This window comes from Acomys russatus, unplaced genomic scaffold (genome assembly GCF_903995435.1).
Source record: "Acomys russatus unplaced genomic scaffold, mAcoRus1.1, whole genome shotgun sequence".
Classification (NCBI taxonomy): domain Eukaryota; kingdom Metazoa; phylum Chordata; class Mammalia; order Rodentia; family Muridae; genus Acomys; species Acomys russatus.
Genome location: NW_026131852.1, coordinates 258,281 through 330,369, shown reverse-complemented (window position 1 = coordinate 330,369; position 72,089 = coordinate 258,281). Strand labels below are relative to the sequence as shown.

The 72,089-nt window shown below is 39.8% G+C and overlaps 2 pseudogenes and 5 gene segments (V, D, J or C); 1 reads left to right on the top strand and 6 right to left on the bottom strand.

The window, feature by feature from the left end:
• LOC127186588 (Ig heavy chain V region 1-72-like) overlaps positions 1-4,400 on the bottom strand; it is a 12,660-nt gene extending 8,260 nt beyond the window's left edge. Inside the window, 2 exon segments of the V gene segment in view lie at positions 3,842-4,266; positions 4,349-4,400. Of these exon segments, the coding sequence occupies positions 3,842-4,266; positions 4,349-4,394 (471 nt within the window).
• Positions 4,401-28,380: 23,980 nt separating this feature from the next.
• LOC127186564 (immunoglobulin heavy variable 3-72-like) lies at positions 28,381-28,925 on the bottom strand. The segment is given in 2 exon segments: positions 28,381-28,715; positions 28,816-28,925. Coding segments are annotated over 2 exon segments (441 nt in total).
• Positions 28,926-42,752: 13,827 nt separating this feature from the next.
• LOC127186587 (immunoglobulin heavy variable 3-72-like) lies at positions 42,753-43,372 on the bottom strand. The segment is given in 2 exon segments: positions 42,753-43,195; positions 43,300-43,372. Coding segments are annotated over 2 exon segments (489 nt in total).
• A 3,766-nt stretch (positions 43,373-47,138) lies between these two features.
• Positions 47,139-47,733, bottom strand: LOC127186586 (Ig heavy chain V region PJ14-like). The segment is given in 2 exon segments: positions 47,139-47,542; positions 47,626-47,733. Coding segments are annotated over 2 exon segments (450 nt in total).
• Positions 47,734-49,527: 1,794 nt separating this feature from the next.
• Positions 49,528-52,192, top strand: LOC127186585 (myb-binding protein 1A-like; annotated as a pseudogene).
• A 1,289-nt stretch (positions 52,193-53,481) lies between these two features.
• Positions 53,482-53,956, bottom strand: LOC127186584 (Ig heavy chain V region PJ14-like). The segment is given in 2 exon segments: positions 53,482-53,801; positions 53,885-53,956. Coding segments are annotated over 2 exon segments (366 nt in total).
• Positions 53,957-59,976: 6,020 nt separating this feature from the next.
• On the bottom strand, positions 59,977-71,553 carry LOC127186583 (immunoglobulin alpha-2 heavy chain-like; annotated as a pseudogene).
• Positions 71,554-72,089: the final 536 nt, after the last annotated feature.

The window sequence follows — 72,089 nt, the reverse complement described above, 5'->3', positions numbered from 1 at the left end:
GTTAATTTTTCTCTTTGCTGATATTATTTGGGCTAAAGTTTTAGTTTATATTAGATCCTAGCTACAAATATTGATCAAATATATAGTGAAAAAAGATTTTCTCCTGTTTTATAGTAAGCATTAAAAGTACTCAATACTTAATTAAAAGTATTCAAATGAAGCCAAATTAATTATAACCTGAGATTTAATCTGGACCCAGGGAAAGTGAATAATATCTAGAAAATGAATGACAGGAAATGGTGGCAATGTGTATAAAGAGGACCCTTTATTCATTGTTGTTGGGAGGGTAAATAGTGTAAGTACTATGGAAATTAGTATGATGACTTCCAAAAGAACTAAATTTAAAATGTAAAATTTATTAATTACTCAAAATAGTTATGGAAATATGTCTGCCTTCATGTTCTTGAACTAACGAAAGAATAATAGGAATGTAGTAAATATGCACACCACAATTACACTTGCCAGTAGAGAAAAATAAAAACAATTGTTTTAAAAATATTTTTTTGGATTATTTATTCACTTTACATCCAGATCATATACATCTCCCTCCTCTCCTTCGAGTCTCAACCTCCCTCCTTCTTCCCCCTTTTTCTCTCCCTCAAAAAAGGGGAAACCCCACTAGCATATCAGCCCCATTAGGACGGAACATGCCCTCTTCCCTCATGGTCCGGAGAGGCAGCCATACCAGAGGGAATTGATAGAAATGCAGAAAATAGAATGCATGTCAGAGGAACTTCCCTTCCCCACTAGGAGACCCATATGAAGACCAAGTTGCCTAGGTCCATTCTATGTATATTACTTCATTGGCACTTCATACTTCACAAGGCCCTCTTAGCCCTGGTGAGTTGGCTATGTTGGTCTTGTTATGGATCTCCTTTAACTTCTAGGTCCTTTTATCCTCACCACACTTTTCCATAAGACTTCCTAATCTTTGCTTAATGTTTGACTGTGAGTCTCAGCATCATATTTGAACAGCTCCTGGGTGGAGCCTCTCAGAGGATAGCTATGCTTGGCTTCTGTGTGCAAGCCTAGCATCATTATTAGTGCAAGGGGTTGGGTGTCTTCTCCGTGGTGGGTCTCAGCTTGGGCCAGGCATATGTATGACATTCCCTCTATTTTTGCTTTATCTTTATTCATGCACAACTTGTAGGCAAGGTAAAGACAGAGTTGAAGCTTTTGTGGGTGGGTTGGTGTTCCCTTCCCTTTACTAGGAGTTGTGTCTAGTTAGAGGATGTCCTTTTCAGCCTCCATGACCCTTGCTACTAGGAGCCTCCCCTAGAGCCCCTCCCATATCCTCCTAGAAGCCTACACTCCCTTAGATCTCCAGTTTGTCACAGAGATGCCCTACCCATGGTTCTCTTCCCTCTGAAGCCAATCTGTAGTCCTGCCCCAGTAGTTTTGTGTAGAGTAACCCATGGTTAGAAAGACATATTCTCACTGATATCATGACCTTGGTTTCAAATGTTTTTAATTCCTTAGTTTTAAATTAGTGTGATCATATATACTTGGGCATTAAAAAATTACTCAATACAGGTATGCCCATCATAGGTTTTGTTAAACAATGTTTTGGAAAATTTCAATATATATATATTTATATGTATATAAATGATACATACTCACATTCTCCTTCAACCTTCTCCAACCACTTCCCAGAACCACCCCTATTTATCTCTCCCAAGTTCATATTTCTCTTATTTCACTTAAATAATAACCCAGCATGAATTAGTTCTACAGAGATGCTCATGTGTGCAGATCCATACTTTGGGACATAGACAACCTATAAGATTACATACCTACGAAAATAGCTTTTTTATGTACACATGTATTTATACCTTTATTTAAAGGTATAAAATAAGATTTCATAGGAGAATTATGGGGAACCCTTCCAACAACCTGGCTTTGATTTTCTTTTTTCTTTCTTCTTTTTACATGAATAAAATTGGCTATGAAATGAGGTTTTGTTTGCTCAATTCATAGTATAGTTTATTCACATTACTCCAGCAACAGTTATCAGTCTCTGAGATTTAAAAGTTATTCACATAGAATGTATTGCCACAGTTTGTACTTTGTTTAAATATTGATTTATCTGTGTATTTGCATGTATGACTGTATGACAGTACAGGACATCAGATAAAAATATAGATGGTTGTGAGCCACCATGTGGTCACTGTGAATTGAACTCAGGACCTATACATGAGAAACCAGTGTTATTAACCACTTAGCCATCTCTCCAGCCCTCAAGTTTGTCCTTTTTGGCTTGTTAAAAAGTAATCATTCCACAGGCAGTATTCACTTGTAAGAACTGGTCAAGTATGGCATACTTTGGGAGCATTATCACTCAGCATCACTTTACATCATTATGAAGTTGAGAGGCTTCGGGGGCTGCAGAAATCCAGCAGTTAGTGATCAGTGTACCTGTTTAATATGATGAAATCACATGTATACAGGTATAAAATGAAAAAGATGTAGTAAAAGTGGTTAAGGAGAAACTAACCACAGTGTTGAAGAAGGAATGTATAAAGAAAATGATAATTTATCAAAATACTGCTCGGTGACCTTGATGTGAAGAAAATGCTATGCTGTGAGTAGATTGCATGGACCTGGGTAAGTTACACTAAGTGAGATAATCAAGGTACCTGAAGACAAATGCTAGGTGACTTAAGTTCCATGGAGCATCAGGAAGAGGAAATCCTGGAATGAAGAGTGTTTTTCTGACTGCTCGACGCTATAATGGGTAGAGGGGGTGATAATGGGAAAGCACTAGTCTCCATTTTCAGTACATAGTATATACTTGGGATCTACAATTCAAAATTGTTTAGTCAAAATATATTAAGTATTTGAACCAGAAAAATTATATGTAGCATGTTAATTGTCTGGTTTTCTGTTTCTCTGTTGCATTCATGAATTAAACAGAAAGTGATTACTTATTGATATACAAAATTGGTATTTGAAATTTTATGTCATTTAAAAAACAAAACTAAACACTGGTTATACTATAGAAACACGTTGTCAATGTTACCTGAATCAGCATCACCATAGTGCCAGTTGTCCTTTAGGAAAGGTGCCCCTATAAGATTGAAATGACAGACACAGGGATACTCAGAATGACTATTTCTATTTTTTTTAATTTTTTATTAATTTATTCTTGTTACATCTCAATGGTTATCCCATCCCTTGTATCCTCCCATTCTTCCCTCCCTCCCATTTCCCCTTATTCCCCTCCCCTATGCCTGTTCCTGTGGGGCATTTCCTCCCTCTGTATATGCTCATAGGGTATCAAGTCTCTTCTTGATAACCTGCTATCCTTCCTTTGAGTGCCACCAGGTCTCTCCCTCCAGGGGACATGGTCAAATATGAGGCACCAGAGTTCGTGTGAAAGTCATACTGCACTCTCCACTCAACTGTGGAGAATGTTCTGTCCATTGTCTAGATCTGGGTAGGGGTTTAAAGTTTACCACCTGTATTGTTCTTGGTTGGTGCCTTAGTTTGAGTGGGACCCCTGGGCCTAAATCTGCCTATCATAATGTTCTACTTGTAGGTTTCTAGGACACTCTGGATCCTTCTGCTTTGCTATTCTCCCATGCTTTTCTCATCTAGAGTCCCAATAAGATGTCCTCCCCTCTGTCCCAGTTTCCTGGTAAGTGAAGGCTTTCATGGGACATGCCCCTTGGGCTAGTATGCAGATATGAGTGAGTATATACCATTTGAATCTTTCTGCTTCTGGGTTAACACACTCATTATGATCATTTTTATCTCAATCCATTTATCCACAAATTTCGGGAATTCCTTGTTTTTAATAGCTGAGTCTGGAACATATTGGCACAGGAGACAACTTCCTGACCAGAATGACTATTTCTAAATAAACATTAAGCTTAATGGTCTCTGTCTTATCAGTCCCTGGGCAGCTTCCTGATCCTCCAGGGTTTCTGACACACTCAGGATGTGGTTGCAACACTGTGTCTCTCACACAGTAATAGACTGCAGAGTCCTCAGATGTCAGGCTGCTGAGCTGAATGTAGGCTTTGCTGAAGGATTTGTCTGCAGTCAGTGTGGCTTTATCCTGGAACTTCTCATTGTAGCGAGTAGTGCCATATTCAGGATCAATATATCCAACCCACTCCAGGCCCTGTGCAGGGCTCTGTTTCACCCAGTATATAACGTAGCTGGTGAAGGTGTAGCCAGAAGCCTTGCAGGACAACTTCACTGAGGCTCCAGGTCTCTTCACCTCAGCCCCAGACTGCTGCAGCTGGACCTGGGAGTGGACAACTGTGGAGTGAAAGGCAGAGGAGATGTCATTGTCACCTGAGTGTAAGACCCCTCCTCAAGTCTGGCACTTGGGAGTCTTTACCTGTAGCTGCTGCCACCAGGAAGAGAATGATCCAGCTCCATACCATAGTTAGGTCCTGTGTACTGAGCTACTGACTAGAGGACAATGATCATATGTTGTTGTGGGGTGTGCACATCCCTGTCTTTATCACCACAGACTCACATGATTTTCATATTCATGAGCATGGTACTTCCTATATAAGGACATCCCACAGCTGAAGAGGTAGGAGGTAGAGGACACCTGGGTCACACAGCAGGAAGCTGAGTTCCAAATCCTGATCCCATCAGGGAATAACCATCCCTGAGACCTGTGTAGATCTTGTGAATATGACATTCAGGCCTAATCTCTCCATTTAAAATAGAATCCTATTCTGAGACATCTACTGTTCTTCGTGACAAAATAATTAGTGGTGGTTGTGATGAGGATAATTGTAACAAGAAATTTCAAAACTCCTAAGTTATGAAAATTGGTAATCTTTCATATACACAAATTAATACTTGCTTTGCTATCAGGTTGCACACTAAAATTTTACACAAATGACCAAGAATGAATATGCCTCAAAAATATGTGCAATGAAATGGTTATTTATACAGAACTATCTACAAGCACGAAAATGTAACAAACTACATATCTATCAACAAATGATTATGAAAAACATGGTATACTTACAACATAGCAGAATTTTTCACCTTTAAAGAAAACTCATAGCATTACTAGGAAAATGGATGTAATTGGTGCTATGTACATTAAATAAATAAAGATCTTTTTAAACACACAAGTTGTTTTAATCTGTAATTTATAGTTTTTAGATATTGTATAGTAAGAAACAGTAAGTACACTTAAGTAATGAAATTAAAATGAAACGCTCTACTCCAAAATTGTCCAAATGGGAATGCTATGGACAAGAAAATGATATATAGATGTTATGGGGGAAATATGCACAGTTTACAACATACTTTTATAAAAATGCAAATATTTGTAAAATGGTTAGTCTTAAATTTAAATATTATTTTTGTATTTTCCTTGCAATTTTCACTCATGACTGCAATTTCTCCCTCCAAAATTTCTGATCTGTTCTTCTTTAATTGCTATTATGTCAAGATGATTATATGCATGCACACACATCTATTCATATTGCATATATTTCTCCTTAGTCTTTTTAGTGTTGTGTATGCATGATTATAGGGATAAGTACCTCAGTTGATATTTGGAAATATTTATAAGATAACTATGATTATAAGCCTGCATACAAATATATAGGTAACCCAACTCAGTCACAAGAAAAGGAAAGCAAGCACGTAGACCAGCAGATAGACATGCTTATGTATGTTCAAAGATTTTTTAAAATTACAGGTTGCGATTTTTCCTGGAATGTAAATTAAACACACAGAAGAATGTGTATTATGAATCTCAGAATATCTTGTGCAAAGCAGAAGATGACAAAGGTTGATGACGATGCACATATAAGGACTATTTGTCGGTTGAATGCAAATAAGAACGGTCACATTGGTGTGCACACTTAACAAACAGCAATAAGCATCACCATAACTTCTCACAATCAACTAAGGAACTAAAATGTAACTCTGTGACATGTATTAATGAGATGTTATTATAATTGGATGCAAATATTGCTGGAATACTCAAGAGAGTTGAGATAAGTAATGTATGCCATTATGAACTTGGGAGGTGTTTGTGAACTGTGGGAATCCAGGGGTTAGTGAATGGTGTAACTTTTGAATACAACAAAACCACATGTATACATGTATAAAATTATCAAGTATTTAATACAAATAGTTTTTAAACACAGTTGAAGAAGGAATGGATAAAGAAAATGATCATTCATCAAAATACTGTTTTGTGGCCTTGAAATGTCTTGAGTGAAATTGGATAGACCTGGGTAGGCTACACTGAGACAGTCGAGGTACATGAAGACCAATGCTGCATGACCTGAGCCCCAGGAGCATGAGACGGAAGAAATGCTGGACTAGGGAGTTCTGTTCTGACTGCCAGAGGCTGTGGTAGGAAGAGAAAGTGACATTGGAAAAGCACTCATCTCTATTTACAGTACAGAGTATACAGTTGGGTTCTACATCTCAAAAGTTTTCAATCAGTATATATATTAAATATCTGAATCACTCAAAAATGAGATGTCTATAACAGTCAGCCTCTTAATTGCCTGGGCTTTTCTTTCTATATATTATTCAAAGATTAAACACATGCTAATAAGTTATTGACATACAAATATGTTTCTGCTAATTTATGATGTTTGACAGCAAATAGTATTATATAAATAAATTGTGGATGTCTACTGTGTCTTCTCATTTTTATTTCATAATAATATCTGAATTCATTGTATTGGTGTCCTGCATACACGGGCATGCCCTCTTCTTATTTTTTAATTCAATTTAATTTAATTTTTTCCTTTTCCCTCAACTTTTCCCAGATAGTTACCACCTCCTTAAATACCTACTTTCATATTTCCTCTCACTTAGAAAGAAAATAAAGAAACAGAAACAAGACAAATAAAAAGTCCCATGAAGTACATGTTTTATTGTCAAACTATACTGATCATGGGGCCTTTGCTGAAGTGAAGTTGATATATCCAGTGTCACTCAATGTAGAAAACTGGCTTTCTCTAAGCAGCTATCAAGCATGAATGGCTTCATTGCTCTGACTGTTCACTTGTGCCACTTCCCTTTCTTCATGCTTGAATTTTGTCTGGCTTTATCTTCTATAGATATTGTTCATGAAATCAGTGTCTGAGTGCATAAGTAAATCTGATATGTTATGTTTGGAAAACACTGTACCTTGATTTTATCCACAACCTGTGGTTCTTACAATCATTCTACAGACTCTTCTGTGCTGATTCCTGAGCACTGAACACAGGGGTGTGACACAAACATCCGATTTAGGAATGGACATGACAAAGACTCTCACTCTCTGATGATTATCCATTTGAAGGTTTCATTAAGCTAGTGAAGATACTGAGGCATAACATTTTTGGGGGAGGGGTGGATGGCTAACCTGTACTGACAAGGTCATATCCTCCCCTGTTCCTGTGATATGACCTCATCATTAGACAGCACCTTCCAACTTCCATAAGGAGATTCTTGTTGACCTTTCTTTTAGTGCACACTCAGGAACATTACAACTAATACAAAACTAATTTTTATGACCAGACCTTGGTCCTCCAAACATTCTTGGGGCTCAGCTTAATTTCCTGATGTCCATGAAAAGACCTGACACCTTTTTCCAACCTCCAAGTTGCTTGTACATTACTCAGGGAGAATCCTGCAGTCCCTTCAGGGCTTTGGGCTGTGGGAGTTTGAACTAGAATGTCTCTTCATTGGCTCATATCTATGAATACTTGGTTCTCAGATGGAGAAGCTGTTTGGGAAGAATTATGAGGTGTGGGTTTGTTTGAGAAGGTGTGTCTATGTGGGAAGGTTTGGGGTTCTCATCATGCAATTTTCAGTGTGCTTCTACTTTCTGCTCATTAATCAAGCTGTGAATTTCCAGATATTACCCCAGTGACCATGCCTTTGGTTTGCTATCTTGGACTCTAACACTCAGAAACCACTACCCCAATTAAATGCTTTCTTTATGAGTTGTCTTGAATGTACTCTTTTATCACAGCGGTAGAAAAGTTGTTAAGGCATTGATTCTGTGGCTGCTGAACAAATAGGCTGACTGTGTCTTTGTTAAGGTCACACTCAATAGATCAAATATTATCCATGATAGATTTAGGTAAAACTGAAAACTTTTTGTTAGAGATTTTCTAGGTGAGTAGACCTCACTTCTCATGAAGTTTAGCATGTTCTCAGATGCACATGATCAATCCCTTCCTGGTGGGGCAATTCCATCTTCAGGTCCTGTAGAAGATAGTAAGACATGCTTGGAATGTCTGTATCCCCACAGACAGAGACTTTACTGAAATTTATAAAAATTCTCCTGGTAAACAGATATTAATGTATTGGAGGGAAAAAATGAATTAGCCAAAAGAAGAGAGCATCAGATCCTAAGCTGATGTGCACAGTCCTCAGGGAGAGTAGAGGAAGTTTGAGTTTGGATGGTTGATGGTCCTGCAATCTGGGCCTCACCTTCTTGTCAATTTTCTCTCTACTATAAGTGTTACTCTAATCAAGAACGTCACCAAGGCTCTGCCTAGGACGTGAGAAAACAGAAATTGGCAACTCCATGAATTTCCTCATGTAATTTTAGTGATGAAAACCAAGACCTTTATAATCTCATAGTTGTCATTTTGAATTTTTTTCTTGTTAGACTCTGCCTCTTGTTAAATAACAGCAGAAACATGTGAAATGTTTTGAGACTGTCAATTCCCCAAAAACAAACATTTAGAGACATTTTCTGGGAAACTAAGATGAAAGCCAGCCTTGAGATCTGAAAAGAATGCTCATTTATGTGTTTATAATTCCAGGGTGACCTGTGCTCTGTGTGTTGTGCTTCCCGTGGTGGTCCTGAGGGGACTCAGTGATTTTTATGGGTTTACACTGTCAGTGTGTGTCTAGCACAGAAATAAGTGGTTGTGCTCTCAAACCTCACTTTTCTCATTTGCAGGTACAGAGTGTACAGAATGCTGTTGGCATTGTCTTGGAGATGGTAAATCGCTCCTTCAGGGGCATTGCATAGTTTCCTAGCCATGACCTGATGCCCTGAAGGAGCTATTGGCTAAGCAAAGGCTGAACTCCCTGGGAATTGTCCATCTCTTTAGAAGCCTGGGATTAGATTTACATTCTGGTTGAGCAAAATGAAACAATAGAAGTGAATGAGGGCCATATAGAGTGAGAACGTGAATTATGTAAAATATAGTGGGTTCAGATATGAGCACAAGTCTTACAATCCTTAGAAAAGAGAAAATATTTGAAGCCTGTGAGGGTTAACACATCATATACACTGTACATTACTCTCCTTTATTACCCCCAAATCCTAAACAGTGTCCATGGATCAATTCCATTCTGGAAAAAGTGCATTTCTATATATTAAGACAGTCTCCTGGCTTCATGTCAGAAACTTCTGTGTTGACAATATTTTGGGATTCATCAGTTTTGCTAATTCATACTTATCTTTAGTTTCACTCTTTCTCCCATAAACCACACATGGAATTTGTTTTTCGTTAATTAATTAATTCACTTTACAGCCTGACCACAACCCATTCCCCTCTCTCCTCTCATTCTCACTCCCATTACCTAAATAATGATTAGCATGGCTCAGCCCAAACACACAAGTACATCCGAAGAGTGTTCTGTTTTCTGTAAATAAATCCCTGTGGTGTGGTTCAGGTCTGGCACACACCTTTAATGCAAAAGCTAGATGAAGACAATTCTAGGTCACGAAGTGAAACAAGAAAACAGGTGAGAGGGATTAAGCAGTAAGCAGGGACATTTAGAAGGGTATTTAAGACAGCATGGAGAAAAAGGAGGAGGAGTGGGAGAAGGGGAAGGAGGAGGAGGAGGAGAATATTTTGGCTTTTAGCTTTTTTCTCCTAGGATGTGAATTGAGTAGAAAGATTTTATCATTCTGGCACATTGGTTGAGTACGGAGACCAGCTGGGTGCGTTCTCTGCTTCTCTGAGCTAGTAGGTTTTCACAATATCTGGCTTCCAATTCTTTATTGTTAAAATAAAATGATTTGGAGTTTCATTTTTTAAAAATAAGAATATTTTTCAAATGTTGTAACATCTTGCCCTTTGTCTTCATTATGAGTTCCTGTGCATTTGTTGGTGTGCACACAAATTAAGATGGATGGGAAGAAGAGAAGAGGGTGACAGGGCAACCAGAGCAGTTGCTACAAATAGTTATGAGTTGACATTCCAGGGTACTGGAATCAAACTCAAGTCCTCTTCAAAAGCAGAAAGTGCTCTTCACAATTGAGCAATGTCTTCATTCTCAGAAACCTCTGAGACATACAGAATAATGTATTTCCAGATGTTTTTATTATTTCAAAGGTACACTTACAATGAGGCAGATTAACTCTTGGCAACACACAGCCTACCTCACAGAAGATAATGAGCATCAAAGAACCTCCTTATGGAGATGGCTTAAAATGTGGCAAACAAACTACTGGGGAAAAGGTCCTCATTTCTGACACAGACAGAATTCTGCCTAAAAGTGGGCAAGCTTGGATGCAGGCAGAATCAAAGGCCAAACTTTTCCAAGACACGGTAAGCAAGTCCTTAATAGTTCTTGCCTCACAAATATGTTTCTCAGATATATTGGGCAAGAAGGATAAATAAGATGATCCATCATTACACAGAATTTAGGGTGGCTGCTCAGAGAGCAAACCATCTCTGTCATCTTATTTGAGATGCTTCTAACTTGCACTTGCCTTATACTCAAGTAATTAATATTATTATTTCTCAACTTTCTTAGGGTGCTGAAGACCAGATAGTTTCGTTTTACATTTAAGCTTAGTTGTTTAGGGTTTAAGATTTTCTAGGTCTAGATAAATGTTTTATAGTTGATAATGATGAGATATGATAGATATTGATTTATATTCAGAATTTTAGACTACCGAAGATAGGAAAGATTTTTCTTCATGGCTGCCAAACACAAATTGCCAAAACACCATGAATTCAGCACACACTCACACACACACGCATGCGCGCACACACACACACACACACATACACACCTTTATTGTTTCATGATGCTTCTTTCTCTATGTATTTTATTTTATATGTGTGTAGTATTATGAATGTGTATATATAATATGTAATAAAAATTTTGAAAATTAAAAATAGACAATTACACCAGAAATTTTTTGATAATTCCACATAAAAATTAATGCCTTCTGAATATAATTTGGTAATGTAAATAAAAAATATTCTCTAAATTGTCAATGTGTTAATTCTATGTTTCAAAGTTTAAAAGCTAAGAGTAATCAGGGAATTAAAGTGTCTTTTAACAATGTGTATTTTCCCAGATACCTTATTACAGAGTAAACATTCCATTCCACTGTGGTCCAACAGGAAGCAAAGCAAGGAGCCCTTGGTGTATAGCTGCAGAAGTATGTCGTAGGTGGTTATAATGTTGGATGAATCTCATTTTCTGCCATCTTCATAGATGCAGGAGTAAATGAACAATTATTAACTTGGTATTTGATTCATTCTCATTTTTATTATTCTAATCAGTGCTGAGCTGCCAATCATGGGTGTGTCCCATCGTTATTAAGTGTGAATATTCCCTCTTCATTTACACATTGAGGAAGCACACTCACATCCCCTAAGTATATACATTAAAATATACTTACATCACTTTTTGTCCAACATACCACATGCCTCTGTCATCAATTGCTTTAAAACTATTGTGCTCCTCCAAGTCAATGGTGACTATTTTATATACGTAAACATACAACTTATTGAGTCGAGTCTTATATGTGTACAACACATTCAGTGTTTTATTTTAGTGATTTTAGGTTGACCACTTGGTACTGGTATATGAAAATAGTTATAGCATAAATATAGTTAGGAGTCTAATATATTGGTAATACAATTCAGTCAGAAAAATTCAAATAAATAGTTAAACATATTAGATAGACATTCTAAAAACAATATTTACATATGTTCAGGGATGGAAGGATGGTTCACTGGTTAACAGCATTACCTGCTCTTCTGGATATTCTGAGTTCAGTTCCCAGCATTTATATGGTATCTCATATCCATCTATAATGAGATCTGGTTCTCTGTTCTGGTTTTAATACATAAATAAAAATCTTTTTAAAAAGCTGGATGTGGTGGTGCACGCCTTTAATCCCAGCATTCCTGAGACAGAGGCAGACAGATATTTGTGAGTTTGAGGCCAGCGTGCTCTACAAAAGGACTTCTAGGATAGCCAGGGCTATTACATGCAGAAAACTTATCTCGAGAAAGAACATCAAAAATATTTTCATACACTCAAAAATACAAAGAAAAATTCAAATTTTGGATCATCATTGAATGGCAAATTAAATACAGAAGGAAATGCCCATAACACATCTTAGGATAATGTGTCAGAAACAGAGATGGAAAGAGCTCATGGTAATGTACAGAGTAGGACACTTTGCTGGTTTGAGTGTAGATAAGAATGATTAAACTGGTGTGTTCTCTTCAACAAACAAAATACAGTATTACCATAACTTCCCAAATCACCAGTGGGCTACACATAAGAAATAAGACCTTAAGTATATGAGATGCCAACACCATCAAGTTCAACAATTACAGGATTATTCACAGGAGCCAGGATAAAATACACCCCAATTTATGAAAGAAGGAGAGATTTCTGGAGTGTGATACTCTAGGAGTTGGCCTGAGAAGTGGATTATGAACATGATTTAAAAACATGATATACATTTATAAAATGATCAAAATTCAATCAAATTAAAAAGGAAAATTAATCACAATATTTATGGCAGAATTAATAGACTAAAATGAGATTTTATCAAAATACTACTTTATCTTCTCATGATTTACTTGAATAGGATACATGGAATATTACTGAATTGATCATGTTGATGTCTTGAGCACATGATTTTGTAGTTTAAATAGTAATGGATTCATGTATTTGAATGCTCAGCCATAGAGAATGGCAGTGTTAGGAGGTTTCACCTTGTTGGAGGAAGTGTGTCACCATGTAAGCCAGCTTTGAGGTCATATGTGCTCAAGCTACATCCTATGTGTCACACAGTCTCCTTCTGCTGCCCATGGATGAAGATGTATATGGCAAAAAAGGATCCAAGATGGCGGAGAGCAGTGTGGACCAGGTTGGAGGCTCCAGTGAACAATTCAGGGAATTGCACAGATTTCTGAGCCAGGAACACCGGGGTTCCCACACTGTGGCAGTGGGAGTGCTCCACGGTTTGGAGGGACAAGCGTGCGGAGGACCTGCGTGCCCTTGTGCACGGGAGGAGCATGGATTTTTTTGGATCGGAGTGGCAGCGGCAGCGGCAGAGGCAGCAGCAACAGCAGCGGCACCAGCAGCACCAGCGTCAGCAGTAGCGGTGGCTGAGGTTTGCAGCCTGAGCCTTCCGGTGGAGGCAATTGGTGTGGTGGTCGGTGGGAGTTGCTGTGGGAGAGGGGACTCTGGATGGGATTTGGGTCGCTTGGTGTCCTGTGACCCAAACTAGACTCAGTGGATGGTTCGGCCCCATAGTCCCCAGTTCAGCTCAGTGCGTAGTGCCGTGGAGACGCTGTCTCAGCACAGCAAGCAATTCTGCCCTAGGCACTGGCTCAGCTCAGCCACAGCTCTCCTGCTGTGACACAGGCTGTGCAGAGAGCTCAGTTCCATCCTAGGCACCAGCTCAGCGCAGCCGCAGTTCTCCGGCTGTGATGCAAGCTGGGCAGAGCACTCAGCTCCACCAGAGGCACTAGCTCACATCAATGAGCAGTTCTGCCCAAGACACTAGCTCAGCTCAGCAGGCAGTTCTAGGGTGCTAACACAGGCTGAGGTCAGCATGCAGATTCAGCCCAGAGGCCTTAGCTGGACTTGCTGGGCAGATTGGGCCCAGAGAATCTAGTTGAGCTGTGCGCAAAGGCTTGGCAGCTCCAAGACTCTGGCTGGACTATCCACGCAGTATAGGCCCGGAGTCCCGGGCTGAATTCAGCGTGCAGTATGAGTCCAGAGTCCCTGGCTGAGCTCGGTGCACAATTCTGCCCCGGAGACTTGGGTGGAGCTCGCTGTGCAGTTGGGGCCTGAGTCCCTAACTGTGCTTGGCAGACAGATAGGGCCCAGAGATCTAGCAGAGCTTTTGGCACAGTCCTGGCTCTAAGACTCTGGTTGGACACAGTGTGCAGTTTGAATCCAGAATTTCTGGCTGAGCTTGGCGGATAGTTCGGGCCCTGAGTCAATTACTGACCACAGCACACACTTTGGGCCAAAAGCCCCTAGCTGAGCTTGGTGCACACTCCCAGCCCCCAAAAATTCTGGCTGGACACTGTGTGCATTTTGTACATAGAATCCAGAGCTGAGCTCGGCAGACAGTTCAGGCCCTGAGAATCTAGCTGAACTAGGCTTGTGGTTCAGGCCCAGTGTCCCTGGCTGCACGTGGCAGGGAACCCAGAAGGCTGTGGATACCTTGGTCTGACCCAACCCTCATTCAGAGACCCAGAACGATTGCAGGACCCACAGCACAGGGGAGCTGAGATTCACTGGCTGTGAGAGACCAAAACAACAGTGCTAACATCCTGCCATCCACGCCAGTGAAGTATCAGAGCTTCCAGCCTAGAGAAATCGTGAGGAAACAAGTGAGACTATCATTATACTCCCTCCATTCAACTCTGGAAGCTACCCAACAAAAACAAAGACACCAAGATGTCTAAAGGACAGCGTAAAAGCATATGCAAAAAAAAAAACAAAAACAAAAACAAAAAACAAAAAACAAAACAACATGGCATCTCCAGTGTCCAGCTATCACAAAGAAAACAGTCCAAAGAACTCAAATACAATGGAAAGACAAGAAAATGACCTTAACTCCTTAGTAATGAGAATATTAATGGAGGAAACATATGAAATTTGTAATCAAATGCAGGAGGACGCAGCCAAACAGGTGAGAGACATAAAAGAAGCACATAGAGTGGAACTGGAAAAATTGCAGGAAAATGCAAACAACCAGATGAAAGAAATGAATAAAACGGTTCAAGCTCTGAAGACCTATAAAGAGGTAATGGAAGAAACTCAGGAATATACAAACAATCAGATGAAAGAAATCAAAAAAATCAGTTCAAGATCTGAAGACGAAAATGGATTGAATGATAAACACACAGACAGAAGAAAAATGAGAATGTGAGACCTCAGAGAAGAAGGCGAGCAACACAGAGGTAGGCTTTTCTAACAGAATACAAGAAATGGAAGAACAAATCTCAGGACTAGAAGATGCAATCACAGACCTTGAAGCAGCCACTAAGGAAAATGCGAAATCTGGATAACTCCTGACACAAAACATCCAAGAGATTAAGGACACCATGAAAAAAAGAAATCTGAGGATAATAGGCATTGAAGAAAGAGAAGATATCAGTCTTCAAGGCCCAGAAACTATTCTCAATAAAATCATAGAAGAAAATTTCCCCAATCTAAAGAAAGAGATGCCTATAAACATACAAGAGGCCTACAGAACACCAAATAGAATTGACCAGAAAAAAAAGAAACTGCCCGTCGCATAATAATCAAAACACGAAACATACAGAACAAAGAAAAAAATCTTAAAAGTGGCAAGGGCAAAGGGGCAAATAACATTTAATGGCAAACCTAACAGAATTACACCCGACTTCTCAGCAGAGACCAGAAAGGCCAGGAGGGCCTGGACAGAGATCCTGCAAACCGTAAGAGACCACAGATGCCAGGCCAGACTACTTTACCCAGCAAAACTATCAATAACCATTGATGGAGAAAACAAAATATTCCATGACAAAAACAAATTCAAACAGTACCTATCCACAACTCCAGCTTTACAGAAGGTACTAGAAGGAAAACTCCATTCCAAAGGGTCAAGCTACAACCAAAACTACACAGGAAATATATAACTATCCCATGGCAAAAACACAACTTCACAAATGCTCTACTGGAACTAATACCAAAATTAAGACTCTTAACAGTCACTGTTCATTAATATCTCTCAACATCAATGGTCTCAATTCTCCAATAAAAAGACACAGACTAACTGAATGGGTACATAAACAAGATCCAACATTCTTCTACATTCAAGAAACACATCTCACCCATAATGAAAGGCATTACCTCAGGGTAAAAGGTTGGAAAAAATATTCCAAGCAAACGGTCACAAGAAGCAAGCAGGCGTAGCCATTTTAGTATCGAACAAAATAGACTTTCAACCAAAATTAATCAAAAGGGATGAGGAAGGACACTTCATACTCATCAAAGGTAAAGTCAACCAAGATGACATCACAATTCTGAACATCTATGCTCCCAATACAAGGGCACCGATATTTGTAAAAGATCTCCTAAAAAAGCTTAAACCACACATCGATCCCCACACAATAATAGCGGGAGATTTCAACACCCCACTCTCACTGAAGGATAAGTCATTGAAACAGAAACTAAACCGAGAAATAACATCATTAACCAATGCCATGGGTCAAATGGATCTAACAGATATCTATAGAACCTTTCACCCAAACAAGAAAGAATATACCTTCTTCTCTGCACCCCATGGAACCTTCTCCAAAATTGATCACATCGTAGGTCACAAGCAAGCCTCAACAGATACAAGATGATTGAAACAATACCTTGTATCCTATCAGATCACCATGCTCTGAGGCTGCAATTCAACAACAACAGAAATAACAAAAAGCCTACACGTACATGGAAACTAAACAACTCTCTGCTAAATGACACCTGGGTCAGGGAAGAAAGAAAGAAAGAAATCAAGGCATTCCTGAAATTCAATGAAAATGAAGAAAAAACGTACCCAAATTTGTGGGATACATTGAAAGCAGTGCTAAGAGGAAAATTCATAGCACTAAGTATCTTTAAAAAGAAATTGGAAACATCACACATAAGCATCTTAACGACACACCTGGAAGCCCTAGAAAAAAAAGAAGCAGAAACACCCAAAAAGAGTAGACGTCTGGAAATAATCAAACTCAGGGGTGAAAAAAACAAATTAGAAACTAAGAAAACAGTCCAAAGAATCAACAAAACCAAAAGCTGGTTCTTTGAGAAAATCAACAAGATAGACAGACCATTAGCCAAATTAACTAAAAGGCAGAGAGACTGTATTGAAATCAACAAAATCAGAAATGAGAAGGGAGACATAGCAACAGACACTGAAGAAATACAAAGAATCATAAGATCCTACTTTGAAGGCATACATGCCACAAAATTTGAAAATCTAATGGAAATGGATGGTTTTCTTCATCAACTTCATTTGTCAAAGTTGTGTAAAGAACAGATAAAAAAGCTAAATAGTCCCATTTCCCCTACAGAAATAGAAGCAATCATTGATAGCCTCCCAACCAAAATAGCCCAGGGTCAGATGGTTTCAGTGTTGAATTATACCAGACCTTCAAGGGCAAGCTAATACCGATACTCTTCAAGCTGCTCCAAAAGATAGAAATGGATGGAAAATTACCAAATTCATTCTATGTGGCTATAGTCTCATTGATACCTAAACCTCACAAAGACCCAACAAAGAAAGAGAATTTCAGACCAATTTCTCTTATGAACATCGATGCAAAAATACTAAATAAAATACTTGAAAATGAATGCAAGAACACATCAAAGATATCATTCATCATCACCAAGTAGGCTTCATTCCAGGCATGCAGGGATGGTTTACTATATGAAAATCCATCAATGTAATCCACCATATAAACAAACTGAAAATAAAAAACCACATGATCATCTCTTTGGATGTAGAGAAAGCATTTTATAAAATCCAACACCCATTCATGTTTAAAGTTTTAGAGAGATCGTGGATACAAGGCACTTTCCTCAACATGATAAAGGCCATATACAGCAAGCCAATAGCCAAAATCAAAGTAAATGGTGAGATACTCAAGGAAATTCCTCTAAAATCGGGAACAAGGCAAGGCTGCCCACTCTCTCCATATCTCTTCAATATAGTACTTGAAGTTCTAGCCAGAGCAATGAGACAGCAAAAGGAGATCAAGGGTATCCAAATGGGAAAGGAGGAAGTCAAATTATCCCTATTTGCAGATGATATGATAGTGTACATAAGTGACACTCAAAATTCCACCAGAGAACTCCTAAAGCTGATAAACACCTTCAGCAAATTAGATGGATACAAAATTAACTAAAAAAAGTCTGTAGCCTTCCTATACATAAATGACAAGCTTGCAGAGGAAGAAATTAGGAAAGCCACACCTTTCACATTAGCCACAGCAATATAAAATATCTAGGAGTTACTGTAACTAAGCAAGTGAAGGATTTGTTTGAAAAAAATTTCAAAACTCTGAAGAAAGATATTGAAGATGACCTGAGAAAATGGAATGATCTTCCTTGCTCATGGATCGGGAGAATTAACATAGTAAAAGTGGCCAGCCTACCAAAAGCAATCTACAGATTCAATGCAATCCCTATCAAAATACCTACACAAATTTTTAAAGACATTGAAAGTTAAATTCTGAACTACATATGGAAAAACAAAAAACCCAGAATAGCTAAAACAATCTTGTACAATAAAAGGTGCTTAGGAGGAGTCTCCATACATGATCTCAAACTGTACTATGAAGCAATAGTAATTAAAACAGCTTGGTACTGGCACAGCAACAGGCTGGTTGATCAGTAGAATCGAATCGAAGACCCAGATATGAATCCACACACATATGGTCACTTGATTTTTGACAAAGAAGCCAAATCTATTCAATGGGAAAAGGATAGCATTTTCAACAAATGGTGCTGGTCTAACTGGAGGTCTATGTGTAAAAAAAATGCAAGTGGACCCATATTTGTCACCTTGCACAAAACTCAAATCCAAGTGGATTAAAGACCTCAACATAAAACCAGAGACACTAAGCCACTTAGAAGAAAAAGTGGGGAAGAGCCTGGAACTTATTGGCACAGGAGACAACTTCCTGAACAGAACACCAACAGCCCAGGCCTTAATGTCAACCATTAATAAATAGGACATCATGAGGCTGAGAAGCTTCTGTAAGGCAGGAGACACTGTCAAGAGAACAAAGCGACAGTCTACAGACTGGAAAAAGATCTTCACCAACCCTATGTCTGACAAAGGTCTAATATCCAAAATATATAAAGAACTCAAGAAATAAACACCACCAAACCGAGTAACCCAATTGAGAAATGGGGCTTGGCACAAAACAGAGAATTCTCAACAGAGGAATATCAAATGGCTGAGAAACACTTAAAGAAATGCTCAACCTCCTTAGTCATCAGGGATATGCAAATCAAAACAACTCTGAGATTCCATCTTACACCCATCAGAATGGCTAAGATCAAAAATTCAAGTGACACCACATGCTGGCAAGGATGTGGGGAGAGAGGAACACATCTTCATTGCTGGTGGGAATGCAAACTAGTACAGCCACTTTGGAAATCTATCTGGTGCTCTCTCAGAAAACTGGGAATAGGGCTTCCTCAAGACCCAGCTATTCCACTCCTTGGAATATACCCAGAAGATGCTCCAGCACACAACAAGGAAATTTGCTCAACCATGTTCATAGCAGCCTTATTCATCATAGCCAGGACATGGAAACAGCCTAAGTGTCCCTCAGTAGAAGAATGGATAAAGAAACTGTGGTACATATACACTATGGAATACTACTCAGCTATTAAAAACAAGGAATTCCCGACATTTGTGGATAAATGGATTGAGCTAGAAATGATCAAAATGAGTGATTTAACCCAGAAGTAGAAAGACTTAAATGGTATATACTAGCCCCAGGGGCATGTCCCAGGAAAGCTTTCACTTACCAGGAAACTGGGACAGAGAGGAGGACATCCTATTTGGATTCTAGATGAGAGAAGCATGGGAGAATAGCAAAGTAGAAGGATCCAGAGGGTCCTAGAAACCTATAAGTAGAACATTATGATAGGCAGATTTGGGCCCAGGGGTCTCGCTCAAACTAAAGCACCAGCCAAGCACAATACAGGCGGTAAACTTTAAACCCCTACCCAGATCTAGCCAATGGTCAGAACAGTCTCCAAACTTGAGTGGAGAGTGGGATATGACTTTCTCACATACTCTGGTGCCTCACATTTGAGTATGTCCCCTGGAGGGGGAGACTTGGTGGTACTCAGAAGGACAGCAGGTTACAGAGAAAAGACTTGATGCCCTATGAGCATATACAGGGGGAAGTAATACCCCTCAGGAACAGTCATAGGGGAGGGTAATAAGAGGAAAAGGGGAGGGAGGGAAAAATGGGAGGACACAAGGGATGGGATAACCATTGAGATGTAACAAGAATAAATTAATAATAAATAATTTAAAAAAGATGTATATGGATCAGTGACTTCTCCAGCTCCATGTCTGCCTCCATGCTGTCATGTTTCCAGATATGATGATAATGAATGAAAACTCTGACATTGTAGACCAGCTCCTCTTAAATGTTTTACCAATGCCAGTTTGAGAGGAATAACAGATGGCTGAGAACTAATGGAATTTGGTGTACTTGTTACTTCAACCATGATGTCTGTGTCTCAGACAGGCAAAGCCCTAGGACTACATTTCCAGAGGCTTTTATTCTGCTATCGAGAATCACTCTGCATGTTGCTCTTACAGCCTGCATATCCTTCATAATTTATGAATTGTTTTAAAACTCTATGGGGGCTTATAGCTACTCAATGTTCAGTATCACTGGCACTTATAGTGCTTTACCTTTTTAAGGCCTTGCTGCTGTGGCAGATGAATGATTGATCCACCACCTTTGGAAACAATTTAGAGATGTAGATTGTTCGCAATGACTACCAACCTTGGAAGGAATTTGGAGAAGTAGGTTGTTAGTAAGGTTATGTTAGAATGCTTTTGTTTGTGGCTATGATATAGGGAAAATTCGGGCTCAGAAAAGCACACTCAATAGTTGAGCTAAGGATTTTTTTGAGGTCAAGAATTAGGAAGTTCGATGTGTGATTTAAGGTTTAGTAATATTTTTATTATGAATAAGGGTGCTCCTGCATTTGGGACGTAGATTTGCAAGATTTAGAGTTCAACTTGATCTATTTATCTTTTGATGAGTATTAAATATCCTTCCTAATCTCTTTTGTTTAGCTTTTGTTGAAAATCTATTTCATTAGCTACTAGAATGGATAGTATCTAATGGCTTAATAGGTCCATTTGCTGAGGTAAATTCTATCTCTATTGCTGAGTTGTGTATTTTTTTTTGTATGCAGCATAATGACGAGTCATTTTTGAAGCCATTGTGATAGTCTATGTCTTTTTATTAGGTAGCTGATGTCATTGATGTCAAGATATGTGAATGACAACTTGTTCTTCATTCTTGTTCTATTCATGTTGGTGGTAGTATAGGATATTTGTTTATTTCCTTTTTTTTGTTTTTGTATTAGTGGAATCTTTTCCTGTATTTTCCTGGATGTACTTAGTTCCTTGGGTTAGAGTTTTCCTTCTAGTATATTATGTAGGGCTGTATTTGTGTCTAGATACTGTTTAAACTTGGTTTTGTCGTGGAATATCTTATGTTCTACTTCTATGGCGATTGAAAGTTTTGCTGTGTGTAATATTCTGTGTTGGCATCTGTGATCTCTTAGTGCCTGCATGATATCCATCCCTTCTCACTTTCATAGTCTTTGATGAAGAATCAAGTGTTATTCTGATAGGGTTAGCTTTATAGGTGAATTTGCTGTTTTCTCTTGTAGTTTTTAAATATTTTTCCTCATCCTGTCCATTGAGTGTTTTGATTGTTTTTTGGTAGGAGTGTTTTTTTTTCTGATCCAATCTACTTGGAGTTTGTAGGCTTCATTTATGTTTATCAGCATTTTTTCTTTAGGCTGGGGAAGTTTTCTTCTATGATTTTATTGAAAATGTTTTCTGGTTCTTCAAGCTTGGAGTCTCCTTTTTCTTCTATTCCTATTATACTTAGGTTTGGTCTTTTTATAGTGTCCCTGATTTAATGTATGTTTTGTGTCAGGAACTTTTTAGTTTTAACGTTTCCTTTGGCTGATATTTCCATAACTATATCCATCTCTTTTATTATGTTTATCTTCCTTGTATCTGCAATTCCCATTGTCTTCTCTAGGTTTTCCAACTCCAGGATTGTCTCTGATTGTGTTTTCTTTGTGGCTTCTAATTTCACTTTTAAGTCTTTAATAGTTTTAATTGTTTCTTTCTCCCATTTGATTGTATTTTCCTGAAATTCTTTATAGGATTTTTTTCAATTCTTTCATCTATTTGGATGTGTATTCCTGTATTTTTTTTTTGAGAAAGTTATTTTCCTCTTTGAAGGCTTCTATTATTTTCATCTCCTCAGATTTAAAATCTTCTTTTTGGGCTTCAAACATGTCATTACTCTTGGGCTTGCTGTGGCAGTACAACTAGCCTGTGATGTTGTCCCATGACTCTGATTGCTGCTTGTGTTCATGCACTGGTGTCTAGTCATCTGGTTTTCTCTGGTGTTAGCAGGACTGGAGGTTTATACAATGTGGTCACTCTCTATGTTTGAGGTGGGCCAACCTATATGGGGCAGGAAAAGAGAGTTTCAAGCCAAAGATAGTTTGCTAGAGATCCCCAAAGGTCTCCTCAGGATGGCAAACAGTGATTGTTAGACACAGCTCCCCTCTTCTGGGTTTGCTGCCTGTGACCTAGTTCTGTCAGTCAGGAGTGGATCAGGCTATCAGTTGTCTAAGCTGAAAGTTGCTCAGGTGCCTCTCAGGCCTCCTTCATATGGTGGAAAGTATGGGTTATTGGCAACCCCTGACTCACCTCTTCTGGTTCTCTATAGCTGCTCAGGTGTCTCACATGCCTCTTTCAGGGTAGCACATAATGTGGGTGTGGCCTGTTCCCAAATCACCTAAACCTTTTCCCTCTCTGTATCCCTGATGGGCCAGTCTAGAAAACAGTGGGCAGAGAGAGATAGAAGCCGAAAGCTGCTCTGGTGTCCCACAGTACCTCTCTGGATGGCAGCTAACATAGCTTATACATAGGCCCAACTAACTCTTGCTGCTTTGCTGTCTGTGTTCCAGATGGACCTGGCCAAGGAAGAGTGGGCAGAGAGAGATATCCAAGCCTGGAGCTGTTCAAGTGTCGTAAGGGCCTCCCCTGCTGTTTCTTCGCCTGTATCCTGGATGGGCAGGCTTATGGGGAGTGGTAAGAAAGAATACATTCCCAAAAGTGATCAGGTGTCCCACAGACCTATTTGAGATACCTGTGACTTTGGGTTGTTGCCTGAACCCAACTCACATCCAATGACATCATTTTTCACACAAATGTTCCCTTTGGAGAAATGAGTTCCATCAGATACTTTACCTTTTATCATACATACTAAGAGAGAGCTATTTATCACAACATTTCCATATTCACAATGCAGAAACAAGGGGGATTTAAAATGGAATAAAATATGTCAACATCTAAGAAATTTTCTATAATAATATAAAACTATATAGAAATTATTGTGGAATTTGAAAATTGAAAGAGGCTGCTGTGGAGGCAAATAATAACCTTGCAACTTGGACACTTGAAATAAACAAAAATAAACACAAATAAGCAAGCAAACATCACAATTGGCAATACATTGATCTGGATTTTTGTAGTTTAATAAATGCACCAGGACATGAAAACTAGAAAAATCTTAATAATCATTAATATTACAACTGAAAATATAAGCTGAATATGAAGGAACGCTGGGTTTGAGATCTGATAACTTGGATCATTATAGCCATGAACCACATATCAAATCTCAAAATTCACATTCAAGACTAAAAGATAACTTTTGTTACTGAAAAACTGTCACCTTCCTTTTTCCTTGAAATTTTCTTATGACTTTTCCAGTGATGATTTCTTCAAATACTCACTTTTTTACAATGAACTGCAAGATGCCAATTTGTACCTGCAATCCACTTCTTGAGCTATGCATGCTTTTTATATGCAAGTACTTACACTTGTTGTGAGGCAAATAAACAGATTTATTGTAGGCACAGGTATCTATGGATGTCCGTTGTCTTCAGTGGTTACTTGTAGGCCAACATTTCCCACTACAGTTGTTTTCTCAGTCTATTCTTTCTCTGTTGTAAGCCTTACCTGATAGGATGCTATGATTATTGGGTTTTTAATTTTCTCTGAGAGCATGATGGAATCTGGTGCTACTGTTTCAAATACATTATTTTCAGAAATGTTTGTGGACAGTTTAGAGAATATATATTGATATCATTTGTAGAAATAGTAATTTTTATATCAAGTAAAGATGATACCCAATGACCACTATTCCTTTCATGGAGCTAGTCTGTCAACACAACACAGAATGCTCGGTGGATGACCAGATGTCAGTTTTCTATTTGTCTTAACACTAACCTCTTATCTCTAGCTAAAGAACAAGGGGATAAAGTTTACTATATTTCAGTCTGGGTAGAGTAGAATCACATTCCTCTTGTGTTTTTGACACCAACAGGATGTGGGTTTCACACTGTGTGTCTGGCACAGTAGTACGTAGCCGTGTCTTCATTTTTGAGGCTGCTTATCTGCAGATATGCAGTGCTGACAGAGGTGTCCAGAGAGAAAACAAACCGTCCTGTGAACTCTCCAGCATATGTTGGCGTCCCAGTATTAGTGTTGATCCAACCCATCCACTTCAGGCCCTTTTCTGGTGTCTGCTTCACCCAGTTCATGCCATAGCTTGTGAATGTATATCCAGAAGCTTTGCAGGAGATCTTGACTGACTCTCCAGGCTGCTTCAGCTCAGATCCAGACTGGACCAGCTGGACCTGTGCTTGAGTGCCTGTGGAAAGAACAGAGAAGGTGAGTATTCATGTAATTGCATAAGGTCCGTTGAATCTCTTAGCTCCGTAGTCTTACTTTGGGCAGCTGCCATGAAGAAGAGGAACTTCCACACCCACCACATGATGTATGACACTGGGCTTCAGTGGTTCCTTGAGACTAACCAGGCACTCCCTTGCTGGAGAGCCTCAGATTTCTACTCTACAGTTTTCTACATATTTGCATAAGGCTGGGCTCCCTACTCCTACTGATATACAAGAATCCCTGGCCCAAGGTGGCTGTGCATGCCTTTCAGTACCTGGTGGTCATGTTATCATGCTGGTTGTATTGTCCTCAAAGGATTCTGCTTGAGCTGGGTTTGCACAACGATGTCCTCAACCATGAACCTCACAGACTCAGTGCTTAATCCTGAGTATTATATGTGTAACATGGAAACAGTGTCCTATGCTGACCACTCATCAGGTTGCGGTCCTGTTTTTTATTCAGAATCAATGACTTCATTCTTCTCAGTGGAGATGGCCCCGTGCACACTGAGACCTCTTCATGACTTCTGCCTTGCCTATTGCTGCAGGAATGGGTGTTATTCCTGAACTCTTAGGATCTTCTGTCCTTTGATTTCAGTACCAGACTTTTATTGATGAATTTTTAAAATTTAACGTATATTTCTATTTAAAATTATGAAATGTGTGTTCTTCCATTAAATAAGTCACGTTGTAACTATGAAATAGTGCATAGGGGTACATAAGAAGATTTGGAGAGAAATGGTGTATGCATAGTAATATAAAATTAAAAATCATTACATTAAAGTGGTGATGTAGATGTTGTAAGTAAGAATAGTTTAGAGACGTGGTGAGATAGATAAGTAAATACTTATCCATACACATGTACTGCTCTAAAAGACCTATTTGATTTCTAGCACACACATCAGGTAGCTCAAAGGTACCAACACCTTCAAATCTTATTGGATCCAACTACTTAATCTTCCTTGGACATATACATTAATGTGTACATACACACAAAACAACACATACAGATAATTAAAATATTTTCATCTTCAGATTCGGAACCCTTTCATGGATTTCCTTCATCTGATAGTTTGTATTTTTGTGAGCTTTTCCCACTGACTTTCTATGTGTCTCCAGATCTTGAATTTCCTTGATCTGACTGTTTGTCTTTCCCTGGATTTGTTCAAGTGCCTCTCTGTAGGCCTCTTTAATGTTTTCAATCTGTTTGGCTGCATCTTCCTGCATTTCTTTTCAGATTTTATTCATTTCATCCTTTATCACCCTCAATACTATGGATTGGTGGTCATTTTCTTTTGTTTCAATTGTGTTTGAGTTCTCAGGGTTGATTTCATTCGCATTGTTGGTATTTGGAGATGATATGTATATGTGTATATATATATATATATATATATATATATATATATATATATATATATATATATATATTGCTTTTTGCTGTTTATGGTTTTGTGCTGACCTCTACTCATCCTTAGTCTCTGACATTCGGGACCCTGATCCATGCTCTCCATTTCCCCTGGGCCAAGGAGCTCACAGAGAGTCAGCAGGTATGGCATGCACACATTCACACAGGCACTCACACCCAGGGGTAGGAAGCTTTAAAGCTTTGGCTGGAGGTGTCTCAGCAACTACCTGGGTCCTTGTTTTGGCCCTGGGTCTCTCCATGGATTGGTGGGCCTGATGTATGCTCTCCATTCCCCCTGGGGCAGTGGGACCGCAGATGGTCAGAGGAGAAGACAGTGGACACAGTTGATGCAAACACCCTAGGCTCTGTGTTTTGGTTTTCTGCACATGCTACCATGGTCTCCAGCTCCGGAGGCTTTCTCAGAACTTGCGGGTCTGTCTGAGCTCAGAACCACCCATTTTCCTGTCTTTTTCCTGTGCTAGCCACTCCAGCTTGGAGTTACACCACCCACAGTTCAGTCTCAGATTAGACAACCTGAGTGAACAGCTTTAGCATTGTGTCTGGAGGATATGTCCCCAGCTGCTGATTCCCTGTGGGACCCTTACCTACTTACCTGCCTGCAATGGTTTTTTGGCCTCTTGAAAGGCATTCCCTTGGTAGTCACCTATTTTAGAGACCCTCTCGGTACTAAGCATACAATTGCAACAAAAGAGAAAATAATTTCATGTTTTCCCTTCATTACCTTGTTGTCACCAGAAAACGTGTTTTTATTAAACTATTATTTGGGTGGGAATCAATTTATTTACAAAATATATGTTTAAAATTTACATCCCTCAACCATGATTCATTTAGAAAATAAGGAAAGCCATTAATTAACTGTACACTTCCAGTATTGAGAAACACTTTGTTTATCAGAAACAGAGAGAAGGCTCATATTTTACACTAGGAAAAAACTGGACACGTTTGAATGTCTTGTCTATGTAATGTATCCTGAAGACAGTTTCACTTTTATCTCAAAGTTGCTAAAACAATATTGTGTTTAACGGTTTGTGGTATAATGGGTGATCTGTGAGCTAGAGGCAGGGAATATTCCAATTACAGACTTGTTCAAGTTTTGTTAATTATAGACATTTATGTTAATAAAAGCTGTAAAGTGAAAGCAGGAGTCATTTAACAAAACACAAGTAAATAAAACATACATGTAACTTTGGTAGCTATAACAGACGAGACCCTATCACATGATGATAAATACAGATAGCATGTCAAATGAAACAAAATTTTTTCACCGAGTTTTTTTTTTGGTCATGATGGTTATTGCAAGTCTCACAGAGACATGGATACTGAATTCTAGAGCTTACTTCTCAACAGGAAAATCATGTTAGCCTCCCCAAAATGGCACAAGATACTGGAAAAGAACATGGTAATTCCTTTATCCACAGAGCATAAACGTTTTGAATTAGCAGAAAGTTTCCTAGGTTAACCATGACATTTTGCCATTTGTAAGAGTCTATGACAAGAGATAGAAGAAATAATCAGGATAATCGGAACTGAGCATTTTTCAAATACAATCTTCCCCAAGTACCCACTGGAGCCTGGGCCTCATCTGAGCTTAAGAAAAAGGGCTCATTGTCTGTGTTTAGAAGAAAAGTAACAGGTTTTTTTTCTAGATGAACAAAATCTCGTATCATATATGATGAAGAACGTTATATATCATGTTGCTGAATGAACAGAAAATACAATTGAGCACATTTATACCTCCTGTGCACAGTTCTTAGGAAAAGCAAAAATATCTCAAGCTGTTATAGTGTACAGATATCAGAGTGTGTCCTCACCTACCTCTCCTATTCCAAATACCAGTGCGCTTTGCCCTGAATCTTGTGATGGAAATGGCTCACCAGTCCTGTGATTTGTCCTAAGAATGTGATCCTTGTGATGTCAGCAGCTTCTTTTCTATGGTCGAATATATTTTTGGCATTAAGTTCTTTTAGACTGAATATATATTATATATATCATATTATGCATATTATATATGTAGTATTACATAAGTGTGTGTGTGTCAACATGAGCACTCTCTTTTATCATAGGTTACAGACTACAAACAGAGAATTTTCTACGAAATCATTAGATCTCATGACTCCAGAAACAACACTCAGTTATTTCTGCAACTGATTCTGCACTGCCCCTCTTTTCCATGTGAGCTCTGAGCCCCCTGCTGGTCCTGAGCACTACTACAAGGAGGTTTGTGTCTCGGTTCACACTGAAAGCCTGTCACTGTGCACTGTACAGTAATAAATGGCGGTGTCTTCAGTTCTTAAGCTGTTCATTTGCAGGTAGAGACTGCTTTTGGAATCATCTCTTGAGATGGTGAATCTTCCTTTTACAGACTCCGCATAGTATGTTTCATAATTATTAGGTTTGTGTTTAATTACACCAACCCACTCCAGCCCATTTCCTGGAGCCTGGCGAACCCAGTGCATCCAGTAGTCACTGAAAGTGAATCCTGATGTGGCACAGGAGAGCTTTAGGGAACTTTCAGGCTTCACTAAGCCTCCCCCTGACTCCACCAGCTGCACTTCACCCTGGACTCCTGCAAACACAGAGAATTCTCTCAGTCAAGTGTCACAAATATCCATTGTCACTATCACTAACATCCAGTCACACACTTAGAATCCCTTCTAATAAGTTACCATTTAAAAGAACAAAAAGGAAAATCCAGCTCAGTCTCAACTCCATGTTGGATGTTCCCTGTTCAAGTTGATCAATGAATGTGAGTCTTGAGGTATCTGCCTTCATTAGAGCTGTAACATTGCAGTTGGTTTTTATGAGGAGAGAGGGACTTTATTTGCATATCTTGCTGCTATATCATGAAGTGAGCAATGTAACCTTTAGAGAACAAAAGAAATGGTGCAGGTGTCTGTGATGAAATAGGGTCAAGATGGCATTTACAAAATTAAAGTATTGCTATTGTCCTGAGTGCTTAGCTCAGTTAGTAGAAAACATCATTTTTTCATGCCTGAGCCCTGTGTTCACCTCCAGCACTGTGTGGATAAAGAAGACGTGGATGTAGGAGAATCATATGTATGAGTTTTCTTTTGGATACATAAACTTGTGTCTCAAAAAAAAGAGAAGGAATTAAAGGAAGAAGTAAGGAAAAAGAATCAGTACTTGGCATGAATTTTAGTTATAAATAGTAATAGAATTTTACTACTTATATTAAATTATCTTTACTAGAATTAATAAAATAAATCCTTACTTTATTACATTTTTCAGGTAAACTGTTCTACTATCATAGGAGAAATTATCATATACATTCATAGGAAATAACTACAAGATACATAATTAGCATATGATAATTTAAAGCACATTGTGTATAGTTCAGTGTATCCTGAATACGTACATTCAACTGAATGAACAAAATGTGGCTTAGAACATAGGTCAGCAGTATAATACTTGATCTATACATCCTGATGACGGATACTTCAAAAATAAAATAACTTACATAAAAATACTATGTGAGATTGTTTTTTGATTAATTATAAAAACACATTGAAATCCTCTGTTTACCACTTTAATCATCCAGGAAGTACCTCTCCTAATGATTATGCAGGCACAGACCACCTCTTCTATGTCTTCCCTAAGGTCCCTAGTAGTCCTATTTCTCTCCGTACCATATTATTCTGCCCCCTAGAGCCACACAGTTTTGTGTTTTTAGCAACATCTCATTCTCTTCTTTCTCACACAAAAGACCCACTTGACATTTTAGAGATGAACCTTCCCTGTACAACCAGGTAAAATAAGCTCATCCAAATAAAGATATTAGATGTTGAGAGATACCCAAGAGTGCAAAATAGGAGAAAACTGGCCACAATTTATAAAAATTCTTGTGGCAAGTCTTTGCTAAAAGACAGAATGTGGCAGATAGCTGGTGACTTTCAACACAGGCAGGAGTATATTAAAGACGGTGTCACTGACCCTAATATACGTGACATGCTTCACGTTCATTTACTGATTCTGAAACATGAGGGAAAACTTGGAGCTTTTGTATGAGGAGATGTTTCATTTTTACTTCTGTAAAACTAAAATTATTCAAAGTAAATCTTTAGTAGAAGATTGGACCAACAATAAAATCACAAAGTCGTGTCAAACAAATTACTTGTAAAGATATTGGAACCAAAATTAAGAATACTTATATTAGGAGATGATATGGAATGATTATTTTGACTTAAAATCTTCTTAGCACAAAGGAAATAAATTCTGATACTGGAAATCTAGCCAATGACTGAGGATTCCTTAAGTCATAGATCTAGATGAAGAATATAACTGTCACTTTTCTAAATAGCATAAAATCTACCTATACTCTAAATATTTATCCTTATAGCCACTATCTACAGATAGTTGTTGTTATCGCCACTCATGAAGGAAATGTCTGTTTGCAACATAAATTAAACTGAAGGGGAAAAGAGAAACAATTTAAAAGAAAGCATGTGTCTACTAAGAGTAGTTGCAGGGAAGAAAGGGACAAGCATATGATGTAATCATATTATATTATAATCTAAAAAACCCAATCACAAGGGAGACAAAACATTTTGTTTGTTTCATTTATAACATAGGCATAAAATAGTAAAAGCTGCCTGTCACATAGCTCATTAGGCAGAGTGATTTCCCAGAATGCACAAAACAAGGGTTCTTGTTTCTAGAAGTTATAAATTCCCTTTGTGGTGGTGCATTCCTATGATCCCAGAACTAAGGAGGTAATTCAAAAGAATCAGTAACCAGAGATAATCTTTGTTACTGCAAGACCGAGGCAATCCTAGCCCTCATGTTGCTGTTTACCAACAAATATACAAAAGATAACACTAGCGATGTTTATGCAGAAAGTATGTGAAAACCCAAGGGTTGGCTCCTCTGCTAGAGCTGCAGGATTAAGGGTGTTATTTTACCTCATGTGGTTCCAAAACATTATTTGCATGTCATGCTTTAAGTGAAAACATAAAGGAAAGCATTTACAGGTAAAGGTGGAAATATGAAATGAAGGAGTTTGTGGCAATGACAGTATTAATATCTTTGTAATAAAATATGAGAATTCTTAATTCTTTCTTTCTTTGGTCCATAGTACATTCTACCTACCTTACCATCTTTAAAAAAGTGTAAAATGTTAATAGTTTTTGAAGATTTAACATAAAGACAAATAAAGCTAAATGCGTATAAGTATCAGTTTGTTTGAGGTAATAGCCCAGTATTGAAGCATACTAAACCCTTAGAGTTAATTAAAATTAAATTGATAAATGTATTTTATTAATGATAAAATCACTTAGAATGTCAATGAATATACACGTATGTATACACACCTATATGTTACACATTCATATATATTAAACATATACATATATGTTATATATGTTAAAATGCCTTTTGAGGGGTATATTTGTGTCAACAACCTGAGAAATTCACTATTTATTTTTCTCAAAGTAAGCAAACACACAACATAAAAAGACTGTCAAAATGCCCTTAAGAGAAATATTGTTGCTTCATAATTTTTCAACTGAGGAATTTATTCCACTATGAGAGCAACTTTGTTTGGGATGACAAAATGATCCTGTAGATTGTGGCATTTCTATTTCTGTGACAGTCCCGGGAGAGTGATTTAGGTTTAAAATATATTGTTGGAGATCTATAGTTACATCTGCTTTGGGTCTTTCAGGGAAAATATTACAACTCATTAGGGAATGGTCTCTTGAGGGTTCATTTGGCTAACTGGGCTATATCTTGTTCCATGAGAGGAGGAAATCCTGATGGAATCTGTAAACTTCCTTGATGTATCTGTGTGCACCTGTACTGAAAGTCTCTGCCTGTGTGTACTATGAGAACCACCTGTTGACCTACCTTCCTCCTGCAACAGGGCTACTCCTGTCTGGATCTCTGCTTTTCATATAGAATTTTAGAGGCTGGTTTCTGAATAATGCTCACCCACATCAAGGACACAGACTTTGAGCTTGCTCCATGAGGCCTCCCATGAATTCTCAACCCCAGAAAACGCGGTGATGAAATAGCAGAGTGGCCTTCACTTCGTAGATATTGATGGAGACCATTTGATACAAGATTGGATGTATTCTGACCTTTTCTTCCAGTAATAGGTCCTTAGATATGTGTTCTACTGGGATGAAAATATGTGTACTGAAAACTGTACATAGATTGTATAGTTCTTTCAATCTAGTATCTTAAAAATGAGATGCACTGAAAATATTTTATCAAATTAGTAATCTCTAGAGGAAGCAATTTGAGGGAAACTAACTTTTCACACTTTTCTGGAACTGAACAACATAAATTACAAGATCAACTCATCAAAAATTACAGAAAAAATATTCTCAATTCAGTTCAAGATCATTGAGAAAATGGGAACATTAAACACCATGTTTCTGCAACTCTCATCACTCTTTTTCTTTACAAGACTTAGAGTAAAACAAACAATGAAATCAGGGCAAAGGAAACATTCAGATTAAGTTACAAGGATACTGATAATTAGATGAATTCATAATCTATAGGAGAGGAACTGCCTCTTGAATACTCACTGCCATCTCTTCCTGAACATTCCTGTCATGAAAGGCCATCTGCACTGTACTTGAGCGTAGTCTAAGCAAGTCACTGCTTAAAAATGTTTCTATCAGAAGCTTATGGTTTCTCTGAGGCTGTACTCCAAGTCCAAGGTAAACCACTTCCTACTTGGTTGGACAATTGTGGTCAAATACAACAAGAGCCCAGAAGAGAAATACTTTGATGAACAGAATGGAATACAGAGACATCAGGCCTCACTCTGCATAGCTGAAGCCTGATTACAAGGTAAAGATTCAAAAGTGAGGTAGGGAGACCCTTAGATTTTGATTGCTATAAAATAGTAGCATAACAAATCAATTTAGGGAGAGAAAGATTTACTTCAGCTTATTACTTTCAGGTCGTACTTCATCAATGATGGAAGCAGGGCAGAAACATGAAGAAGGAACTTAAGCAGAAGCCATGTAGGAGTGCTGCCTATTGGCTTATTCCCCAGAGCTTGTTCTTTCTGTTTTCTTATAGTTCCCAGAACAATCTGTGATAGGTAGATCTATTCACAATGGGATCTGCTGCCCCATATCAATTATTAATCAATAAGAGGCACACAAATGTTGCCTATAGGCAGATCCTATGAACACATTTTCTCATTTGAGATTCATTCCTCAGATGACTCTAGGTTTTGTCAATTTCACAAAAGACAAACTAGCACAGGAAACTTCTTCTTAGTGTCTGAATTGCCTTTCTTTATTCTTACCATCTACACAGGAAGCATATGAAGCCCCTGCTACATCTGGTTATTGCCCAAACTTGGTTCAAGTATTGTAATAACCATTATGGCCAAGGGAAACTCAGTGAAAAATATTTGTTTCATTTTTTAGATCATATTCTTTCTAGAGAAACCAAGGCAGAAACTCCAGACAGGAATGTGAAGGCAAGGACTGAAGCAGAGGCCATAAATGAACAGTGATTTCAGGCTTACTCAGATGGTTTTCTTATATAGGACAGATCTACCTGCCTGGAGATGGGACCACTCACAATGAGTGTGATCCGTTTACTATAATTAACAACTAAGAAAATGCCTCACAGAGGGGGTATAGGCCAGTGCAACTGCAACATTTCTTCAGTTCATGCTCCCTTTATTCAGATACGTTGAAGGGATGACTAATGAAATCCATCATCACTATAAATATGTATCTAACAAGATAGTCAATAGAGATCAAGGTAATAAAATATCCAGAGTACCTGGGTATCATAGACTTAAGAAATGAGAGGACAGAAGTCCATTCATCACTCACAAGGTAGTAGAGACCATGTTGGTATAGACCATGCTCCTGTCATAGAGATGGTCATCCCAGTTCTTGATAGAACAGAGTATCATGACAGTGAAACAGTGCGATGCTGGCTCAGGATTTTGAGTTGTGTAGACAAATGGATCAGTACCATAGATAATGATGAGGAATTGTGGTTAAGAAGTATAAGTCTGATTCACTTGTTTAAAAAAAGAAAATGTCCAGGAAACAATTTTCTATCCAAATCATTGGAAAACAGTTTATCAAGAGCTTTCTTGGTTCTTTCTATCTCTGGGCAGAAATATAAGCATATGTCACTTTAAAGGGATGTAGCCTAATAACTCATTAGGCTGAAATTTTTAACACTTAGACTCATACTACAAAAATGTCTCAGGAGTGCCTAGCTAATATGAGATATGTCCTGCTGGTCACTGATAATGGGTTTAACAACAATCTCCAACATCAACCTAAATGTAGAGAAAATTCAAAGTATTTCTACTAAAATCAGGAACAAGGCAACCTTGTCCACTCTCTGTGCATATAGTTAATTATGTACTTGAAATTTTATGTAGAACATTAAGATAATGAAGAAGGTCAAGTGAAAAGAAATAGCAAAAGGAGAAGTCAAAGTATCTTGATTTACAGATGTATATATTAGTGACCCTAAAAAGGTCATCAAAAGACCCTGTCGCTGATGAACCATGTAGCATTACTTATTTTGTGTGTTTGGCCATATAAATATCCCCAAATGCTAGTCAATTGACTCTCTGGGAATGCTTGCCCATTGGAACTTTTTCCTTTTTAATATTTTATTAATTTATTCATATTACATCTCAATTGTTAGCCCATGCCTTGTATCCTCCCATTCCTCCTTCTCTCCTGCTTTCCCCCTACTCCTCTCTCTTATGTCTGTGACTGAGGGGGAACTCCGTCCCCTGAATATGCTCATAGGGTATCAAGTCTCTTCTGGGTAGCTTGCTATCCTTCCTCTGAGTGCCACCAGACCATGGTGATCTGATAGGATACAAGGTATTATTTCAATCTTCTTGTATCTGTTGAGGCTTACTTTGTGACCTACTATGTGATCAATTTTAGAGAAAGTTCCATGGAGTGCTGAGAAGGTATAAACCTTTGTGTTTGAGTAAAAAGTTCTGTAGATATCTGTTAGATCCATTTGATTCATGACCTTAGTTATTGAAGTTATTTCCTGGCTTAGCTTTGTTTCAAAGACCTATCCTTCAGTGAAAGTGGGGTGTTGAAGTCTCCCATTATTAATGTGTGGGGATCAAACAGTGGTTTAAGCTTTGTTAATAGTTCTTTTACAAATATGGTTGCCGTTGTATTTGGAGCATAGATGTTCAAAATTGTTATGTCTTCTTGGTTGACTTTACCTTTGATGAGTATGAAGTGTCCTTCCACGTCTCTTTTGATTAATTTTGGTTGAAAGTCTATTTTATTAGATATTAGAATGGCTACACCAGTTTGCTTCTTGTGACCATTTGCTTGGAATATTTTTCCACAATCTTTTACTCTGAGGTAATGTCTGTCCTTTTAGGTGAGATGTGTTTCTTGAATGCAGAAAAATGTTGGGTCATGTTTATGCATCCACTTAGTTAGTCTGTGTCTTTTTATTGGATAATTGAGACCATTGATGATGAGAGATATGAATGACCAGTGACTGTTAAGTCCCTTCATTTTACTGTTTGTTACAGTCGAGAGTTTGTGAGCTTGTGATTTTGCGATGGTTTAGTTATGTATTTCTTATGAGGTTTTGGTTGTAATTTGACCCTTTGGCGTGCAATTTTCCCTCTGGTAACGTCTGTAAAGCTGGATTTGTGGATAGGTACTGTTAGAATTTGTTTTTGTCATGGAATATTTTGTTTTCTCTGTCAATGGTTATTGATAGTTTCACTGGGTATAGTAGTCTGGCCCGGCATCTGTGTTCTCTTAGGTTTTCAGGACCTCTGTCCAGTCCCTTCTGCATTTCATGGTCTCTGCTGAGAAGATGGGTGTAATTCTGAAAGGTTTGCCATCGTATGTTACTTGGCCCTTTTCTCTTGCCACTTTTAATATTTTTTCTTGTTCTGTATATTTTATGATTTTATTATTAACTGGCAGGAAGATTTTCTCTTATGGTCTATTCTATTTGGTGTTCTGTAGGCCTCTTGCATGTTCATATGCATCTCCTTCTTCAGATTGGGGAAACTTTCTTTTATGATTTTGTGAATGATATTATCTGGGCTGTGGAGTCTGGTGTCCTCTCTTTCCTCAATCCCTATTATTTTCAAGTTTTGTCTTTTCATGGTGTCCTTGATTTCTTGGATGTTCTGTGCCAGGAAATTTTCAGATTTGACATTTTATTTGATGGTTGTTTTGAGTTCTATGATTGTATCTTCAGGTCCTGATGTTTGTTCTTCAAATTCTTGGATTCTGTTAGATAAGGTCACCTCTGTGACACTTGTTTCCTTCTCTGAAGCCTCTTGATCACGTTTTTCTTCAGTGTGTTCCTTTATCATAGATTCCATTTTTATTTTCAGATCTTGAACTATTTTAATGATTTCCTTCATCTGGTTGTTTGTATTTTTCTGAAATTCTTCCAGTGCCTCTCTATATAACTCTTTTATGTCTTCAACCCACTTAGTTGCATTCTTCTGCAGTTGTTTACAGATTTTTTTATTTTTTCCATCAACATCTTCTTACTAAGGACTTGAGGTCATTTTCTTGTATTTCGATTGTGTTTGGGTTCTCAGGTTGCTTTCATTGGAATTGCTGGGATCTGGCGATGCCAAACTGTTTTGGTTTTTGTTTGCATTCTCTTGCTGTCCTCTTGTCAGTTTGGTGTCTCTGATGTTGGGAGGTAGCTTCTGGTGTCCCTCTGGTTGAGAGTGGATAGTTGGTGAATGGTCATGTGCCCTTGCCTGTGGGGATCAGGGAGTATTTCCGTGGAACAGGCAGGTGATCTGGTTTCCACTCCTAGATTTTGCTCTAAACCTTAGACTTCGGACTGAGTCATCAGAAGTAGGTTTATGTCTTGATCCTTTCACTTTATTGCTGTAATTCTGATCAGCTGTTTTGGAACCTAGAACAAGCTCAGCACACAAGCGCTCTGTTTGGGTAGGTTGGTCCCAGCTGCCAGTCTTTCCTGCTGCTTTGTAGCCAACACCCCAGCTAGGTCAGATTTTCTGAGCTGTAGCTGCTTTTCAGCTCTGCCTCCAATCTGCCTGCACTTTCTGTGACCCTGTACCTGCAACCGCTCACAGATCCTTGGAGCTGTAGTTACCTTTTAGGTGAGTGATTAGACACCGCAGGGGTGTCCAGACTCTCCTGAGAGTGTGGGAGAATCTTCTGGGTCTGTGAGAGTTGATCAAGTTAGGTTCTGTCTGTTGGAGAGTGCAGGATCAGTATGCGGCGGCCCTGAGACAGGACCATTTCAGACCGCGGGCAGGCTCCAAGGTGCCTATACTTTGTACAACCCTGTAGCCTGGACTGCTCACAGATCATCTGAGCTGTACAAACCTATTAGGTCAGCAATTAGACACTGCACTGGTGTCCAGTCTCTCCCAAGAGCGTGGGAGATCCTGCTGGACCTGTGGGAGCAGACCAAGCTGCATTCTAACTGCCCATTTCTAGGCTCAGTCCACTGTTTCTGGATCTAGATTGGGTCCAGGTCAGCCTGCGAGCTGCATGCCTCCTCTAGCTGTTTTTGGTGGGCCCCACCACTTGTGTTTCCACTAGGCCTGGGTGACCTCCGCAATTGGGCATGGAGTGGGTGAAGGGATACAAGGGCAGTTTCACCCTATTTCATGAACTCCTCAGGCCAGGGGATCTGGTGTACCACTGCCCCACACAATGAGTTTGTGTTTTATAGGCTGGCTGCAGCCCGCAGGTGGATTCTGCTTGAGTGTCTGGGGAGTGGGTACAGGACCTCTGGGCTGTTGCTTGTCCTGGGGCCAGGCCCACCAGTGGCCTGTGGAGTTTCGGACCCTAGTCACCTATAGTTCTGTAGACCCAGCAGTTTGCAGCTCCATTCAAGTCCCTGGTCTCTGTGCATTAGATCAGATATTGTGCATACCGGTCAATGCCATCTTGAAATCCCCCATTGGAAATTCTTGATCCTAATACTTTTAGTGTTGGTTGCCTCTTGGACTTCTGGGAATAAGAGAGGATGTAAGTAGCCAGCAGAGCCTGAGATAGATTGAGTTGGATTGGAGAGAAGATTGCAGTAGGATTTGTTGTCCTTCCTGCACAGATGGAAGGAAACTTGGGACTCAGAAGCCCAAGAACCACAAAGCTCTGAGAGGGAGGCATCCCAATAGAAGGTCATCCTGAGACATGGGAGCCCAGGAACCACTCATCTCTAAGAGAAAGCCTCCTAAGCAAAGACATTATATATTCCAAGAGACAGCATCACAAGCTTGGCTGAGGATCTTAGGAGCCACAGACCCACACCTTTTTCAGTGTTTCATCTCCTAGGGAAGAGTAAATTTAGGTGAACTGAGAAGTCCAAGAGCCTGAGCTCCCCTCTCCTTCCTTACTTCTTCCCTTCTCTTCATTGTTTCTTGGCTCCTTGTGATGAGAGAATTACACCAGGCAGCAAATCTGATAAAAGAGGTTTATTGGAATCAGGGAAAGGAGGGATAAATCCAGGAGTTGCTACTTATGATCCTTGAAGAAGACAGCAGGAAACATAACAAAAAACATGGCTTATGTAGAATTTCTTAGTGGGGAGTGTGTGTGTGTGTTTGTGTGTGTGTGTGTGTGTAGGTAAAATTATGAATGTATCTAAGAAAAGAATCATCCCAAGTGAGGTCACCCACATTCCAGAAGATAAATATTTCATAAATCTGTTTATATAATGATGTTTACTGTTAAGGCTAGGTATATAGGCTACATTCCATATAGTCAGAGAGACTAGGTATAGCATAAAGGACTAGGGTTGTGGAATGAATATTCATGGGGAAGGGAAATAAAAAACAGAGTTATGTATGGGGGTGTAATGGAACAAGAAGAAAAACAGGGAGTGGGATAGAAGAGGGATTGATGGAGGCTATATGGGGAGGGAAAAATAAATCTAAAAGCAAATTGAGAATTCATATGAAAACTTAATAAAGGAGAACTTGCCTAATTACACACACACACAAACACACACACAGACACACACACACCGATGAAAGAATCTAAATGGAATTACATATAACAGGAAAGATGGAGCCCCAACTGGACATGTCTCAGAACCAAATAAATCATACAAATATGTGAATAGAGTATAATAACTGATTCACAGACCAAAGAAAGATCATGCAACCCAGTCGATTGCTAAGGCTATTGGTTATTCTCACTAATTGATAGTAAGGGCCTTTTGCTGCAGAGATAGCCACATAGCATAATGAACATGGATAAGATGAGCTGCTGATGCCTATATAAAGCCTTCACCACTACTGACTAGTATTCACAATTCTAGAAGATTCTATGTGGGCTGAATAGAAAGGTAAAGCCATTCATCTATGATCACTAGGATGTCAGTTGAAACTTGCCTGCAACATAAGATAGTGAAATACTGGCACAAAACTTGTGGGAATAAACAAACAATATCTTGTTGGCTTTAAAGACTACTCCATGAAGTGGAAAACAATTATGTTCTCACTGCTCTGATGGCCAAGAACATGAGAATGGAGAGGCCAAAGGCTTAAGGGAAATCAAATACTTATGTTCTTCTAAAGAATATAGCTGAAAAACAAACAAAAACACACAACTTCTAATGGCCTTTTCCTCTACTCATAGATCAATGATTTGCTCAGATATCATGAAACTCTCTCCTTCAATAGATAGACACAAATACAAAGGCTCATACAAGACATGTGCAGAAATTGAGACATCTTGGCATAGTCCATCCTAAATAGCAAATCTGTAGAAAGGGGCAGTAAGAGTGCAAGAGTTAGAAGGAAGAGAGGACATCAGAGAAACAGGAATTTCAGCTGATCAAAGAAAGACAGTATATAGTGGGAGTAAAGCTTTATCGGCTAAATATAAGCCAAGGCCTAATCCAGAATTTACAGCAGAATACAGAAAATAAATGGCAAACTGGGTGTGGTGGCACATGCCTTTAATGCCAGCACTCTGGAGGCAGTGGCGGGTGTATTGCTGTGAGTTTGAGTAAAGCTTCGTCCACAAAGTGAATCCAGGACAGCCAAGACTACAGAGAAAATCTCCGTCTCAACAATTCGCAAATAATGTAATTAATTAATAAACAAACAAATAAACAAATAACCAACCAACCAAAACTCAAACTAATGAACAAAACAGCAAAACAACAACAACAACAACAACAACAACAACAAGAACTTAAATGTAAGGAAATATATATTAAATCAATACATAGAAAGATCACCTGGACACACACCTTTGAGGAAAAGAAAAAAACACACATGACCAATAAATATCTTTAAATTTAATCAATGTATCAATTCATCATGGTGATTCAAATTAAAACCACATTGACATGTCACCTTAGCCTTTAATAGTGGCCACTATCAGCATGTCTGACAAATGTTGGTGGATGGTGTAGAGAGAAAGCAGCAATTACAGTTGGTCGTTGTGAGAATAAATGCAACCATTATATTGAAACCAGTTTGGAGATTTTTCAGAAAATGAAAACTAGAACTAACATATGATGTGACACTGCTATCTTCCTTCTGGGTTATATCCAAAGTACTCAATGCCTTATCCAGGACATTTTCACCCCCATGTTTGTTGCTACTGTTTCCTAAAAGAAAATATTTGAATCAACCTAGTTGTTCTACAACAGATCAATCAAAATGTGTATGAAGTAGATATGATGGGAGAATATTGTTCATGTCTGGAGAAAAAAATAATTTGCCAAGTTTGTAGGAAAATGGATGAATATAGAATACATATTATTTAGTGGAGATATACAATCACTGAAAGGATAAAAACTTAATTCCCCTCATATAAAGAATCTAGCATGTGTGTGTGTGTGTGTGTGTGTGTGTGTGTGTGTGTGTGTAAACAAATGTACATGTGGTTATGGAATATATTATAGAAAAAAGAACAAGAAAGACTAAATACCCGTGTGTGTGTGTGTGTGTGTGTGTGTGTGTGTGTGTGTGTGTGTGAAATGATTGTACATGTGGTTACAGAATATCTTATAGACAAAGAAAACAAGAAAGTCTAAATACCCAGGAGTGAGCAAGGAGTGAATACAGGCAATGAACATGAATTATGAAAAAAAGATATAGATAAAAACTGATGTAGTTCTAACTTTGTCATAGATTTTGAATTTTTGGTTTTGGAACAGTGCAAAAATCATATTTAATAAAAAAAGAATATTATCCAGTTTTAAGCTCCACAGATTGCATTCCAATTAGCCACTCTAATACAGAATCAAGAAGACAGTGGTCGTAAAGAAGGTCATAATCCAAATCATTTAGTTATCTTCAATAACCATCATAGCTTCAGTTTGAGCAAATTTGTGGTTTAAATACAAATTATAGAAAATGACAATTGATTTTCATTATTCAATATATTAACTTATAGATCATAAGCTTTTATTTATTTATTTTCAATTCAATGGGTATATTTAAAATATAGTCTTACATTGGTTTATTAAAATCTATTCATAGCCATTCTGTAAAAAGAACTAATCAATACTTTAAGCACAAATTCATTTGCCTTTAACCTTTTAATAGTACTATCATTAGTGTTTAGTGTCTGGTTCAATAAAAATACCTCACTAATAATTAAATATTATTCTCCGTTAGAATGAACAAATTAGGAAAGAAATTAGAAAAGAAGCATTAGTTGAACTAAATTTTTAAATAGGGAAATTCAGCTAATGCCATGATTTAATATTAATAAGGAACCAAAGCTATTTTTAATGGGCATTAAGTTGTTGAATTATGTAAAAATGTGGCAGTGTTTTATATTTTCTCAATATTTCTGTAAACAACTCCTTAATAAAGATGAACTATAAAAGTATTTTAATGTAATTTGTATAATATAAAACGTTTTCTTATCAAAAGTTAGGAAATTTTTTTCCTAAATGATCCATAATGTATAAATAAATCTCCACCTTCCATTATAATAAAATTAATATTTTATATCACACAAATTAATTTCCAGTGTTGAAAGTGCATTACTACAGTAATCTCTTTCAAAGCCTTGAATTCTTAGTTTAGAATAAGACTGTAATATGTTTTCAAAGTAAACCAAGAAGTGCATCTATGGTAGAAATTCATCACATTAAAATATTGCTCAACAAGCTGCAGAGAAATATGTCTAAAGGCAACACATAATATTTGTTTTTAGTAGTTTGGGTTCGTGTCTTGTCAAGTAGAAATTTGCATCCACATTACAGTTTCTTATAGTTCAGACATTCAGTTCAGTTACTCCTTTCCAGTGTGGAGACTTCTGCATTAACACAGCATTATAATAGCTCCAGAATTATAAATTCCCTAGAATTTCCTGATAAAAATCAATACATGGAGAAAATGCATTCTTTTTTTTTTAAGTGATTTTTTTTATTAATTTATTCTTGTTACATCTCAATGTTTATCCCATCCCTTGTATCCTCCCATTCCCCCCCCCATTTTCCCATTATTCCCCTCCCCTATGACTGTTCCTGAGGGGGATTACCTCCCCCTATATATTCTCATAGGGTATCAAGTCTCTTCTTGGCTACTTGCTGTCCATCCTCTGAGTGCCACCAGGTCTCCCCCTCCAGGGGACATGGTCAAATGTGAGGCACCAGAGTACGTGAGAAAGTCGTATCAAAGGCAGGAGACACTGTCAGGAATGCATTCTTGTTCTCCTACCTTGAGCGCCCCCTTTTGGTGCTGAGTACCGCTGCAAGGAGGTTTCTGTCTGGGCTCAAACTGCAGTCCCCTCATTGTGTGTCCATCTCTTGTACAGTAGTAAGTGGCAGTGTCCTCAGCTCTCAGATTGTTCATTTGAAGGTAGGACATGCTTTGGGAATTGTCTCTGGAGATGCTGAACTGACCCTTCACAGATGCACTGTACTCTGTGGTGTAACTGTTAGCTTTGTTTCTACTCAGAGCAACCCACTCCAGTCCCTTCCCTGGAGACTGGCACAACCTGTTCATGTGGAAATCAGTGAAGGTGAATCCAGAGGCTGCACAGGAGAGTCTCAGAAAATTCCCAGGCTGTACCAAGCCTCCACCAGACTCCACCAGCTTCACCTCACATTGAATGCCTGCATTTTTAAAAAAAATCCTAGTCAGAAAAGTGTCACACACACCCACTGTCCCTCTACTCATACACTCACACACTCAGCATCTGTTGTTCAAAATACATTACCATTTAAAAGAGTTACAAAGAAAACCCAGTTCAGACACAACTTCATGGTGAAAGGCCTATGTGCAGTGCTGATCACTGATTGGGAAGACCTGGGAACTCAGGACCTAACCCCTCTTCCAGAGCTACAGGTCATTTTGGACTGATTTATATGAGGAGAGTGGGGCCCGATTTGCATGTCTTCCTGCTATATCATCAGCGCACAGGTGGAAGCAATAGAGGCTGCAGTTATCATTACAGAATGCAGGGATGAAGTGCATGGGTCAGGTAGCAGTAACAAAGTTATGGAATTGTTTATTATTATATTCAATGTTTTATTTTGAATTAGCCAGTTCACCTCCCTACCAGCAGTATATAAGTATATAAGTATTTCTTTTTTTTTTTTATCTTCACCAGATATGACATTTAATTTTGTGAAGAATACCATTCTTCCTGAAGTGAGATGGAGTAATGACACACTTCATATTCTTTCCTCTGGTGTCTATGAATATTGCACTTTGGTTCACATATGTCTTGTCCATTTATGTTTCCTCTTTTAGCAAACATATGTGGTTTATTTTTCTATTTGCTGATATTATTTGGGCTAAAGTTTTAGTTTATTTTAGATCCCAGCTACAAATATTGATCAAATATATACTGGTGAAAGACTTTCTCCTGTTTTATAGAAAACAATAAAGGTATTCAATACTTAATTAAAAGTATTTAAATGAAGTCAAATTTATTCTAACTTGAGATTTAATCTGGACCCAGTAAAAATGAATAATATCTAGAAAATGAATGACAGGAAATGCTGCCAATGTGTATAAAGAGAAGCATTTATTCATTGTTGGTGGGAGGTGTAAATAGTGCAGGTACTATGGAAATTAGTGTGATGACTTCTAATAAAATGAAACTTTAAAATATAAAATTTAATAATTACTCAAAATAATTATGGAAATGCATCTACATACATGTTGTGAAATTAACGAATGGGTAATAGAAATGTCATAAATATGAACACTGCAATTACACTTGCCAGTAGAGAAAATAAGAGCAATTATTTTTTCATTTTGGTTGGATTATATAGTCACTTTACATCCAGATCATATGCACCTTCCTCCTCTCCTAGTCTCAATCTCTCTCCATCTTCCCCCTTTCCTTTCCTTCAGAAATGGGGAGCCCACACAAGCACATCAGATCCCATTAGTACTGAATATTTTCCTCTTCCCATGTGGTCTGGAGAGGTAGCCCTACCAGAGGGAATTGATAAAAATGCAGGAAAGAGAATGCATGTCAGTGGAAGCTTCCCTTCCCCTTACTAGGAGACCTGCATGAAGACTAAGTTGCTCATTGGCTATTTCTGTGTATGGAGCCTAGGTACATTCCATGCATGGTCTTTCATTAGTGCTTCAGACTTCAAAGCCCCTCTAAGCCCTGGTGAGTTGGCTATGTTGGTCTTCTTGTGGATCTACTGTCACATCTAGGTCCTTATATTCTTTCCCCACTTTTCCATAAGGTTCCTAATCTTCATCCAATGTTTGGCTGTGGGTTTCACCATCATATTCAAACAGCTGCTAGGTGGACCTCTCAGAGCTGAAATCAATAAATTAGAAACGAAGAACAATTCAAAGAATCAACAAAACCAGGAGCTGGTTCTTTGAGAAAATCAACAAGATAGACAAACCATTAGTCAAACTAACTAAAAGGCAGAGAGACAGTATCCAAATCAACATAATAAGACATGAAAATGGTGACATAACAACAGACACTGAAGAAATACAAAGAATAATAAGATCCTACTTTAAAGGCATATATGCCACAAAGTTTGAAAATCTAAGGGAAATGTACAATTTTCTTGATTGATTCCACTTGCCAAAGTTGAATCAAGATCAGATAAACAAATTAAATAGCCCTATTTCTCTTATGGAAATAGAAGCAATCATTGATAGTTTCACAACCAAATAAAAGCCGAGGGCCAGGTGGTTTCAGTGCAGAATCCTACCAGACCTCCAAAGGAGAACTAATAAAATTGATACTCATCAAGCTACTCCAAAAGAGAGAATGGATGGAACATTACCAAATTCATTCTATGAGGCCACAGTCAAGTTGATACCTAAACCCCACAAAGACCTAACAACAACAAAAAAAGAGAATTTCAGAATAAATTCTCTTATGAACTTAGGAACAAAAGTACTCAATAAAATATTCACAAAATGAATACAAAAACATATCAAAGATATCATTCATCAGGACCAGACAGGCTTCATTCCAGGCATGCAGGGATGGTTTAACATACAGAAATCCATCAATGTAATCCACCATATAAACAAACTGAAAGGAAAACCCCTCACGATCATGTCTTTAGATGCAGAAAATCATTTGACAAAATCCAACACCATTTCATGTTTAAAGTTTTGGAGAGGTTGGGAATACAAAGCATATACCTAAACATAATAAAGGCTATATACAGCAAGCCAATAGCCAACATCGAATTAAATGGAGAGATACTCAAGGAAATTCCTCTAAAATTGGGAACAAGGCAATGCTGCCCACTCTCTCCATATCTCTTCAATATAGTACTGGAAGTTCTAGACAGAGAAAAAGGCAATAAAAGGAGATTGAGGGCATCCAAATAGGAAAGGAGGAAGTCAAATTATCCCTGTTTGCAGATGATATGATTGTGTACATTAGTGATGCCCAAAATTACATCAGAGAACTCTTACAGCTGAAAAACATCTTCAGCAATTTGGCTGGATACAAAATTATTTTTAAAAAGTCAGTAGCCTTCCTATATACAGATGACAATCATACAGAGGAAGAAATTAGGAAAACTACACCTTTCATGTTAGCCCCCCAAAATATAAAACATTTAGGATTTACTCTAACCAAGCATGTGAAGAATTTGTTTGAAAAAAACTTCAGATATCTGAATAAAGAGATTGAAGATGATATTAGAAGATGGAAGGCTTTCCTTTGTGTATTGGAAGAATTAACATAGTAAAAATGGCCATCTTAACAAAAGAAATTAACAGATTCAGTGCAATCCTTATCAAAATACCTACACAATTTTTAAACACATTGAAACTTCATATGGAACACTCAACTTCATATGGAAACACACACACACACACACAAAAAAACCCAGAATACCTAAAACAATACAATACAATAAAAGATCCTCCAGAGGAATCTCCATTCCAGATCTCAAGCTGTACTATAGAGCAACAGTAATTAAAACAGCATGGCACTGGCACAACAATAGGTTGCTTGATCAATGGAATCGAATTGAAGGTCCAGAAATTAATCCACACACATATGGTCACTTGAGCTTTGAAAAAGAAGCCAAATCTTTTCAATGGAACAAAATATTCCATGACAAAAACAAATTCAAACAGTACCTATCCACAAATTCAGCTTTACAGAAGGAAAATTGCACCCTAAAGGGACAAGGTACAACCAAAACTACACAAGAAATATATAACTACCTCAACACAAAATCACAACCACACAAACTCTGGACTGTAACAAACATCAAAAATGAAAGAACTTAAAAGTCACTGTGCATTAATATCTCTCAACTTCAATGGTCTCAATTCTCCAATAAAACGACAAAGACTAACTGAATGGAGACATAAACAAGAACCAAAATTATTCTGCATTCAAGAAATACATCTCACCCACAAGGACAGAAATTACCTCAAGGTAAAAGGCTGTCAAGTTTGGTAGAATATGGCAGTGGAGAAGGGCTTTAGAAGATTGCATTGGCTCAGAGAAGAAACTATAGTTCCTAGCATTGAAATACATGTGCATGCAGCATAGTCTTAAGTTCCCTAAGTGTAATGACCTAAAAAGCCTTTAATTGGCTAGAGCGCCCTCTTCTGGTTTGAGCATCCTTGTAGAAAGGTTTTTTTTTTTTTTTTTTTTTTTTTTTGGTGTGGCTCAGAGTTGAATTTCCTCACTGTGTCTCTGGCACAGTAGTACATGGCTGTGTCCTCAGTCTGCAGGCAGTTCAGTTTCAAGAACACCTGACTCTTGGTGGTGTCTCTGCTGATGCTGAGCCGGGATTTGAGAGCTGAATTATAACTTGTTCCTCCACCAGTCCATATAGCACCCATCCACTCTAGGCCCTTTCCTGGAGTCTGGCAGACCCAGGTTACATCATAGCTGGTTAATGAGAATCCAGAGACTGTGCAGGTGAGAGACAGGGTTTGTGAGGGCTGCATCAGGTCAGGTCCTGACTCCTTCAGCTGCACGTGGGACAGGGCACCTGGGGACAAGAACATCACCATCAGTCACACATCCCATAGATGACATGCCCAGGTCCCTCTCCTGAAGCTCTGAAACACTTACAGCTTGGAAAGGTCACCAGGCAGAGTAGCAGCAGCAGGACAGCCATGCTGTGATGGAGGCTCCAGTGAGAAGGACATGGGGCTTCTCAGCTAGGCCTGGGCTTTCAGCCTGAGGCTGAGGTCTGCTTTGCATTGGGATAGGTTCCTGAGAGGATAAAAGGAAGCACAGGGCAACTTTCCAGATTCACTTCCAAGTGACTTAGGTTTGCCTTGTGCTACCTTTTTATTTTCATAATATTTAAAAGCATTTATTTATTCACTTTACATCCTGACCGCAGCCCCATCTCTCCTCTCTTCCCTGTCCAAACTTGCCTTTCTCTCTCCCATCTATCCTCCCCTATTCCCAGAACATGGCCTCTCCCCATACCCACCGACCCCAGCTCACCAATCACATCAGGACTATGGATGTCTTCTTCACCTGTGGCCTGTCATGACAGCCCCAACTAAAGGAGGTGATCAAAATCAAGAGCCAAGTCCATGTCAGACAGAGCCTCTCACTACCTTCCTAGGGGATCCGCATAATACTTGAGCTTCCCATCTGCTACATCTGTGCAGGGTCCTAGGTCCAGTCTATGCATTGTACTTGGCTGGTGCTTCAGTCACCATAAACCCTATGGGTCCTGGTTAGTTGGCTCTCTTAATTTTCTGGTAAAAAAATTCACAAAAAATTCAGGAATATTTTCTGTTTCTGTCTTGTCTTGACTTCCACATAAACATGAAATTTTATGATTCACACTGTGCAGGGAGTACGTGAGTCCACATTCATGCTGTGCAGGAAGAAGCAGCTACCACAGCCTCAACGCATGTGCATATCCTGCAGAAGCTGTAGGAAGTTTAGTCTTATGATACCTTTTGGGCTCTTAGTGATGTGAAATCCAGAGTAAGGATATACTTAACATTTTTTACTCTTTGTGTCAGTGGTGGTATATTTTGCTTATCCATCACCTAGAAAATACAACTTGAGAGGAAGCAATTCACAACTATTTTGTATAGTGATTAGGAATATTTGTCTGAGAGATCAACTGAGGATTGACTTTGTAGCTATGTCAGTGGGTTCACAGTTTTCACCTGTTCACTCAGGGCCACCATACCTGGGGGCTAGTCTTACTACTTCCTGATTCCTCCTTACTTGTCTGCTTATCTGTCTGCCTGGACAATGTACTTTTATATCTCTCTTCTAGTCTCTTTACAGTTTGCAGCACATTTTAAAAGTAGTTCTCTACATAGGGAGAGAATAGGGCTTCACTTTCTGACAGCACGGGAGGAGGTAGAAGAGGAAGTAGGGAATTGAACAGGGGTTTAAGTCACTTGAAGCCTTGCAGAGGAGATGAAGAAGATTCAGGTGGAACAAAGAAAGAACTATAAAGCAAGGAACATGGAGACTTTGCAAAGATGGAGTCAGGACAACAAAGAGGGTGAAGAACAGACTTAAACTTCTCAAGACTGTCTTGTAAAGCTTGGTGAACAAGTACAAGAAATATCAATTATTTATTTGTTAGCTGGGTCAAGTCATAAGCTAAGAAAAACAAACAGTTATATAAAAATTATTCAACACAAGGTAACATAGCGATTTTGTCCATGCTCTCTTTATGTAAAACACCAGGGAAGGGAGGAGAACAGCCCAACCTATCCTGGGCAGTCAGTGCTCAGAGGACATCCACCACTTCTGTCACATTGGATTCACTATATTTTTTGTTTATTATTTCTCTGTGCATAATCTGTGTACTGTGAGTGGAGTGGAGGGGTATTGACTGACATTGCAGAGAAAGCCTTCTGTACATGTTCTGAAGGGCACCTGCCACTAGGGGTGCTCTATTCTACTTGTTCCTACTACTCTGAGGGTCAGTGTAGGTTATTAAAGCCCACAGGGGAGGGCCCATGTGTTTCCTTTGGCATGGCAGAGATGAAGAGCCCCACAAAAGCTGAGCCTGCAATCCTGAAGAAGTGCCAGAAGGTGACCACCACGGCCTGCTGGATCACAGGCGCGAGTTCGTGGACTTCTTCTGGGACATCGCAAAGCTGGAGCAGGAAATGTGGCTCCAGTCCACAGAGAAGCTGCCAGAGCACTTGTGCAGAAGGCCTAGTGATTTGGAGATGAAATAGGCCCTGAAATGCCTGATCGCTGGGCTTGGGGTGTGCCGAGAAACTGCTAGGCCCTGCTACAGTCTGGCGCTAGCCCAGCTGTTACAGTCTTTTGAAGACATCCCTTTGTGCCACATCCTGAGTCAGATACAAGAAAAATACAGTCTGCAAACAGTTAACATGTAGCCTGTTTGCAGGACATGTTCCTCAAGCCTGACCTGTACTCCTTGGTTGACTTCAGCATTGCCAACCAGAAGAGAGATCAGGACGCCTTGTTCAATGTGCCTGAGTGATCTGTATTCCTACCCCGGAAGTGAATCATCCTCGTGGACCATCTGCACCTGGAGAAGGACGATGCCTTGGTTGAGCATGTAGCCAGATTTTCCATGCCTCTATAAGCCAAAGAAGCTCACTCCCCAGATCCCATAGACTAAGCAGCACTTCTCCTTCCCTTTGGATGACCGGACCCGCGGGTTCACTTTGGTGTCTTCTTCACCCTGGTACAGACCCTCAGTGTGAAGTTCCCACAGACACCAGACATGCCTGAAAGTAGGAAGCCCTGGACACACCACCTGGTGCACTCGCTGTTGAACCACAGCCGTAACATGACCATTGTGACACCCTTCACAACACAGCAGCGCCAGGCCTGGGACCCGATGATGACTACTCTGAAGGAACTATAAGCCCGCTCCTCAGAGACCAAGGCTGTTGCCTTTCAGCACCCACTGCTTCTGGTGGGCCTCCACCTCTTCAAGTCCCCTGCAGAGAGCTGTGATGTTCTAGATGACATCCAGACTCGCATCAAGAAAAGCATGGCGCAGAATCCCCGTGGATCACGCTCTAGGGCCAAAGCCTCCCAGGAGCCAGAGTGGAGTGGAGGTGATGGTGGAGAGCTTGCTGTCCTTGCTGCCTCAACCCAGCAACTTGATGCGCCAGGTGGTCCGGCGCCTATTTGGCCGTATCTGTTTCCACCTTACTCCACGTGGTCTGCAGCTAATCTTGGCTGAGGCAAATGAAGATGAAGATGACAACGCTGCGGTCACGGACGGCGCCGATGAGAAGCAGCTGAAGCACGGAGCGGAATAAGACTCAGAGAATGAGGACAATATGGATTTGGTGAGTGATACGCAGAGTGTGGATAATGAGGATGGGGAGGAGAGAGTGAAGAAGAGGGCCTTGATAAGGATGTGGATCCAGGCTTTCATCAGTAGCTGATGGAAGTGTTGCAAGCTGGGATTGAAGATGACGAGGAGGAGGAGCTTGGGGATGAGGCAACGATGGCCCCAGGACAGAACTCGGTCAGCCTATTTGCAGAGCAGAAGCTGTGCCTCCAGGGCCAGAAAGAGGAGAGGAACAAGGTGCAGAGGGAGAAAAGGCTCTGACGGGACTTCCATATCCGGGTACTAGACCTGGGTGAGGTGATAGTGACCAAGCAGCTCGAGCAGCCCCTGATCCTGCAACTACTTAAGCCACTGCTGTACATGATCCAGCACAGAATGCTCAGCAAAGGCTCCACCAAGCAGGAGCAGGACCCCCTGCAAAAGACTGCCCATGTCTTCATGCACCATCTGTGTCGCGCCCACTACTGCCACGAGGTGGCGCCATTTGCAGAGGCTCTGCATGCCCAGGTGGAGCAGCAGACTGGCAACTAGGCTGATGCCTCTGTTGCCCTTTACTACTTCAATGCCTCTCTCTACCTGCTGCGAGTCCTCAGAGGGAAACACCACTAAGAGGCACCAAGATGATCAGAAGCTCCAGGGAGCTGACACCACAACTGAACCCAGTGACTCAGAGGACCAGCCTGCCAGCTGCCTAAACTTGGTTTCGTGACCCAGGTGTACACGGCAGCACTGGAACCTCTTCTGACTACGCGTAACAGCCCACTCACTGTCCCCATGTTTCTCAGCCTCTTCTCTCCACACCCAGTGATCTGTAAGAACCTGCTCCCCATCTTGGTCCAGCATGTGGCTGGCCCTTATCGGCCCTGCCATTAGGCCCAGGCATGTCTGCTGCTCCAGAAGGCCCTGTCTGCATGGGAGCTGAGAGTATGTTTTGAGGATCTTGAGTGGAAGCAGCTCATTGGCCAAGTCTTGGGAAGGGTCACCGAGACCATACAGGCACAGAGCAAGGGGGAGCATCTGAGGGAGCTGTCCACTTTGGAGCTGCTGAACATTCTCTTCAAGACAATCAACCATGAGAAGCTGTCTATGGACCTCACTGCTCTGTTAGGCATGCTACAGAGCAAGCAGCAGAAGCTGCAGCAAAGCCTACCACAGGGGAATCATTTCTCTGGCTACAACCGCCTCTACAACCTCTACTGGCAGGCCATGAGGATGCTAGGAGTGCAGTGTCCCAAGTCAGAAAAGAAGAATGCCAAGGATATTCCTAGTGACACTCAGAACACCATAAGCATGAGGCACAGGAAAAAGGGATTTTGCCAGAGACCAATATATGCTGCTTATCCACTTTTACTGAGAGCAATTTAGGCTGTTCTTCATCCCCAGTTCATCATCATGGGAACACAAAAGCAGAATCCTTCAGCATTATGTGCAGTCGTTCAATCAACTGTTGTCTGTCCTCATTTCAGAGTTCTAATAATCTAGTCAATTTGGTGTTTGAAGCTTCATCACACACTGTTGCTGACACTGCAAGAGTTTCCTGAGAAGATTCAGCATCAGGTGATCAGATTCTCTTTTCCCTTTTAAAGCTGCCTGAAGTCATGATCCATTAGCATGGAGCCCACAGCTGACACTGCTTCTCTGAAATACACGTTTTCTAGATCACACAAGAGACACCAGGCTCTTCCAGATATCAGCAACAGAGAGTATGAGAGGGGTATTTTGGGGAGGATTTGTAGGCAACAAAGGACCAAGAAAAGCAGAAAATGTGAAAATAATAGAACTCAGCTGTTAATGGGAAGGGTTGATGAGAAATGAAACCAGGTCAGGAGTCTACATCAGCCTGGATGTGCATAGTAGTGGCTGAGAATTTCGTGGTCTGATATTGCACAATGCAGCTGCAGAAGACTCATAACTTTGAGGCCTCTGGGCCTTTGAGGTATAAAGTAATTTTTACCATGATGTAAATGTATAAAAATGGAACCTGTTAAATACGATAACCAACTGTAGTCTTTGTATAGGGTCCTTGTCGTTTAGAATAAGGAAACAATGGATATTTCAGGTTCTGAGTTTCCTTTGAAAAGTTCCAATATTTTAAGGAAGCTGTAGTTTATCTACCACAAATGCAAAGGCAAAGAGGATAAATAACAGATTACTCAAGTTTCCCACAATTTTTAACCAAAATTACAATCAACAAATGTCATATTTTCAGACTTCTTTTATAATATAACTATATTCAAATAATTATAACTGTAGCTATATCTATCTGACTATCTATCTATCTATAACTATATCACATCTTTAAAAATGTATGTATATATATCCATATATACGGAACAAAATTATATTCCCTTTGTCTGGTTACAAGAAGTAAATGCATAGTTTAGAGGGTTTGAGGGAAAAATATTTTTCTACTGTGTGAAGAAAGAGGAAGTTTAATAGAATGTGACAGTGGAGAGGACGTTAGAGGATTTCCTTGGCTTGTAGTGGAAACCACAGTCCTAACACTGAAATATGTGCTCATGGAGCATAGTTCTGAACTTCTTAGATGTAATGACTCCTACTGGTCCTAGAAGTCCCTGAGGGGAGCCAGCCTTCATGCTTGTACTAAACACCCCTGTAGAGAGGATTTTGTGTAAGCTCACACTGGGGTTCCCTCACTGTGTATCACAGTATCTGGCACAGTAGTACATGGCTGTGTCCTCAGTCTGAAGATTGTTCAGTTTCAAGAAGACCTGGCTCTTGGAAGTGTCTCTGCTGATGCTGAGTCGGGATTTGAGAGCTGGATTATAATATATGCTCCCATCATTCCATATTCCACCCACCCACTCCAGACCCTTTCCTGGAGGCTGGCGGGCCCACTGTACACAATAGCTGGTTAATGAGAAGCCAGAGACAGTGCAGGTGAGAGACAGGGTCTGTGAGGGCTGCACCAGGTCAGGTCCTGACTCCTTCAGCTGCACCTGGGACAGGGCACCTGGGAACAAGAACATCACTATCAGTCATACATCCCCTAGATGACATGCCCAGGTCCCTCTCCTGAAGCACTGAAACACTTACAGCTTGGAAAGGTCACCAGGCAGAGGAGCAGCAGCAGGACAGCCATGCTCTGATGGAGGCTCCAGTGAGAAGGACATGTGCATCTCAGCTAGTTGTGGGCTTTCAGGCTGAGGCTGAGGGCTGCTTTGCATTGCGGGAGGTTCCTGAGAGAATAAAAGGAAGCACAGGGCAACTCTCCAGATTCACTTCCAGGTGTCTGAGATATGCCTTGTCCTACATTTTTATTTTAATAATTTTAAAAACAATTATTTATTCCTTTTACATCCAGGTCATAGCTCCTTCTATCCTCTCCTCTCTTCCTTGTCCCACCATCCTCTTCTGCTTCTCATCCGTCCTCCACATTTCCTCAGAAGTTGTGAGCTTCCTATACCCACCCACCACAGCTCATCAATCATATAAGAATTGAGGATGCCTTCTCTCCTGTGTTCTGTCAAGGCAGCACCACCTAAGGGAAATAATCAAAAATTAGGCAGCAGAGTCCATGTCAGACATAGCCTCCCACTACCTTCCTAGGGGACCCACATAAAACTTGAGCTGCCCATCTGCTACATCCCTGCAGGTGCCTAGGTTGAGTCTATGTATTGTCCTTGGCTGGTGCTTCAGTCACCATAAACCCTCTGGGTTCTGGTTAGTTGGCTCTGTTAATCTTCTTGTGACAAAAATGTTGACAAAAAAATCCAGGAATATTTTCTGTTTCTGTCTAGATTTGACTTCCACATAAACATGAAATTTTATGTCACACTGTGCAGGCCTTAAGTGAGTCCATATTCATGCTGTGCAGGAAGAAGCAGCTACCACATCCTCAATGCATGTGCATACCAAGCTGAAGCTATAGGATGGAGTTTAGTCTTATGATGCACTTTAGGTTTATAGTGATGTGAAATCCAAATTATGGAACTATTGACATTTTTTTTCTCTTCATGTCAGTGGTAGTATCTTACTCTTATCTCTCACCTAGAAAATCCAACCTATTAGGAAGGAATTCACAACCATTTTGTACAGTAATTATGAATGTTTGTCTGAGATGAGACCTGAGGATTGATTTTGTAGCCATGTAAGTGGGTGAAAATTTCTCACTTGTACACTCAGGGACACCATACCTGGGGGCTAGTCTTACTACTTCCTGATTTCTATTTGCCTGTATGCTTATCTGTCTGTCCGTCTCTCTATCTGTCTGTCTGTGCCAATGTACTTTTTAGAATCTTTCTTCTTGTCTCTTTACAATTTGAAGCATATTTTAAAACCAGTTCTCTAAATATGGAAAGAATAGGGATCAACATTCTGACACCAGGCGAGGAGTTACAAGAAGAAGTGGGAGTTTGACTAGGAGTTTCAGACAACGGTAGAAGTGGAGAAGAGATGAAATGAAACAAAGAAAGAACTTTAAGCATGGATCATGGGGATTTTGCAAAGATGGAGTCAGGACAACAAAGAGGGTGAAGCACAAATTTAAACTTCTCAAGATTGTGTGTAAAGCCTGGTGAACAGATACAACAAAGTCTCAGTTATTTATTTGTTAGCTAGGTTAAGTCATAAATTAAGAGAAACAAAGTTATATAAAAATAATTCAACACAAGGTAATGTAGTGATTTTGTTCATGCTCCGGTTATGTAAAACACCAAGAAAGGGAGGAAAACAGCCCAACCTATCATGTGCAGTCAGCACTCAGAGAACATCCACCACTTCCTTCACATCAGACTTCCTATATGTTTTGTTCATTATTTCCCTGTGCATAATCTGTGTACTGTGAGTGGAGTGCTGGAGTCTTGAAATTGCAGAGAAAGCCTTCATGTGCATGTCCTGAAGGGCACCTGCCACTAGGGGTGCTCTCTCTTACTTGTTCCTAACACTCCGAGGGTCAGCGTAGGTTATTAAAGCCCACAGACATAGACTATTGAACACTTCCTACTCCTTTGTTCTGAGGAGTAGCTGGTTCACCATCAGCATCTTCCTTCTATCACAAAGTGAAGTCCTTTATATATTGATCTGTGCTTGATGAATCCTGGACACTGCCACATCTCATTGCTTTTCTTCATGTGTCCTCCCAATTCTGTGTAGCTGTTTGTGTTGAGCACATCCTATATTCCTATAGGAACCTGAGCTCTGTTAGGCACATATCCAATTCAATGTCTCTGTGTCTTGAGGACACATTAATTACCTAGTGAACTCCCTTAGAAACACAGAAATTTAGAATTGTTTCTCTAAGTTTTCCTCCTCTCTGCTCCAGTATGTCAGTATTTCTTGAAACATGCATAGCTTTTCCAGTGGGTGGTGACAGTTGGGTCAAAGGGACGTCAAAAATGATTTATAGCTATCAGTTCAGGGATATCATTATTGATTCCACAGAACATAGGTTTAATAATATCCAGCTATGGGTCAGAAGATAATAGTCCAGGTGGTGTGCGTGCATGTGTTGTGTGTGTGTTCACATTTGTGCCTGTGAGTTTGTGTCTGTGTATGATAACAAAAGGCTTGGCAATTAATATTGAACTCTAAAAATTATAGAACTTGTTTTCAAGGATTGATAAGGATTGGTACAGGGAGTGTGGTTGACATCAACCCAGGTAGAGGATAATACTTTTTCAAGACTTTGCATTTTAAGTAATTTCTGAAAGGATTATTCTTGAGTCTTCACAGTGAAAATCAATGTTAGTAAGTACCTGAATATTCAAACGTGGAATATGTGAAAAACTAAAACAACAACAAAATGAAGACTAACTGTACCTTATTGTGGAACATAGTTACACTAGTTATCTGAACAGAGCATATGTCATTTTGTAACTCATCTTTTTATTGCTAATTCAGGTAAGTTGTGGTTTTATTCCAAATGTATACAAACTAAAGGATAATTCATAGATGATTTAGAATTTCCTATGAATTTTCATCATGTTTCAAAATTACAGGCACTTGATGTAATGTGCTGTGTCTGATTTTCATGTACTCCCATTTCCCCCAACAGCCAAGAAACTGTTAAATGGATAACTTAGAGCCTCCATAGGAAAATAATGTGCCATATCAAAAAGAGATTTTTTTTTACAGAATGTGATATTTTGGCAGATTTTGGGAAGATTCCCAAGCAGGAAGAGTAAATTACATATTATAATATTACCACTCTAGGCATGGCCTGTATTACCTGCTAATCATATACAGTAGATGCTGTTTCTCTGTCCTCATATTGGATAGTAAGGAGTGGCCCAGGAGTGACTGAGAGTCACACTGGGAAACAACAGTGAAGTAATCAGTCATGATGAACACACATTCTGGGTCACCAGTGGCCATTGAAGGAACTTAAAGGGGACACAGTCAAGAAAGGGAGAGGGGTCTGTGATAAGGGCCTATGTCTTGTTGAGAGCTCAGCACTATTCTTGTACCTTTAAGGAAACAAAGGAATTTAGTAGCATCTGACTCATCTCTTCCATTGCTTTAGTGTTACAACCTTTCATCCTGTTCTTTCAGTTTCCCCCAGTCTCATCCCATTGCATTGCTCTGCAAAGAAGTACATCTATTTTAGTTTGTACAGAAATTATAAGAACTTTGATACTGTTTGAATTTGTTTTTGTCATGGAATATTTTGTTTTCTACATATGGTGGCACTCAGAGAAAGGATAGCAGGCTACCAAGAAGAGACTTGGTACTCTATAAGCATATACAGGACAAGGATGTTCCCTTCAGTCACAGTCATAGAGGAGGGGAGTAGGGGGAAAGTGGGAGGGAGGTGGAATGGGAGGATCCAAGAGATGTGATAACAAATTATATGTAATATGAATAAATTAATAAACTATATATTCAAAAAAGAACTTTGGTGTTTGCCTCTCAGAAAATATGGATTAGCAAATATTTTAGAACCTGCTAATCAAGGTCTGTGAGAAATTGAGAGAAAATAACAAAAAATGTCAGTTCCAGGCATCAGCTTGTTTGTACCACAGTTTCTAGGTACCCAGAATTCACTAGCGCAGCTGTGGCTAGGAAGTCGTCATGGGCCGGATGTTAATGTCTCATCTCCCTCTGAGGAACATTGTCCTCACAGAGGTAATTGCACCAGACAGCCTGACCAAGACAAAGATAATAGAAATACTTTGTAGAAGCAGCCATGGTTCCCATCTTCGTCTTCCAGATCTCTATCTCCTGGGCGAAACCACTAATACAGAGCCCGTTCCTTCTATTTCTCCAGAAGCCAATACATTGCAACCAATCTATGCTGTCACCATAGAGCAAGCAAATCCATGGCAAACTGACACACTTAGATTATGTCCTGGTGCAGCATGCTTTGATGGAGCAATCATCATCCTTGGCTTACAATGCTTCCTACAAATATAGTGACAACATCCACATGATCCCAGAATGATGTGGAGAATAATGCTCTGTTCTGGTTCTAAGAGCCACACCTGACTACTTCTGAGCCTCCGATGAAGAGCCCAACTCAGAATGAGCCACAGGTCCTTAACATCATGTTCTGGGGCATCTTTGCAAGTAAGACCGTTAGGATCCTAGAGGAAAGAAATGGTATTGATATATTAAAAGGAAATTCATTGTGTTCTTTAAATACTGGGGGAACTAGGAAAACAAAACTATAACAAATAATTAGACAGGAAGAAAAGAAATGCAACCCACTGAGTGATCAGGAGCAGTCAGCAGCTAATCCAAGCTCAGTCATTATCACTACATACTTTGGCCTCAATTTTCAGTGTTGGAGCCTCACAACATTTTACTAAGAGCTCCACAGCTGGTCATGGATGGTGCTGTAGTGTATGGTTTGGGTGAGGATAATGGAGAGACTGAAGGCCATCTGGTTTCATGATCACAGGCCCTGCCTGATTTCCCTGTTGGCTCTAACTTGGACCCTGTTGGGGACAGTAGTCCATATGGCCAGTGTTCAGCCATCTCATCAGAACCTGCACCTTTAAGATTCTATTTCTCCAGCAGTCTGTCATTTACCAGAAACCAGCTGACCCTGTGTTGGTTCGACATTTGGACTAAAGATAAAATTAAGATGGAGCCACCCTGCTGCGGTTTATCAGTTAGACTAGATAAAGCTAGAACAAAATATATTCGGTATGGCAGAATGTTATGACTCTGCCTGGAATTCCCTGTGTCTTGAGATAGCCTGCAGCTGGGTTGCCATAGCAATAAGCTTTCCTTACTTCGGCCTTATAAAAGCTGCCCTTGAAAAATAAAGTTTGAGAGTTTGATCAAGGTTCAGACTTACTCTCCTTCTTCGTGTCTTGTATTTTTGTCCCTCCTACAGGTGAATCTACTCCCGAGCTTTAGTTGAATCCCCGCAGGTCGGGGTCAGAACCCCAAACAGTCTCTAGCCAGGGAATCTTACCAAGTCTCTGCTCTGAGTTTTGGCTTCCACAGTCTCAAGGGTCCTTTGCTTCCTCAGGATCTGATCCTGGTCCCCATACAGAATCACATGTGCTCTTTGGGATGCTCTGTAGATTTTTCAAGTCAGAGTTTGTTCTACATTTTTAAAAAATCTATAGTCTGTGGAAACTGTTCTGTGCTTAAAGTTGTTACCACATAAGAACAACGACCAGAGTTTGGTGCTTCATAAGAACAAAAAGAGGTAGGTGTGGTGGCCAAGAAGTAATCCCACCTATGGTACTTTTAAACAGTATGATCCTTGGGACTCACTAGTTGGACAGTCTAGCCAGATCCTGAGATCCAGGCCATGTGATGGAACCTTTTTTCAAAAATATCAAGTAGATTGATAGAAGACATGTCAACATGTGCACACACACACACACTCACACACACACACACACAGAATCACACACACATAGAGAGAAAGAGAGAGGGAAACAGAGACATATATAGACATACAGAGAGAAAGAGAAAAACACTATAAAAACACGTAACACATTGGGAAACTGAAAGTTGAGTAAACCTTTGGACAATTCAAGTATTACTTTATACTGTACTTGTAAAGAGAATCTGTATGGAAGGCAGGCCAAACACAAGAATCCACCCTCCATGTTCTTCAGGACTCTGAACAGGCTGTAACTCTCTGTTACTCAGAGTTCTGTGTGTTCTCAGCGCCCCCTGCTCATCATCAGCTCCCTGCAGGGAGGTTTGAGTCTGAGTTCTCAGTGTCACTCACTCACTGTGTGTCTGGCACAGTAATATGTGGTTGTGTCCTCAGACCTGAGACTGTTCATGTCCAGGTACAGGGTGTCCTTGCCATTGTCTCTGGAGATGGTGAATTGGCCCTTCACGGCATCAGAGTAGTAGATGCTACCACTATTATGACTAATGTAGGCGACGCACTCCAGCCCCTTGCCTGGAGGCTGGCGGACCCAGTTCATATTGCTGCCACTGAATGTGAATCCAGAGGCTGCACAGGAGAGTTTCATGGACTTTCCAGGCTGTACCAAGCCTCCCCAAGACTCCACCAGCTGCACCTCACACTAAACTCCTGCAAACATGGAGAATACTGGTCAGAAAACTGTCACAAAATTTCTCTTTCTGATGTCCACACAACAACAGCATCGCTTCTCCATAAATTACCTTTTAAAATCAAGACAAAGAAACCAAGCTGATCCCCAAGTCCATGGTGAGTGGTCTGTGTTCAGTGCTGATCACTGAATGGGAGTATCTGGGAATCCAGGGCTGAGCTCCTCTGCTAGAGCTGCAGGGTCAGGGAAGGGCTATTTTCCATGGGCACAGAGAAGCCTCATTTGCATGTCTTCCTGCTGTAGCAGGCTATGTTGCTGGACCTGGGCAGGAAGCAGTGCTCAGAGCTGATATAAGACATCAAAGACTGATGACAGCTCCAGAAGTTAACACAGAATGGTTGCTCTGTATGAACCTTTCCATTGTTAAGGTCTCCTTCAGTTTTCTTATTTCTCTAGCTAGGACTTCAAGGACTATACTGTAGAGATACAGAGAGAGTGGACAGATTAGTCTTGTCCCGGATTTTATTGGAATTGATTTAAGTTTCTCTCCATTTATTTTTATGTTGGCTACAGGCTCATTGTATGTTGGCTTTATTATGTTTAGGTATGTGCCTTGTATCCTTGCTCTCTCCGGACTTTAACATGAATGGGTGTTGAATTTTCTCGAAAGTTTTTTCAGCATCTAAGGAGATGATCAGGTTTTTTTTTTTTTTTTTTCGTTCAGGGCAAACAGAAATTTCAATAAACTATTGAACTTGTCTAGGACTACTACATTCTATACCTGTCATGAAAGTCCCTAACTGAGATATGTACATGCAGCACAGAAATAGAGGAGACCAGTCCTTTATGCCTGTCTGAACAAAGGTCTCTTTTGTAACCAGAGTTCTGTGTGCTCTCAGTGCCTTCTGCTGGTCATCAGAGCCCTGTAGGGAAGTTTATGGCTGAGTTCTCAGTAACACTCACTCTGCTTCTTGCACAGTAAAATATGGCTGTGTTCTCAGTCCACAGACTGTTCATTTCCAGGTACAGGGTGTTCTTGGCATTGTCTCTAGAGATTGTGAATCATCCCTTCATGGGGTCTACATAGTGGATAAGATCATCTCTAACAACAATGTATGTGACCCACTCCAGCGTCTTCCCTTAAGCCTGGGGGTCCCAGTTCATGCTACAATCACTGACGGTGAATCTAGAGGCCAAACAGGAGAGTTTCAGGGGCTTTCCCAAATGCACTAAGCTGCCCCAAGATTCCACCTGCTTCACCTCACACTGGACGCCTGCAATCTTGGAGAATGCTGGTCAGAAAGCTACAACAAAAGACAATTTTCCCCTTTCCTCATGTCCACACAACACAAATAATGTCATTTCCACAAATTATCCTGTACAATAAGGACCATGAAAATCAAGCTGAACCCAAGTCCATGTGAGAAGTCTGCGCTCAGTGATGATCACTGAATATGAGAATATAGAGCTGGGATCCTCTGCTAGAGCTGTAGGGTGAGGGCAGGGTGGCTGTGGGCACAGAGAAGCCTCATTTGCATATCTTCCTGCTGTATCAGGCTATGTAGTTGGACCAGGGCAGGAAGCAGTGCTCAGAGCTGATATAAGACATCAAAGACTAATGACAGTTACAGAAGTTAACACACAGTGGTTGCTATGTATGCAGCATTCAATTGTTAAGGATCCATCATACTTTATACAGTTCTCTATTGTACAAATACACCCAACATTTTGTGTATTATGTCTCTTCAGTATAATTGCAAAATTAAATAGAAAACAAAACTCACACAGTTTTGTTTCTATACAAGAGCTTGGTCTTTCCAACTTCCTGAATTGGATAGGGTTCCTCCCTGATAGGCTCTAGGATAAACTGCCTGTAGAGGTTCTCAGAGTTCCTTCTCTGTGATGAGGACACTATGGGCTTTTATCAATTTTACTCATTTCTGAGAGAACATTGTCCTCATGGTGTAGCTGTCTTACAAATGTGTCCTCCCTTTCACCACCTGTCAACTGCTCAGTTTGCTATGGAAACACATTCTTATTTGCAGTTTCCCTTTTAATCATCACCTTTTTCTCTCCACACCGCACCTTTGCTTTCCCATCACCATTACTCCACTGACTGCAGTCCCCCTTGCCACTCAATTCAGGAGTCTTCCATTCCTAGCATTGCAATTCTAGTTTTGAAACCTACAAAAAGTGAAAACCCTAACACACACACAATCTATTTCCTGCATGTGACAAAACAGGTAGTGTTTGCTGTTCCCAGTCCTAATTATGTAGGTCATTATAAAGTCTTCCAGTTCTATTCGAGTGGACAGTTCCTGGTGAGGGAGAATCCTCTTTAGAGTGTGATCACTGGAAGGTTTCCTATGCCGCAGCGCTTGGCTCTGCACACGTTTGCACATGTGGGCAGCAGTTACTGGGCTGGATAACTTCTTGAAGTTGGAAGAGGCTTATTTTCTGGAAGATAAGGAGTAGCTGAAGGGGAAAATATGGTAGAAATTTGACTGTATCTAATTGTGCATATGTAGAGGTTCTCAAATATGAAGAAAAATATGAACTGAATGGTGTAATGATTTAAAGTCAATAAATCCCCAAAGAAATTTCTTAAGGAAAACTATGTAATGTGAAAAAATTAGGTAAATCAAATTCCAGTAAAAGGAACAGGGTTAGAGGACTTACCAGACATTTTAAAGTTTTGTCTGCAGTACCTGAGTATTCAAACATGGAATCTGTGAAAAACAAGGCCAAATGTACCTTGTTGTTGGAGACAATTGCACTTGCCATCTGAAACTGAGCTCCTATCCTTTTCTGCCCTATCATTAGATTGTTAATACAGATGAGGTGTGCTTTTTATTTCATAGGTGAACAAAATAAATGATGATTCCTAGATGATTTAAAATTTTCTAAGCCTTCTTATATATCTCTCACTCATGATATTTCAGAATTAGAGACACTTTTTAGAATATGCTGAGCCTGGCTCACATGCACTCCCATGTTCACCAACAGCAGGAAACTGTGAAATGCATAACTATTTCCCCCATAGGCAGATAATTTTGTGTTAACAAGCAAACTGAGATTTTCTTTTCTTTTTCTTTATTAATTTATTCATATTACATCTCGATTGTTAGCCCTTCCCCTGTTTCCTCCCATTCTTCCCTCCCTCCCATTTCTCCCCTTCTCCCCTCTCCTATGTCTGTGACTGAGGGAGACCTCCTCCCCCTATATATGCTCTCAGTATATCAAGTCTCTTCTTGGTAACTAGCTATCCTTCCTCTGAGTGCCACCAGGTCTCCCCATCCAGGGGATATGGTCAGAAAAGGGGCACCAGAGTTCATGTGAGAGTCAGAGCTCACTCTCCACTCAAGGGTGGAGAAAGAAGATGATTCCTAAAGGGTCTTAAGCAGATTCTTAAACAGAAACAGAAACCACAAATGACAGCATTAACCAGCCCTAGGCATGAGCTGAATACCTGCTGATCAGTCCTGAGCTTCCTGAAATCTGATGTGCCCTGTGCTTGTCTAGAATGTTCTATGGGGAAGTACTGTTTGAACTCACACTGTATCCCATGCCTACTAAGCCAGATGATTCCTGAAATATTTAGAAATGTATACATAGATGTATACTCACAGACAAAGGTGGACTTATTTATCACGTAACAGTAGGCATTGCCCCAAGTAGACATGTTATGTTAGGAAACAGAAACCCTAGTATTAGAAACAGTCTACCTTTTTAAAAAAGTGATGTCTAGTGAGATACGATCTATGCTCAAGTACTTCAGGGTACTTCCCATGGTCCTGTATACTCTATACTGACACCAAGAGTCTACTGCTGAAGGTACCAAATACTTGAGTCACAGAACAGGGAAATATCAAGCTAGTACACACATCAACGTTCCATTTATACTGTCCAGCTTTCATAGTTCTGGAAGGTTCTTTGTCAGCTACTGGGGGAGAGACAACATTTATCAACCTTTCCTATGTTCTGCGAGCTACCATAATTACTGATGTGGCAAGATAAGCCCACTGGAACAATAAAAATATTGAAAGAACACACACACACACACAGAGGAACATATAAGGTTATATAAAAGAACATGTTAAATCATGGTAATATTAGTGAAAAAACAATGTATTGTGGAAATCATGTTAGCTCAGCACCTTCAGAAAATTATGTAGTCAATTATTATCTGTGTTTAATGTCCAATGCTACAGCAAGCAGTTCTTCACTAAGAAATTCCCTCTAAGAGAAACACAGATGATGGGCTCTGATCACAGTTTTGTTACTTGAGCCACAGAAGTACATTGGAAACATCAAGGTAACAATGTCATTCTAGTTCAATCCACTTCACATGAGCCCACATATTCTCTTCTGAAACATTGATTGAAAATTATTTTACAATATAACCAATGTCCTGATTTCTAGAACCTGCTGAAGAGTAAATTATGTATAAACATGTTTCCCAATTGAGATCAACGGGTGACTGGTTCAAAAGGAGTGAGTCTCCTTGGATTTCAGTGTTGCTCTCTTCAGGCCACCATACTATATTTAAGGGTAATGGTTTCCAAATGTGGTGTTTCAGGCTATAAACATTCTCCTCAGACTTATCCCACAGGGTTTAAGTTAATTAGCACTTCCCTGAGAGACCACAAATTCAGACTAGAAAACCTTTTCTATGTGTTCAGGATGTATTACGGTGTTTGTTGATTTATTAGCTCTGAGCTCATGACCAATATCATTGTCAGATTTTATGTGTAAGACACAGAGGAAAAGCCTGCCTTCCTATAGTTGCAAATATTTGAAAAATCTCAGAAATATTCCTAGGAAGAATCCAATATATCAAAGTCACCACAAATCTAGGCAAAAGCAGGTTGGATTGTCCATGCAAGGGTCCAGTGAAATAATTGTAATATGGTGGTTTGAAATTTAAATGTAAGTTTATTCTTCACACAGACAGTACATATACATATATGTATATATATGAGGTATTGTGCCCATATAACCTAATTATAATAGAAGGTTCACTTCCAATATATTTAAAGTTCTAATGCAGGCTGTTAAGGATAAATAAGTTACACAAGTTGATTATTAGCTGACCAGATCATGGTCATATCAATTGCTGGTCTACTTTTATCAGATGATTTACATCTTAGATATGATTCTCTAAAAAAGTTAGGGTAGGATAGTTAGAAAAGGTCTTCAAAAACCACAAAAACATGCAGAATATGGTATTTTTAAATGTTTTTATTATTTGAAAGACTCACAAACAATGAGAAAGGTTAACTCCTGGAAACACCCAGCCTACCTCAAAGAGGATGATGAGCATCAAAGAACATCCTTATGGAGATGGCTTCAAATGTGGCAAACGAGCCACTGGGGAAAATGTCCTCCATTCTACCATAGACAGAATTCTGTTTTAAAAAAAGGGCAAGCTTGGATGCATGCAGAGTTGATGGCCAAACTCTGCCAGGACAACATAAGACAGTCCTCAATAGTTCCTGCCTTATAAATATGTCTGTCAGATATATTGGGCCAGAAGGCTGGAGAAGATGCTCCAACATAATAGAGATTGTTTGGTCATTACTCAGGTAGAAAACTGTCTCTGTCATCCTCTCATTTCGAAAGCTACTAAGGTGAACTCCCGGCAAGCTTAAGTAATCGTGTTCATTCCTTCCCAAATTTCTGATGGAGTTGAAGGCCAGGTAGCTTAGTTTTACAATGAAACATAGTTGTTTAGGGGTTAAGATGGTTTTACATCTAGATAGATGGTTTAAGTTGATAATGACAAGATTTGACAGAGATTGATTTACATTCAGAATTTTAGATCCATAATGATAGAAAAGATATGTTCTTCAAGGCTGTCAAATACAAATATCCAAAACACTAAGAATATAGCATTTATATAGCTCCTGATTGTGTCATGGTTCTTCTTGCTTTAGGTAGTTTATTGTATATATGTGTAATAATATAAATGTATGTGTACAAAATAAAAAAATGTTTTAAAAAAGAACTGTACTTAACTCAGCTTCAAGACATCAGGTTTTAGGTTGTGAATGCCAACGTGAAACTACAATAATATTAGGGATTAGTATTTGTGATTAAAATAATTTTAATTGTGAGATTTTTCAAAGATTGTGTGAGTGAATATGAGATTCACCCTTATCCATCAATGTAGCCGACCTGCAATAGAAATCTTAAATGGTGGACATTAGAGCCTTTAAACAGTGTTTAAAAAACATACTTAATCAGAGTCCTTGGTGACTTCTCTCTGTATAAGAACAACAGATGACAGAATGTTTTCAGAGATGGAGAGTGCCCAGATCATACTGCTGGGTCCTCATCCTATCTAAGCAGTGAGGCCACTTCCTACAGCAATCATCATGTGAGAGCCCTGTTTGTCCATGCTGGCTTCCTTATGCTGATGAACTGAAGTCCACAGAAGCACAGCCTGTTCACTGTGACTTTACTCAGATTCATTTCTATGGCGTCTGTGATGAGAGTCCCAAGACTGGGAAAACTGTTTGTTGTATCAACATTCTGGAGTTTCTCATTCAGTGACCTAAGCTCTGCAGTGACACTGGGCACAGCAGGACTGGGAGGCTGGGGTCCTTTAGAACACCTATGCCTCAGGATTCCTTCCTCACAGTGCGGAACCTCCATGAGGTGAAACAAAAAAGCTTAGAGACATCCATCTCTCATCCATCCCCTGCATCAGCCAGCCTTCTAGTGCCCAATGTCCTTTCCTCTCTCTTCCCTTTATCTTCAGGGAAGCATGCTTTCCTACAGAAGACACACATTTCCACAGATTTTCATTCTCTGCATCACATCATTGTTCATCAGAAACAAACATCAGAGAAGGAAGTGAACCAGGTCAGGAACCTGGATGCTGAAGCTGATGCAGAGGGCAGCAATGTAGAGTCATGAATGTTCCAAATATTTGTGCTCTTCACTTAACCATAGAAAAGATTGTGAGACTAATGTGGACTGGAGTGCAGTGCTTCATCCTAGTGGTCTTGGTCACTTCATTCCTGATGGTGCATGCAGTGTTCACATTTGGCTGACAATATATTTATTATCGTGTTTTTAGGACTACGTAGAAACCTGTGTTATAATTTGGCAGCAGGTGATCTCAGAGGGTGGGAACAGCAGATGCCTCCATCCTCAACAGATACGTAATTCCAACTTTGTCAGGCAAACCAAGATGTGCACAGAAAATGAAGAAACAATTAAAATCTGATTTATTTAATCACCCACAGATCTTAAAACTGGCAATATAAATAATAATAAATGAAAAAAACATTAAAAAGAAAAAAGGAGCAACATAAACTTGCAGTGTTCATTTTGATATAGCATACATATTTTTATAGATTTCTATGACATGACATCACATCGATCCTTCCCCTGTCCTCAGATAGGATACTGTGAAAAGTGACACATGGGGTACTGCGATGTCCCTTGGGAAACAGCAGTGAAGAACATATTTGTGATGAACACACAGTCTGAGAATCCCTTGGCTGATGAATGAGGTTAGAGGGGACAGATTTAGCACAGGGAGATGGGGACTGTGATGAGGGCCTTTGATTTGTAGACAACTCAGCACTATTCCTGTAGTCCTGTTTTTAAAATAAGGATTTAGTGTTGGAATCTTCAATCCTGTGCTCTGAGCTTCTCCAATCTCCTTCCTCTGCCTTATTCTGCAAAAATGTAAATATATTTACAAAAGTACAGAAAGTACAAGAACTTTAAAGTTTGGCTTTAAGATTAAATTGTTACCCAAATTTTAGTATCTTTTAACCAATGTCTATTGGATATTGAGAAGAAATCACAGAAATTGTCAGTCTCAGGCAGTGCACCAGCTAGTTTGTACCAGTATCCAGTTAACCAGAATTCTCTAGGGCAGCTATGGCTTGGAAGCTGCCATGGGCCTGAGGTTAAAGCCTCAGCTGCCTCACAGGAAAATTGTCATCACACAGGAGATTGGACCAGATAGGCAGGGGAGGGCAGAGCAAGTAGAATCACTTTGTAGAAGCAGCCATGGCTTCTGCCCTCATTTCCAAATCTCTGGCAAATGCACAAAGCCATGAATACTGAGTTCTCTGCATCAATTTCTTTAGAACACATAGGACAGCAATGTGTTGCAGCCACAGCTATGTCATCACCACAGAGGGACCCAGTGAGTGGTCAGGAGCTGTTAGCTGCTAACTCAATCTCAGTCATTATCACCAGCTACATTGGCCTCACTTCTCACTGCTGAGCTTCATACACATTTTATTACCAGCCCCACAGCTGTTCAGGGATGGCTCTGTTGTGTACGGTTTGTGTGAGGATGGTGGAAAGACTGAAGTCATCTGGTTTCATGGTCACAGTCCCTGCATGATTTCCCTGTTGCCTCTAACTTGAATCTCACACAGGCTCTAGTCATGGAATCTTACTGAGTCTCTGCCCTGAGTCTTGGCTTCCACAGTCTCAAGGGTCCTTTGCTTCCTCAGGATCTGACGGATCCTGGTCCCCACACAGAATCACCTTGCCCCCTGCAGGTTTTTCAAGTCAGAGTTTGCAATACATTTTACGATAATCTATGGGGTGTGGAAACAGCTGTATGCTTAAAGTTCTTACCACAATACAGCAAAGACCCGAGTTTGGTCCTCCATAAGTACACAAAAAGGTAGGTGTGGTGGCCAAGAAGTAATCCCACCTCTGGCACTTTTAGATAGTGTGATCCTTGGGACTCATTAGCAAAAACAGTCTACCAGATGCTGAAATCCAAGCCACCTGATGGAACTTTTTTTCAAAATTATCATGTACATTGACAGAAGTGTCAATATGTGCACACACACACAAACACACGTGCACACACAAACAGAGGGACTCACATACTTGTAGAGAGAAACACACACACACACACACACACACACACACACACAGAGAGAGAGAGAGAGAGAGAGAGAGAGAGAGAGAGAGAGAGAGAGAGAGAGAGAGAGACTGTGAAAGAGAGAGACACATATAGACATACAGAGAAACAGAAAAATTAGAAAAACACATATGACAATGGAAAACTGAAAGTGGTGTAAGTGTGGACAATTCAAAGATCACTACCCATTGTACTTGTAGAGAGAATCCTTGTGGACAGACAGCTCAAACACAGAAGAATCCAGCCCTCCATTGCCAAGATCCACCCGTTAAGGGAGCTCACTAGGCACATGGGCTAAGAGTTGATTGATTTGCAAGATCTATACCCTGATGCACCCCAGAATTGCTTCCAGCTTCTGACTACCCTGTCAATTATGTATTGATGCATCTCTCTAAAATCTGGCATTGGAGCCAGGAATGGTGGCACATGCCTTTAATCCCATCACCCAGGGAGACAGAGGCAGGTGAATCACTATGAGTCGAAGCCCAGTTTTGTCTACAAAGTGAGTCCAGGACAGCCAGGGTTGGACAGAGAAACCCTGTCTGGAAAAACAAAAAGTAAAAACATCTGGCATTGATGTGAACTGTTACTTTCTGGGTATTGATGAGCTCTGATTGAGCAAACTTCCTATAGGATCTTGTTGAAGATGTGCTTACTGTTTGTTATTCAGATGAATTAATCCCTGATTATGGAATTCCTGATTTGATTCAATAGTTTTAAAAGTTAAAGTTAGCTTATGGCTGCCATAAATACCTTTGTGGACCTCCATATGTCTCACTAGGGACAGGCTGGAAGTAGATTTATAACCTCAGATAAGACTCCATTCCAGACTGTACCATGAATCCTGGTATTTCAGCATAAATAGAAGCAAGTTTGTTGCAAACTACCCAGGAACCCAAGATGAAGTGAGGCTATCTAGAGATGCCTGAATTTATTGTATTTTTTGAAATGAAAGACAGATAAAATTGTTGTCCTGAACTCATAATGAACTTAGAGATAGCTGGATAATGTATAGTTAGATTAGTGCTAATTGGTAAGTCATCTATCCTTGCGAGTTTCAGACCCTACTAACGCTTAGACCCTTTCAACCTTTGTCATTCTGAACTCACTATGAACTTATGTGATGGATATATACATAAGAAATTTTTATCTTTAAAACATGTAATTTGTTGTATTTTAGAATTTATCTGTTTTTGTGAATAACTGTGCTCTTTTGACTATGAGGTAATTTCCTTTTCTCAGAAGTATAAGTTCAGTCACGAACAATAAACGTTTAAAACTGTAAACCTGAGTACAGTTGAAGTCAAGTTGTCTAATTTCATCCACTTTTTCTCTTGAATGTATGTGTGTGAGAGTGGTTTATTTTCTATCTCTCTCTTATTTCTTATTTCCCTGTACATCCGCAAATAATTTAGCCGACTTAAGGCTTTTTCACTGCAGTCTAAATTTCATTGGCTTACTGGAGATTTCCACAAGAAGGCCTGTCTACAGATCAAAGAGGCTCCTTTTACGACCCCCCTGCACTTTCTGGCTGAAGCCACTTTTTACAGCCTCAGCCACAGGAAAATTGTGGTCAGTTTAACTTCTCCTCCTAGGCCAAGGTACAGTCAGTCACTAGAGAAGGAACCTTGAGCTCCCTTTTTGCTTTTTTCTTTCTTCTCCCAATCCTGATCAGTTGCATGAGCCATCAACTCTGGCGACACAACAGATAAAGTGAACTGGAAGGGCATCTGCATCCAGCCCCAGAGACCCTACCCTGGATCTCTTCAGAGCAGATGCCAGATATAAACACTCCATGGCCTTTAGGGCTCTGAACAGGCTGTAACTCTGTTACTCAGAGCTCTGTGTGCTCTCAGCGCCACCTGCTGATCATCATCTCTGTGAAGAGAGGTTTGAATCTGAGTTCTCAGTGTCACTCAGTCACTGTGTCTCTGGCACAGTAATATGTGGCTGTGTCCTCAGACTGTTCATGTCCAGGTACAGGGTGTTCTTGGCATTGTCTCTGGAGATAGTGAATCGGCCCTTCACGGCATCGGCGTAGTAGATGTAATTACTACTAGGATGAATGTATGCGACCCACTCCAGCCCCTTGCCTGGAGCCTGACGGACCCAGCTCATATAGTAGTCACTGAATGTGAATCCAGAGGCTGCACAGGAGAGTTTCATGGACTTTCCAGGCTGTGCCAAGCCTCCCCCAGACTCCACCAGCTGCACCTCACACTGGACTCCTGAAAACATGGAGAATACTGGTCAGAAAACTGTCACAAAATTTCTCTTTCTGATGTCCACACAACAACAGCATCTCTTCTCCATAAATTACCTTTTAAAATCAAGACAAAGAAAACCAAGTTGATCCCCAAGTCCATGGTGAGTGGTCTGTGTTCAGTGCTGATCACTGAATGGGAGGATCTTTGAATCCAGGGCTGAGCTCCTCTGTCAGAGCTGCAGGGTCAGGGCAGGACTGTTTTACATGGGCACAGAGAAGCCTCATTTGCTTGTTTTCCTGCTGTAGCAGGCTATGTTTTTGGACCTGGTCAGGAAGCAGTGCTCAGAGCTGATATAAGATATCAATGATTGATGACAGTTACAGAAATTAACACACAATGGTTGCTCTGTATGCAGCTTTCCACTGTTAAGGATTCATCATACTTTATTTAGTTCTCCTTTGAGCACATGCACACAACATGGTTGCATATATACTGCTATGTCTTCCCAGTACAAATGTCAAATGTGTCTCTTGGACAGGGTCGTAATTGTATGGAGATGTTGTCAGAATTCCTTCTCTCTGATGAGAACATGTGAGGTGCCTCGAACTTTACTCATTTCTGAGAGAACACTCTTCATGCAATAGGAGGCTTGCAAATACTTCATCCTTTTGTCACTTCCTGCCTTTCACTCAGTG